This window comes from Pinus tabuliformis, chromosome X (assembly GCF_031772625.1).
Source record: "Pinus tabuliformis cultivar Carrire ecotype Pingquan chromosome X, CPIR1, whole genome shotgun sequence".
In the NCBI taxonomy this organism is placed as follows: domain Eukaryota; kingdom Viridiplantae; phylum Streptophyta; class Pinopsida; order Pinales; family Pinaceae; genus Pinus; species Pinus tabuliformis.
The window spans coordinates 583,447,502-583,519,590 of NC_142308.1; the positions used below are offsets into that span (position 1 = coordinate 583,447,502).

The window sequence follows — 72,089 nt, forward strand, 5'->3', positions numbered from 1 at the left end:
TTTTTTGGCAAAAATATCTGACAATCGTAGCTGCCTCTACAGTGGCATGTGGAGATTTCACTATGCTAAAACTCCACAGAAACTAGACTTATCAACGCAATTGGTTGGGTACTTCAGTACTTTATCTGACCTGGTGTAGCAAGCCAAGGCCCAAGCCCATTCATTATTTTTGTATTATCTGTACATCATCCAAAACACACGTTTTACATAGAACAAGTATAAATTCTCTCACATAGGGACACTCGGGACCAGTAATAATTGTGGCCCATTTTGTTGGTTTCTTAAGTGTCAAGTAGATGTCATGCATAATTTTCCTGCTCTAATGTCTGATAGGGTTTATCTCACATTCAGAAAATTGTCCTGCCAACTTATACGAGCCAAACAAAATGGTGTAAACAACAAAACCAACCAAGCATTATGTTTCTGAAAGTTGTCTAGAAAATGATTATTCTCTCCTTTCCCCTCTTTCATCCCAGTTTCATGTCTAATCACTATCTGGGCTCTAATTTCACTTTTAATCTCAAGAATGCCATTGATGTTTCACCAATTCCAGCATCTGAGCTATTTGATACATGCTTAATTTGAACTGAGTACAACAAGAAATTCCTGATTTGTTCTCCCTGCAATTGAATCAAGGTATCCAGATTGGGCTTTGAAAATTTCATCTGGCCTATCACATTCAAATGTCTGATGAATAATTGGTGAAGAAACATGTTCATGGACTATGGAATTTTAGAATGTGTATGTTTCTTAGGATTTTCTAGGTGGGCATGGAAACGTTGTATATATGCAGGAGCCTATGACAGTGAGCAATGGCCACTTGCCAATGTTGAGGAGTTTGAACCTGTGTCAAGGATTTGTAGAAACATCCTTGCAGTCTATGAAGATGATTTGAAAAATCCCAAATGGGCACCCACAGGTGGCTATGGGATGAATCCTGATTGGGTAGTGAAGAAAGTCACTTATGAGACCACCAAGGGCAGAGTTCCTCCATATTTGATTTACATTGATCATGACACCCATGACATAGTTTTGGCCATTCGAGGCCTAAATTTGGCTAAGGAGAGTGATTATGTTGTATTGTTGGACAATAAGCTTGGCAAAAAGATGTTTGATGGGGGCTATGTGCACGATGGGCTTCTCAAGTCTGCTAGTTGGTTGATCTCTGCCGAATCTGAGACATTGAATGATTTGATTAAGAAAAACCCCAATAAATAGTTTGTTGTTCTTTCTCTTTTATTTATATTTCATAGCATCCCTAAGAAATAAAAAATAAAAAAATTCAGTAGGTTAAATTCCAAGAAACTTCCAAAAAAAGAAGAAGAGAAAGATGGCATTGGGACCCCTCTCCCTCATCTGGACAGATTTTTTCCGCCAAGCCATGTATTTCAATTATATTTGCCAGATGGTTGCAAGAAATTCCCCATTGCCCACCCTACACCCATCTTTACTGAATGCTATCGTACAATGGTGCCATGATTTCAATTCTCATCGTCTCTCAAAATCAGAAATTTCTCACGGTTTGGACAAAGAACTCCTCGGGTTCCTTCGTTGTCAGGTCAAAACGTGAAATCCCCAGATTGTTGATTTTCCATGTCCGCTTGGCTAAGAATTGGTGGGTGTAAGTGTTACTTTGGTGGATGTTTTATCAAGAGACTCGAGCAGTGCCAACATTTAGAGGTCGAATTGTTGTTCATGGTTGAGCCAGCATGAAAATTGGCCTTGATTTTCCCCCTGAAAGGATCTCCATTCATTCCTCGTTTTTATTTTTCTTTTGTTTTCTTTGAATTGGGGTAAAGTGTCACTAGTTTGAGCATATTAGCGTCAGATTTGAAGCCCTGTCAAATTGATGAAATTAGTCTTTCCTATAAAAAATGTGAGGTCGAAATTAAAGTCTGATTGATTTTTTCAGGCTCATAGTCCCCGATTCTTTAATAAATTGAGAGGTGTAGTTGACTCCATTTTGAGTTTGCCTAGTTGTTTCTGTATAAGTTGGGTTTTTAGTTTAGTAGTTGATTCCCCTTTTCGGGTTTGATCAGTTGTTTCTTAATTTAACAAACTGAGTTTTGCAGTCAATTCTCCATTTTGGGTTGCTCAGTTGTTTTATAAATAAATTGAGTTTTCTACTTGACTCTTCATTTTGGGTTTGCTGGGTGTTTTTTTAAGAAACCGACTATTGTAGCTAACTCTTCATTTTGTATTGGCTAAGTTGTGTTTTAATAAGGTGAGTTTTCCATTTGATTTTTCATTTTGGATTTGCTAAGTTGTGCTTTAATAAGCTGAATTTGTAGTTGACTCTACATTTTGGATTTGCGGAGCTGATTTTTAGTAAGTTAAATTCTTTTTATATTCAAGTCTCCAATTGAGGTTGCTAAGTTGTTATTTAATAAGCTAAGTTATGTAACTGGCTATCCATTTTACTAACATATGGTAAATTTAGTGGGAGGTTGTACACTAACCAAACCAATGTTGCCAAAGATCTCATATTTTAGATTGCACTCATTGCTCATATTGTGTTCACATAGGTATTTTCTTCTCGATAAATAGCACAAAACTTAGCTTGTCCACGTTATATATTTTGAACGGTTTCCAACAAAGATTTCTAGCAACTGTTGAAAAATTGTACAATATCTATCCTAATTACCATTTCAAAGTATAATGAACATGAGAAATATGTAGAAAATGCAATTTGAGCACAAATATAGTGAAAGAATTTATTACAATTCATGTGTTGCCTTAAATGTATGATGCACTTGTCTTCAATGACAAAACAACTAGATTAGGAGGGTTGAACTTGCTTGAAGGAGGCCTTATTTGACTTGAAAAGAGGCTCACTTCCTTTCTAATGGCTATATTTTGTCACTTGAGGCCAAACGTCAACTTGGATTGCCTTTTACTTCTTCAATGTTCCCTTGGAGATGACCAACGACTATTTTGGTGAAGTTGACTTGGTCCATTTGCCTTTATTTGCAATGCCTTTCTACTATTTTGCTAGATGTGGTATGAAAATAAATGTAGGAAGGATGGTAAAGGATTATGAGGTGGACTTGGGTGTATGTAAGACAAAGGTATCCTTGTACTCTACAATTTTAGGAGTCTATGACGTAGTTATAGGAATGGATTGGTTGGAATGACATGAGGTTCTCCTAGACTGCAAAGACAACATTCTATAGTTCACAGACGATGACAACCAAAGAAAATCATTAAGGGGAAAGAATCGAGGGGTGTCCCTAAGGTTCATCTCCTCCATACAACTAATGAAATATAGGCGAAAAGGATGTCAAAAGTTCTCTGTGTTAGCTCTAAACGATAAGGGTGATTCTGAAAACCTTGATAAACATCCATTTATTGTTAAATTTAAGGATGTATTTCCTGAAGAACTACTCGAGCTACCGCCAAAAAGGGAAATTGATTTCACCATCCACCTTAAACTAGGCACTGAGCCAATTGCAAAGGCACCCTATCATATGTCGGCTCCAAAGCTAAAGGAACGGATCCAATTAAAAGAACTATTGGACTTGGGGTTCATATGACCTAGCATATCTCAGTGGGGAGCCCCTGTGAATTTCGTTAAGAATAAGGATGGGTCTTGGCGACTATGCATTAACTAGCGCTAGTTGAATAAAGTGACGATAAAAAAATCAATACCCTCTGCCAAGGATAGATGACTTGTTTGATCGAATGAGGGGGGCGACTGTGTTTTCAAAGATAGATATGAGGTTGGGATATCATCAGTTGAGAATCAAGGAAGAATATATCCCGAAGACAACCTTTAAGACAATATTTGGGCATTATGAATTTGTAGTTTTACCCTTTCGACTGACAAATGCCCCAAGTGTTTTCATGAGTTTGATGAACGGAATATTTCGGGATTACTTAGACAAATTTGTACAAGTATTTATTGATGACATTTTGATCTACTCAAAAACCCCAGAAGAGCATGACGAATACTTGAGGATAGTTCTACAATGTCTTAGAGAAAACCAATTATACAGGAAGTTGTCAAAGTGTTCCTTTTACCAAACCAAGATTCATTATCTTAGACACATTATCTCTGGGGATGGTATCACAGTAGACCCACTAAAGATCGAGGCCATCATGGAATGGCCAACACCAACCAATGTTCATGAAAAGTTTCATGGGCATGGTAGGGTATTATCGTGGATTTGTCGAAGGGTTTTTTAAGATAGCAAGCCCCATTACCGAGCTCCAAAGAAAGAATAAGAAATTCATTTGCATTGAAAAATTTGAAGAGGCATTCCAAAGGTTAAAGGTGTTATTAACGACAACACCAATTTTGAAGGTGTTAGATATGGAACAAGAATTTTGGTTTGCACTGATGCCTCCAAGGAAGGGCTGGGTTGTGTGTTGATGCAAGAAGGAAGATTAATAGCTTATGCATCAAGGAAACTTAGAACCCACGAAGAAAACTACACAACCCATGATCTAGAAATGGCAGCAATTGTTTATGCACTAAATATTTGGAGACACTACCTTCTAGGAAAAAAGTTTGATCTTAGGATTGACCATTGTGGGCTACAACACATATTCACTCAAGACCACTTACATGCAAGACAAAGATGATGGTCTAAGCTAATTAGTGAATATGATTTTGATATCAATTACATAAAAGGAACGGTAAATAGGGTGGTTGATGCTTTAAGTAGGAGACCTGTGATATTTTCAGTGATTCCCTTAAAGACAAATTTGAGGGAGAAACTGCTTGATTTACAATTTAAAGGCACTTAGTATCAGGAGGTTAGCAAAAGTTTGAGGGAGGATGAAATGAGGGTCCCAAAATATGAAGAATACTCCATTTATAATAATGGGCTACTACAATTTCGGCGAAGGATATATGTACCACCGAATGAAGATATATGCTAGTTAATCTTGAATGAAGCACATTGCGCAATATACATGGCACACCCTGGTGTTAAGAAGATGAGTGCGGACCTGAGACCACTCTTCTTTTGGAAAGGGATGAAGAAGGACATCATGAACTTGGTAGCAAGGTGCTTAGAGTGTCAATGAGTAATTGTTGAACACAGACATCCAGCGGGGTTATTGCAACCCCATGAGATACCAAAATCTAAATGGGAAGTTACATCAATGGACTTCATTGTGGGACTACCAATGACCTCAAGAAGACATGATTCCATATTTGTAGTGGTGGACACGTTGACCAAGAGTGCCCATTTCATACCAGTTAAGACTACATATAAGGCACTAGAAATAGCCAGAGTTTTTATTGATGAGATTATGAGATTGCATGGAGTGCCTAGGAAGATCATATCTGATAGGGGAGCAGTGTTTACAGGAAGGTTTTGGACCAGTTTCCAAGAAGCCTTGGGAACCCAGTTGAACTTCAGCACTGCTTATCACCCTGAGATAGATGGCAGACAGAGAGGACTAATCAAATCCTCGAAGACATGCTTTAGATGTATGTGATGGACCAACAAAAGAGATGGGATGAGTTTTTACCCCTCATGGAATTTTCTTACAATAATAGTTATCATAGTTCCATCAATATGGTGCCATTTGATTTCTTATATGGAAGACCTTGTAAAACACCTCTCAATTGGGACCGACTAGAGGACTGAGTATTAATAGGACCAGAAGTGGTGCAAGAGATGGAAGAACAAATGACTATGATTAGGAGGAGGCTAAAAGAAGCACAAGATCGACAAAAGAGCTATGTTGATGCTCATCGGGTAGACTGAAGTTATGAAGTGGGAGATAGGGTGTTCCTGAGAGTAAGGCCCAAAAAAAAAAAATCTCTATAAGATTTGGAAAGGGAGAAAAATTGTCTCCACGGTTTGTGGGACCTTTTGAAATCTTAGAAAGGAAAGGGTCAGTGGCATATAGGCTTGCCTTACCTCCATATTTAGCGCATATGCATGATGTGTTTCATGTTTATGTTTTGCGTCATTATATTTCAGATCCTTCGCATGTTATTGACTTTGGTCATTTGCAGGTTTCGGACGAGGGAACAGTGATGGCCAAACCAGTTCACATACTGGACTAGAGAACTTTGCAGCTTAGACGACGGTTAGTGGACCAGGTTAAGTTCCAGTGGGACAATTATAGTCCCAGTTCAGCTACTTGGGAGGACGCCTAGGAGATGTGTCACCATTTTCCTTACCTATTCCAAGGACTTCGAGACGAAGACTAGTTTAAGAGGGGGTGTATGTAGTGCCCCGCTCTATTTGACTGATAATGATATGACAATAACATTTATTTAGCCCTAAGGCCCACACCTTATTCTTTTAGGACCTCAGGTTGAGGATCCAAACACATGACTCTATTATTAGTGGTTGTGATGTTTATGTATGTTCTCCATTGATATTATGATGAAGATAGCACTAATGGTTATGTATGTTATCTATTGGTATTATAATGATTGTAGCATTAATGTTTATGTATATTCTCCATTAATATTATGATGAAGATAGCATTAATGCTTATGTATGTTATCTATTAGTATTATGATGATTGTAGCATTAATGGTTATGCATGTTCTCTATTGATATTATGGTGATTGTGGCATAAATGGTTATGTTTGGTCTCTATTGACTTTATGATGATGATAGCAGTAAAGGATATGTATGCTCTCTATTGATATCATGACGATGATAACTTTGATGGATAGGTATGTTTTCTATTGATGTTACGATGTTGATAGCTTTGATGGATATGTATGTTTCCATTGATGTTATGATGATGATAGTCATGATGGATGTGTCCCCTATGTTACCTACTTGCACTAGTTGTGGTTCACAATAAACAATGATGCGAATGACTAGGTGATGGTGATGATTCTATTATGACAATGACTAACACTGAGAAACCTTGTTACTGATGATTATTGAGTATGGCAGGAAACCACCAGAGGCACTCGCATATGACGAGTTGACGACACCTGGTTTGATGAAAAATTATATTATTTTATCTTTGAAATTCTAAGTCAATTTTTAAACCTACTATATATGTTTATCTATATTCTGAAGATATGTTAGTGGTTGCAGGCATAGATTATTTTCTTGGCCGAATGACTCACATATGGGTGATGGGGTTGTACAATTGGATGGAACTACATGGGAGGGGTAGGACAGTGTCCCTAGTCACACCCACTAGCACTCCCGCTGTGACTTGGGCTGGAAAGGTTGAAACACCTTCGCCTTGAAGATCACGATGTCATGAGGGCAGGTCCCAAAGTTGGGTCGCTCATGAGGATTTTACCGAGGGGCGCGCATCAAGGCAAATTCCTTGATCCCCAACACCATTAGTCTCACTATAGCAGGCAACATAAGAGATGATAGTGGTCTCTGTCGTTGCACCTATACTTTCCCCTCATGGCCACTGAAAGCTTGAAGGGAAAGTGGCGTGGCACCCTTGGAACTTCAAGGGAATTTCTTGAAGGGCATGACCAACTTGGCACCCTTGGAATCACAAATAAACTGTTAGGTGTGACACTCTTGGAACTTCAAGGCAAGTTCTTAAAGGGCACGACCAAACTTGGCACCCTTGGAATCATTAAAAATAAATTAATTAATAAATATAATCAAAATATCAAAACTAGGTAAATTCTCATCAAGGGTAAATGATGTTAGAAATCGAGGTAATTAAATCAAGAATAAAACTTGGGTTAAGAGGAGCATAGGAAGAAATAAAACATTTTACCTTAAAAAATCTACCTTTCCCATGTTCGAAAATATTAGGCAGATAATGTAGTTTAATTAGGTAAAAAGGGGAAAGAGAGACATAAATGTAAGGATATGTATTAATCCTAAAATAGTTAAACCTAATTAAGAGAAGAGGATGGCGAATTAAAATAAGATTAATAAATTAAATTTTAGAGAAATTTAGAGAACCTCCATGTGGCAACAACCAACATAAGAAAATCCATCTAAGAGATAACTTGAATTAAATTAGGGAGTAGATAGGGGATCAAATCTTGACTTATAAATTGACTTTAGTAATGAACACAAATTAAGGAATAAAAAGGGGGAATCGAGAGACAACTAGGAGAAGAAATAGGAATCTTGTTGAGGTGAGGAAAAATATTAGTTTTAAATTAAAAATTAAGTAAATAATTTTGGAGACCCTTGATGAGAGAGTGACACAGGGGTATAGATAACTTGAGTTGAATTAGGGAGTAGATAGGGAATCAAATCTTGACTTATCAATTGACTTAAGTAATGAACACAAATTGAGTAAAAAGGGGGATCAAGAGACAACTAGGAGAAGAAATAGGAATCTTGTTGAGGTGAGGAAAAATATTAGTTTTAAATTAAATTTTAAGTAAATAATTATGGAGACCCTTGATGAGAGAGTGACACATGGGTGGGTGAATAATCAAATTATTGAATTATCAAAAATAATTAATTATACATGAAATGCCAAGTGTCACCTATGAGGACTCTTATAAAAGAATGGGTAGGCCATGGGAGAGGACTTTTTCCTTACCCTATTGTTGGATGGATGAGATTATGTCAGAGTAGTGACTACGAACTATAGTAAGTTTGGTGAGGTAGAGGACTTTAGAGAGGGTACTCTTGGGCCAAAGAGTGCTCTCCTCTACTAGCTATTACATTCCTCTATTGTACAACCCCATTGTAGCTTGGGGGTCCGCGGGGAAGGAGAGTACCCAAGGAGTAGGCTGGGAGGTCAACCAGTGGGTCATTGCATTCAAATTAAGCACGTCGACATTCACACTTGGAGGCAACTGACAAATAAGGAGGGCAATTAGCGGCAAGTCAAGTAGAATCTTGTCTCTTGGTGAATGGTACCTATGTTGTTATAATGCTCTTTTGTATGACTTCATTATGGTTTAGTTAATAACAATTAATTTAGATGATATGTTCAATGAAATGAAATTCAGGAAATTTTTATATAATTCTTAATAATTTTTTAGTTCCCAATGCTATTTTCTTATGGTTGTATTTTTAGTATTTAAAATATATATATATATATATATATATATATATATAGGGTTGGTCCCTACATACAACAAGTATATGAATTACTCATTTAGGTTAGTAATTTTTAATTATATCACTCCGGAAATGGAAAATTACAATTTTGATATTGAAGTGTTACATATCACTATATGGGTCTCTGAATCCATCTGCATTGTTAAAATTTAGAGACAAAGGGGTCTTTGAATCCATCTACAGTGTTAAAATTATGAATATCCTTTTTTCTCTAACTTTTAGCACTATTGATGGATTAAGAGACCCCCTTCTTTGAATCCATCTGTAGTGTTAAATTTAGAGACAAAGGGGTCTTTGAGTCCATCTGCAGTGTTAAAATTTAGAGACCCCTTTAAGAGGGTCTCTAAATCCATCTGCAATGTTAAGTGCATAAAAATGACTAAAATTTTCTAGTCATAACAACATTTGACATAAAAATGACTCAAAATGCACATACATTATCTTGAATCCCTTCTAACAAAAACTATTATCCATTGCATTGTGAATAAAAGGTGATATGAGATTACTTGTGCTATGAAATGTTTGATTTAAATCATTTACTTATAATAGTTCATGAATCTTAATGAAGAGCATTTTCATAAATCCTTTGGAGTTAAGATGTTGTGCATTACCTTCATTTTGAACATATTCTAGAATATTGGCCTCGTTGAAATCTCCCTGAAACATAACATATGATAAAAAACAAATGTTAGTAAAGAAACAAAATTGCATAAAAGATTTTCTTTCTTCTATGCTATTGTTTCCTATGCTACCGCCTTACAACATTTACTTTGAAACATGTGGTGCAATTACTAGTTTTATATGCTTGATGAACAGAGTGTTTAGAGTTTATATGGACTAATTTGTTATTTCCTTCTTGGGTGATATTCTTATACACTCCAAGACAAAGGAGGAGCATGATTGACATTTGAGGATGGTGCTATAGATGTTGAAAGAGCAATAATTGTATGCCAAATTGAGCAAGTGCACTTTCTATCAAAGGAAAATCCATGATTTAGTTCACAATGTCTTAGAGGAGGGCATAGCAATGGACCCAGGGAAGATGAAATCCATCAAAGGTTGGCCATCACCAAAGAATATTTCAAAGGTGAGACTGTTTATGGGTTTACCTAGTTACCACATGATATTTATTGAATGTTTCTATAAGATTGTACATTCAATTATTTCATTGCAACATAAATGAGTATAGATTGAATGGACTACAAATTGTGAAGATAATTTTCAATAGCTAAAATATTTATTAACCAATGCACCTATTCTAAAGAATGCAGATCCAAATGATGATATTTTGGTGTGCATAAATGCATGTAAAGAAGGACTTGGTGGACCCCTTATGCAAGATAGGCATGTCATATGAATTGAAGAAAATCAAATAACATGAAAGAAATTATGTTACCCATGACTTGGAGATTACAACTATTATCCATGCATTGAAAATGTGAAGACATTATCTTATGGGATGAAATTTTGAGTTGAAAATAGACCATATCAGTTTGAAATACTCACATAGACAAATTAGATGGTTGGAATGCCCTAGTGAATCTGACTTTGACATCAACAACATTAAGGGAAAAGAGAATAAAGAGGTTAATGTACTTAGCATTAAGAGGGTTCACGTAATGCATGATATAGCTATTATCAAATACAACATAGACGTAAAAAGAATAATTTTGGAAGATTAGGATCAAACTAACACTATTTACAAATTAAAGAAGGCTTACAACAAGGTAATTCACACCAAAAATTTAAAGACTACATGCTAGAAGAGGATGGAAACCTCTTGCAAAGGAACACAAGTTTATGTTCCTAATTCTCAAGAATTGAGAAATTTAGTGATAAGAGAAATGTGCGATGCACCATATGTTGGACACTAGGGTACCACAAAAATATTGTAGCTATAAGAATCCAATATTTTTTACTTAGCATGAAAAAACATGTGGTTTATTACATAGCCAAATGTATGTAATGTTAGAAGGTAAAGGCTAAACATAGACATCCAACATGATTTCTATATCCATTGTCCATTCCTAAATGCAAATGATAGATAGTTACCACAATTTTCATCACCAAGCTACCAGGGATAACAAGGTGAGATGATTCCATCATGGTAGTGATGGACAAGCTTACGAAAGGCACATATATTATTTCAATTAATTTGATTGATAAGAAATCCAATATTGCGGAAATTTATATAAAAAGGAGATTGTGAAGTTATATTTTGAGTTGGGATAACCTAGAAAACAAAGTGATTGTTGGGCTATATATTATAAAAGAGATGTAAGAACTTATGGTAAAGATAAGTAAAAATATAAATGATACATAAGATAGGTAGAAAGTTGCTCAAACAAAGGAAAAATTCATTTAGATTGGTTGGGAATGTGTTTTTCAAAGTGAAGGCTAAAAACAGCTCACTAAAATTGAGAAGCTACCTAGAATTGGTAGCACAATATTGTGGACCATTTGAAATCCTGTATAGGATAAGGTTGGTTATATACATTCTTACATTACTTGCATCCATGAATATTCATAAAAGTGTTTCATGTATCTTTATTGAAAAAGTATGTGCCTAATCCTAACCTTGTGATTAATTAGACTATGGTCTAGGTAGAGCACAAAGGGGACTTTTGGGTGGAGCCAATATTCATCTTAGACTCAAAATTTAAAGTGCTTCTATACAAAGCCATTATCTTGGTAGAGGTCTAGTGGACCTACTGCAATCCTAAAGATACCACATGGGAGAATGAAGAGGCTATGGGAGGACTACCCATAGCTTTTTTCATGTTTTGAGGAAATACAAATGTACATTTGTGCATAAATGACTAATGACACCATTTTTTATAGCTAGGATTACCTTGATATTTCATGTCCGACCAGTGGTTGAGCCCTCAAAGGTAAGTGGGACAGCCTAAAGGATTGTAATGGAGAGAAGGGAGTACTCTTCCTTGCATTATGTAGGTTGAGGGGAGTGAGAGTTGGGCATTTGGGATTTCTATAGGAGTTACTAAATTGTCAAATTATAGAGTGCTAAGATGTAATTTTTTGTATGAACTACATGTAAACCTATATGGTGATTTGCACCAAATATAGTGAAAAAAGTAGGGGGAGGAAAATGTAACAACCTGATTTTGATCACTAGATTAGAAATGTATATTTTTATATATAATGAATGTGTAAATGCCAAGATATATAATATGTAAAAATGTAGCCAAATATCTCTAGCATTATTGGATTTCAATGGTTTCATTATTTAAGGTGACCAATGTGCGAAACTCACAATAGTCGGGAGGAGAAACCAAAACAAATTACCCATGTTAAGGGTTCAGGTGGTCTAGGTCTAGTGTGATCATTAAGTGATTTTGATGGCTTAGATGCCCTAGGTTATGGTTTCTTAGATCACATTCTAGTCCCACAAGTCATGGACACAATATCAAACAAAAAATTATATGTAAACATATATATTGAAAATAGTAATATAAAATACATCACTGGTTATAAAATGGACAAGAACATATTCATGGAGGACCTATCATTCCATAAAGGAGGGGGGTAAAAATGGGTCCAAGGGTAAATCAAATATGCCTAAAATCCTGTGTTATTAGCATAAATTAATTATCATTACCATATAATCCCCATTTGACTTATTAAAACCAATCATTGAATGCATTTTTGAGGTTGGTAGAAGAGTCATCTCAATTAGTTATTGAAGCATGGGCTAAGTACACTCATGAGAGGAGTGGTTTTATTGAATGCATGTAAGAGGTGGGTGAGAGAGTCATTTCACCTAGATGTGAGAACATGTGATGAGTAAAATTATCTTTTGAATCGTCTGAGTCAAAACACGCATAAGAAAAGGAATTTGAGTAGAGGAGATAGCTAACATTCAAAAAGCAAGAGGACAAAAAACAAAAGATTTTTGGTGCTAGAAAAAAATACAATTTGTGTTGAAAACCAATCTCTAGTGTTGATATTTATGACAAGAAATAGCTTTGCATGTTTTTTAGGGGTTCTCATTTAGAAATCACTCAGGTGTTTGTGTAAAGGTTGTTGTAAGTGGTCCACTAGTAGCTATATTTCCTAAATCCCATAACTAAAATATTCCTTACCAATCTATGTTAGGGCCCTAGAGGGGATGGAGATTGTCTAAGGGACTATGATACATAGAAATAAATATCATCCTTAGATTGTGAAATATTATGGGAAAGAGAGTCGGCTAGTAGGATTATTGTAGGGGTCACATCACTCTTAATCTACTAGGTATTGGTCTCTTAGTGCTGACTATAGACATCCATAGGAGCATGCTCACCTTTTGTGGAATCATAGCCCTATATTAGGGGTGGCCTATTGTAGAGAGAATTAGTCCAAAAATAACTACGGTTGGATGTAATATTTGACATTTGTAGCTAGTTGCGTATAACATTTATAAGGATAAATATTCAATCACTCTGTTATTTAATATGTAAATGTTATGCTTGAAAGTTATGTTCAATTTATGGTTTGTATGTTTAAATGTTGTTGTGCATGATTAATTCATCTACATTCTTGAATTTTAAAATCATCGTCAATCACATGAGCCTATATGTCAGACACCATACATTCATTTCTTTCAAAATGGTATTAAAGTTGGATTTATGGTAACATGCATTAGACTAAGGGTCTAGGTATGTCACTCATCGTCTTATTGGTATGATGTCAAAACCTAGGAAATTTTCAAGTAGAAGAATAAGTGTGATGATATTTAATGATAGTTATCTCAAATATCCACAAAGAAATGAAAGAAAAGTACCCAGAGAATAGAGAAAGTCAATCATAAATGAATGCCAAAGAAAAATTATTGGTTCTTATTCATTTGGAAATGGATTTTTTATAGTTTTACAAAGATATCATCAATTGAAGAGTCAATCCTTAAATTTGACATGCATACAAATTAAAGGCTAGAAGAAACAACAACATATGCAAGTAACTAAAAAACTAGCATTTAAGATCTAGAAAGGGATCCTTCATGTGAGGTGAACTACTAGTGATGATGCTCCTTGGCGATCATGGCCTAATGTGTCACATTAGTTCCTCCTAGCTTAGATGGATATTTTCCCCTCTTTCTTCTCAATTTAGTGACGTAGCTATGTATGTGAAATTACTACTAGATTGGTTATCACTAAACTTGTGAGCGCTACTAAAAATGGTATGATGAGCAAGGTTACAATGATGTGCATGAGCATATGAATCAAACCCTACTAAATATGCAGACGCAAAAAACTATGTTATGAAAAAAAATGAAAAATATGTTGTTGTTGTAAGCTACCAAACACTACTAACATCATAGTGTGCCCATCGGAAAATTCTAATATATAAAGTGAAACAAAGACCATATCCAAGATGTAAAAACTCATTGTGTCAATTATGTCACTCTTAAATCTCAAATATTTAAGCTCTTAGAAGATTTTGACCTCCAAAATGATCAAAATGCATACATTTGTGACATTTCACAATGAAGAAATTTTTTTAGTTTCCACACCATTTAAAAAAAAAAAACAAATGTCAAAAATCTTCAAATAAATTTAAAATAGTTTGCTCAAAATTAAGCACCTTCAAATATATCTGTCCATCCCATAATTTAACACATATTGCTCAAAATTGGGTGCATTGTTAAACATATTTTACCATGATCTAATTCCCAACAAAAAACAAAGGCCAGAACAATAGTTCGACACGACAATATCAATCTCCAATCTTTGTTGTGAATATATGGAAACAGGTATAGGTCATTGGATCAATCTTTAGGATATTTATATCAATTCCCATTCTTCAAATTGATTGAACTCTGATGCCTTAACTACAGATTCGTTCTACGTTTTCACACAAATTTGTTCTACATTTTCATAGGAAATGAGGTGAATCGACAAATGGAGGGGGATCTCTTCAATAACTCGCCCCACAAAACATCGATTTCTTCGGTGCTTATTTTTGTGAATAATTAGTGAAAGAAAGATGAGCAGAAGAGCAGAGAGAGGTGGTCGACATTATAATCCTAAATTATGCTCTACTTATTTCTCTCTTATTTTATTTGAAAGACTCATCCAAAACATAATTAATTTTGACTATTATTAATTTTAACTGTTGTCGTGATTTAGGAGAGGACATGGTTACAGTAAATTACTCATGGAGATTTACTGACATAAATTCTTACGAAGCTCCAGATATTATTGTCATAGATGAATAATTGGATGTGTGGGGATCGATTTTCATGACGCAAATCTAATCTGGAGGTGTGGGGATCGATTTTCATGACGCAAATCTAATCTGGAGGTGTGGGGATCGTTTTCCATGATACAAATCTACTATGTCACTGATTCCTTCTACTCCACTGCTCTGTTCATGCCCTTCCTCTCCCTTGCCTTAACTTTAGAGATGGGATTTGAAGTACACAAGAGGGTGGGATGCAGGAGGGCGAGACGAATCAACTTGATCCTACCTACCCGAGAGGATTGGTATGGATCCACAGAATAGAATGGGATGCTGGTAAAGATGGTGTTAATATCTAGGCTATTGATGCTATCAGGCAGTCTTCCAAAAGATCTAGGTATGGATCTAAATCTATATATGTGAATGGGTCAACTGCTTCGTGTATGACAACATCAACATTGTGATCAACAACTTGAGTGACTGAACCAACTAGTGAACTGACAACTGCATAATTTGTAGGATCGACTAACACTAGAAATATACCTAGGAGCATCTCACTTTGTTGGTTCCCTTGGACGGACCAATTTTCATAACATCCATACATTAGTGCCTCAAGGAGGAATAACTTATGTCTGGTAAGTTCGTAAACTTCAAAGCATTTTATTTTGGGTGTAATTTATGAACTTTTAATTTACTAGGTATTGGTCTCTTAGTGTTGACTATAGACATCCATAGGAGCATACTCACCTTTGTGGAATCATAGACCTAGTTTAGGGGTGGCCTATTGTAGAGAGAATTAGTCCAAAAATAACTATTGTTGGATGGAATATTTGACATTTGTAGCTAGTTGTGTAAAACATTTATAAGGATAAATATTCCAATCACTCTGTTATTTAATATGTAAATGTTATGCTTGAATGTTATGTTCAATTTATGTTGTGTATGTTTAAATGTTGTTGTGCATGATTAATTCATCTACATTCTTGAATTTTAAAAACATGGACAATGACATGAGCCTATATGTCAGACAACATACATTCATTTCTTTCAAAATGGTATTAAAGTTGGATTTATGGTAACATGCCTTAGACTAGGGGTCTAGGTATGTCACTCATCGTCTTATTGCTATGTTGTCAAAACCTAGCAAATTTTCAAGTAGAAGAATAAACGTGATGAGGTTTAATGATATTTATCTCAAACATCCACAAATAAATGCAAAAACTAATACCCAGAGAATAGCCAAGGAAGGTGCAAGCTCGACAGACCTATTATGTGGACTCCAGGATTGGTGCGCAGATTGGAAGCGTCGGAGGATAATATCGCGCGTGTTGTTGATCACTGGCTCGATCGAATTATAGGAGGATTCATTACTAAATTCACGGTAGATACTTCAGTCAGCTATAGCGAGGTAGAGCGACGCTTCCTCAAAGGACCGCGAGGTAAGTACGTTAAGTCTTTGAACACTTGGATTAAAATGCTACTATGTGAGAAACAGGTTATGCGAATAAATTGATGTTTGGGCTACACGAAGTGGGAAAATTTACAAAAACGAAGGTAGTGCAGAACTAGAAACTAGCCCCTTGATTTCGCCTCTGCGAGGGGATGAGGAAGAGCTCGCGAAGGTCTCACCAAGAAGTGCGATCAATTTGATTAGGCAGAGGATTCTGTGCATACCACTGCTAGTGTCACCATCTTCAGCCCCATCTTTTCCCATACCACCTCCGCCACCACCGCAAACCGAGATTGCAGAAATCCAAACTGTGTTGAACAGGGAATTTAGCAGGCTGAAGTCAGAGGCGCAGTCGATCATTGGGTTCAAGGAAATCATAATGCTACCAGGTGAGACCCATTGGGAGTTGGATCAGAGACTAAAGTTCACAATTCGCAAAGCTAACATGACGTTGATGGATGGACAACACTGCGAATGGTTTGTAGCATCGTTAACGCCGCATCTAAGAAACGCGTTGTCACAACAGAGGCTAACAACTCAGACCGAGACCTTGGAGATCGTGATGAGACTACCCGAGACCCCGATAAAGGATCCCAGCCTGGGAGTTCAGCAGATTCACGCGTAGTTGAAAAACTTGTGCCTTGAGATGCAGAGTCTGAAACATGACAGGGTAGCTCACCCAGAAGTGTGCGACAAGGTATGGTGCGTAAAGTACAAGGGTCAGGGACATGACAAGGACCAATGCCCGATGTTCATGAATTACCTCGCGGGAGGAGGACCAATGTTGTTGAGACCAAAGGCACAAGCAGGACCTAGCGCGGGGCCTGCGTTATGGTGTGCGATTTGTCAAATATGGGGGAAAGCATGCTACAGACAGCTACCATCTGTTGCAGAAGTACATGTAGAATTCACAACAGTTGTTCTGTAATTTATGTAGATCAGTGGGACATGATCAACGCACTTGTAGAATTTATGAGTTGATGATGGATAGGACTCCAACCTATAGAGTTCAGGCTGAAACACATCCCCTTTACGAGGACGCAGGGATGGCGTGAACCGAATTTCAGGGGCATGGACGAGGCCGAGGTGGAGGAGGACCTAGAAGAGGTCACGGACAATTGATATGTTACAATTGCGAGGGGCCAGGACATTATGCTCACGATTGTAAAAATCTGACGCGTCCATCATGCTTGTATTGTACATTTTTTGATCATGAGACGGAGGATTGTCCCACACTAATAGCACAGTTGTGCGATAAAGGAGCGCTCCAACCTCCCCCGACTCAACACCTGCAAATGATGAGGTCTGAGCCACATGAGGAAGACCCTAATGTGAATATTGTACTCTGAAGTTGAATTACGACAGGGGATGACAAAGGCAAGCAGCCTGAAGAGGGTACTTGGGTTCGCAAGGCTCCGAAGAAAGAACCAAAGTTCGATTTGGAGCGTGCTAAGGAAACCTTCATGGAAGCTAGGAAGAGCTTCGTTGATGCCTCCACTTCAGGAAGCAAAGAGATACCGGAGCTAGAAATGGACCCATCGATGCTCACAACGTTCCTGGAAACATGCATGAAGTTGCTGCGCGACAGCAAGGCTGTAAATGGGCTACAGGAACTCATTAATAGATGCGTTGGGACCACGCTAGGAGGACTGCATGTAGTTCGGAAGATCGGAAAGCATGCGATGAGGATAGGAAGGGAGATGAGATTGACCGCATAGATTAGAGAATATGAGATGGACCAAGTGATTTTGGACCTAGAATCGGACTCGAATGTTATGCCGAAGTAGACATGGGAGTGCATGGGAAGGCCTACGCTGCAATGGTCTCCTATCCAACTATGAATGGCGAACTGACAAAATATCCTACCGATAGGAAGATTGCAGGGAATCACTGTAGACATTGAAGGAGCAAGCGCGCTAGCAGATTTCGAAGTGATAGAGATTGTTGATGACAGCAATCCCTACCTCGCGCTATAAGGAATTGATTGGGCCACTAACATGAATGGGGTGATAAATTTGGAGAAGTGCAAGATGATCTTTGAGAAAAAGTCTTTGTGCGTAGTTGTATCGTTGGACCCTGCAGAAGGATCACGCTGCATGGAGCCAGTGCATGACTGTGAAAGCGATGACGACTTGGATTGCACCTACAAGATAACTGCATGAGAGCAAGACTGGGTAAATCCAAGGTAGAAGGATGAATCTCATGGGAGTGTGAAAGCTCCTATACATCAAATTCTGACGAGGAGATAGAACGATGGCAGAACCGGTTACACGAGGTAACCATGCTAAACTGTAACATGATGACATGATCGTTGCGCTACATATCAATGAAGGTAAGGGATCTACCTACGTATGATGGGTTAAGCGAGGTAGATGACTTCCTAAATAGATTCGAAAGGAAGGTGCCAAAACAGCAACACTTCGAGGCTTTGAAATGGGTATTGTGTGCTACGCCCGCGAGGTGGTGGGGTACGCACCAAGGAAGCTTTGAGGATTGGCGTGAATGCAGGAGGATGATGCGCATATGGTTTGGGAAGCCTCAGATGCGATTAACAGACAAGATTTCCAAACGAGACGATCCACGCACTTAACTATCCAGATGGATACTAGCATATCTTAAAAAACCTGCGCGGATGCACATAGACTTCGTGTTGGGAGACACAGTCAGTAAGCATGTGCGGGCAAGGCGATGGCTCGAACGACCCCTCAGGTTAGAACAATGGAGTATAAAAAGACCAAGTGCGCAGAAGGTTATCCATGTTGAAGCCTTTAACGAAGTATGCGAAGAATTGAACAAGGTACACAATGCGCAACGGACTGATTGGGACCTATGCGTACCAGCAGTTCTATGGGCTTATAGAACCATGCGCAAGAAACTGACAGAGCAGGCACCTCCAAGGCTGGAATATGGAGCGAATGCTATAATCCCCATAGAGTATAAAATTCCTAGTCCGTGCATAGTAGCACCAATAGATAAGATGGCTCGCAGAGCCTTGGAAGAAGGGGTCGTGCAGCTGAACGAAGCAAAACACTTGGGACCTGACGAAGAAATCTAATAGGGTGACCTTAGGCTCCAAGAACTTATGAAAGAAAGGGTGCGATTAAGGGAGAAAAGTGCTCTGGTAGAAGTGGAAGTCAAGAAGCTTGAGGACGAGATAAAGGCAGATTTTCTCGATAAGAAGACCAGGGTGATAAAACAGGGTGTGCACGATTACCTTGATGAATTTGGGGACTACCACCGAGAGTTGATCAGCCTGATGCCTTGGATTAGACCGCATATTACTAAATGGATCAACCATGGTGGCGCGCTGCAGATGATAAAGTGCACGACACAGCCAGTAACAATAAAAAGTGGGTATTTTCTAGGAAAAGTGATGGATGACCGGATGAAACCCTATACAGGTGGCACGGCCACCTAACTAGCCATGGGAAGTACAGTCTTAGCACTCCAGGCAGTTGAAAGGAGGCACGGGACTATAAACTACTCTGGCCAGGAGCTGTGTGATGTTGGAGCTGCGCGCGAGAGTAAAGTGTCACAAGGTCCACGACCACACAAGGGGGACTGCGCTACCGCACGGGTTGGTTGGAAAATGACTATTGGAGTCACTATTCTCGATGTGATGCTCGACTTGAGGCCAAAGGGAGCGGGCAGTAGGCATTCAAGACATGCTTTATGGGCAATATTTGGGAAAATCTGCCGCCAAGGGAGCATTAATGAACCAGATTTGGGGGCAACAGTCGAATTCAAATTCAAAAGACGTTATAAATTACAAAGGGCTGCCCAGAAAACAACACTTGGTCATTTGTGAATTGAGTTGTCATATGCCCCATGTATTCTGAACTAAGACCTGTTTGCCCTATACAGAGCGTTGATTGAGCCCCTGATTAAGCAACTGAGAAATTTCTAGACGAGCAAGATGGCAACCTCTGAGGAAGCTAGGGAAATTGCATAGATGACCGCCGAAGAGGCCGCATAGGCCTTGACTGTGGAAGATGCCCCTGAAGACATCGGGATTGTGGCAGAAATCCCTAATTCACCACGCACGCCAAGGCTAAATAAAGACAAACAGTCGATGATCTCGGTGTGTGTGTCCCCGCGAAACTCGCTACGCACCAGATTAACGATGGAAGAGAAGGGGAAAGCAGTTAACTTGGAAATCGATGAGGAGGAGGAAGACCTGGAGGACCTCATAATTGAAGAAGATGAGGACGAGGGCATGGAGGAAGAAACCGAGCCTGCGCATCCTCAATCCAAGCTACTTGCATATATCCCTCCATGACATGGGAAGGTGAAAGTGCCCAAGGACCTCGACGAGAGAAAGAGCTCTCTCTAGACTCCGCTCCTCTAAGGCGACATCATCTTTAAGGTTGCACACTTGGGACGGGTGTCGAGATTGAAATTTGAAGATTGGGATCTTGCTGACCATGAGAGGTTCCCTCATCTAGAGACCACGTAGCTTATGAAGCCCAAGTATAACACCGCAGCGGGGGTTATCGAATTAGAGCCACGAAAGTGGTTACGCAGAGTGGACAAGGTAGGGTTATTAAACCTGCTCTGGGTGTTGCATTTCCACCGCGCCCCAGTGACGATCTTCGTCATCAGGAAGTTTCTCTGCCTGGTGCATGGTGGGTGTTTGTGGCTAAAGGAGCCCATTCCCATCACGGACCACTTAATCCATCGTATTACCCAACTTCCATGCAAAGGAGAGGACCCTGCAGATATCACGGAGGGGAAGAGTAGCGATTTGACCATTGTGGAGGCCATGAAGAAGAAATACAAGTTGGAAAAGAAGAAGCGAGGCTATGCGATCTCCAGTATCAACAACAAATTAGTCAAGGTGGTGACTCAGATACTGGCGAGTAAAGTTATGCGCAAGTGCCGCGGACAAGGTTCTCGTGCCGGTGGTGGCCCTTATTGAGCAGTGCATAGAGGGGGTCCAGTTTAACTAGTCTGAGTTCTTATGTAAAAAGTTCCTGGAAAATTTTCACGAGGCCCAGGAACAAGGAAAAACATTCCACTATGCATAGCTTCTACTTTCCATAGTGCTGGTGGTAGGAGAATTACCAGAGGATGGTCAGTTCCCCACAATTGATAGGGATCTACCAGAGGCCGCGAAGTATGTGTCGCTGTGGGCCACGAAAGATGTGAACCAGATCTACAATAGCAAGATATTCTAGGTGTTCATGGAGATGAACATCAGAATGGGGATTAACCACAAGCCATAGTTATCATCCACTGTCTACAACAACCTGCAAGTTTTGCAGAATTTAAATTAGACTTCCACAACATATATATCAGAGCACGCAAAGACCCGACCAAGAAATGGAGCGAGTTACACTTCATAGCCACAAATGATGTAATGGAGACATGGCCGTCGGAGTGGCGCGCCCCAAACATCGTGGCAGTAGAGAAGTCTGTAACACGGAAGAAGAAAGAGGAGGCCAAACTGTGCATGGCACAGTTGGCAGAGAAGAGAAGGTAGGAAGTCATGGTAGAAAAAGTGCAGGAGGCACGGGACACTGTGCAGACAGCAGCAGAATGGAAAAGGTCACATCAGCAGCAGCACAGGAGGCAGCCAAGAAGGCGCATGAGGGCCAGAATTCGCCTTCGCATGGGCAGCAGAAATAGATGGAGACAAAGGAAGAAGAGCGTGGCGTGAACCCACAAACAGCATCAACACTACTGAAGCTTCAACATTCGAGCGAGTGGACAGGGCTGCGCAAAAAGGTGAAATCATCCAAGTTGTCGATCGACCCAATCACCCTTACTGAGGGTGATCTGCATGACATAGGCGAAACAGTGTGAGACATCACCACAGATTCCCTCCAGAATTTCATGGAGGAGAATCAGATTGTGTTGGGGGACCTTAGAGCGTAGATTCAGGAGTTACAAGTGCACACTCCTCAGGTAGGTACCCTTTCGACCAGCCTCGCAGTAGGGATTGTTGTAGCCGAGCAAATGCTATGCGCTTGGAAAACCAACACCATAGTGCTGCCAGAGGGGGCACTGGTTACAACAAATGAGGCCGACAAGCCTACAGTTAGTGCACTAAAAGGGATAGGGATCAACATGGTTGCACTTCCGCGGGAGACGCTCTATGTGCTGCAAGATGGGATCACTGCAGAACTGCAGGCTAGGGAGAGTTGCATGTTGCAAGTACTGAGCGAGCAAAATATCAACATGGAGCAGTTGAGCTTGCAGCGTGAAAAAATGGTGTCACAAAACAGGCAGATGGTACAAGTACTAGACGAAGCCTGTCAGATGGTCCCTAAGCTGGCCACCCAGCAGGCGCACCAGCAGAGGCGTGCATCCACAGACTAGTAGCAGGGGTGCGCGAAGTGCGAGAAGAAATGACCAAGGTTCAGCTAGATCTGAACCTTCAAATAGCAGAGCTACAGTTGAAGGCGTAGCCGTCCACCCCTCCGGAAGTAAGAGAACAGCGCACCAGTGCTATTACATCGGGGATGGAAGAGATCAGTAGTGCAGTAAGGGACTGCACCAGAATGTTGGAGGAGTCATTCGAGGTCCTCACTAATCTGTAGGAGGACTCTAACATCTAGCGCTTAGATACAGAGGCACGTGAGCTCCAGCAGTAGTATGACAGCATCAAAGGGACCGCGCAGATGATGGCCCTCACTCAAAGGCTCGTGCGAATGCAACAGGCCAAAGCGCTGAAAGAGCAAGTGGGCTAAAAGAGCAAGTGGATATAGCACAGCACAGAGAAGTAGTCTTGAAGGAACGCATTCAGCCTTGGATCGACGAGGCCTTCGTCATTGCAGCAACAATTTAAGGCAAGCTCGTGCAAATGCAGGGGGTGCAGGAACAGATGCAGGGAATCGGTTCCAACGCCGCGGTCTCAGAACAACAGGTACAAGAGATTCAACAGGCAGCCGCTCAGTGCGCTGCCGACCTTGCAGTGGTTCGAGCAGAGTTGGAGGAACTACACGCGAAGATCTCTGCACCAACAGAGTGACTTGAAGGCGAGTCACGATGTTTGTGTTGGGGGGTTGTTGGGCGTGGAATCCCCCCCAAGGCATGTTTTGGGGATTAAAGCCCAAGTTTTGACCAAGTCCATTGTAAAGACTCCGCGATTTGTGGGCTCAGAGCGCGAAGTCATAATAGAGTCACAGGGTTGTTTGCCCTTGTTTTTGTAATGTAATTTCGGATTGAAAGATCTACCCATGATTCGTGGACCATGGGATTGTACAAATAGAGCGAGGCTCTAAGTGTAGAAAACAGAAAATAAGATCGAAGGATGATAAGTCTAAGGAAGTGATTGAGTCGAAGTGTAAGTTGTGTCTTTGGGTCGTAGAGCAGGAGAAGGCTCTGCAATTGAGTGCGCAGAGGCCTAGTAGTCCACAGCTGAGTGCGTGGACCCCTGCAGCTAAGTGCGCAGTGTAGGTCGAGTTTGTAACCATTGGAAGCATCAATAAAGAGAAGTTTTATCATATTTCTGTGTATCTTTTCCTGTTTTATGTATTATTGGGTATGAATTGCAAGTTTACTATTTATTTTCTATGCGAACTCATATGAATGTGTTGTATAAATAAATATAACATAAGGCATCCATTTACGCGAAGATAACTAACTGGTGTAAGAAGAAGTAAGATCCCGGGTGTGACTTAGGGGAATAGTGTAGAGCGATGCTCCAGCACCCCTGGTTAGGGCTACGCGAAGGTGAATATATCAAGGCGTGAAGGCCAAGGAAGTGCGCGAAGTAACCCGCGTGAAGGAACTAACAATGGGATTGAATCAACCCCTCAGACATCTCAAGGGTGCGGAAACCTAGTTCCAGCACCCCCCCATACTACTTCGGGTGAGACCTCAATCTGCGCTCCACGAACTGTTGCCAAAAGGGCCAGTAGTACATTAACTTTGAACCTAGGTCAGGCCCCAACAAGCTAACACCTACCCGAGAGGATTGGTATGGATCCACATAATAGAATGGGATGCTGGTAAAGCTAATGTTGTTATCTAGGAAACTGATGCTACCAGACAGTATTCCAAAAGATCCAGGTATGGATCTGAATCTATATATGTGATTGGGACAATTGCTTTATGTATGAAAACATCGATAATGTGATCAACAACTTGAGCGATTGAACCAATTGTTGAACTAACAACTGCATAATCTATAGGATCAACTAGCACTAGTAATATACCTAGGAGCATATTGCTCAATTGGTGCCCTTGGACGGACGAATTTTCATAACATCCAAACATTAGTGCCTCAAGGAGGAATAAATTTTGTCTGGTAAGTTCATAAACTTCTAAGAATTTTATTTTGGATGTAATTAGTAGCAACACAAATTTGGGTGTAATTTATGAACTCTTAATTTACTAGGTATTGGTCTCTTAGTGTTGACTATAGACATCCACAGGAGCATGCTCACCTTTGTGGAATCATAGCCCTAGATTAGGGGTGGCCTATTGTAGAGAGAATTAGTCTAAAAATAACTATGGTTGGATGGAATATTTGACATTTGTAGCTAGTTGTGTAAAACATTTATAAGGATAAATATTCCAATCACTCTCTTATTTAATATGTAAATGTTATGCTTGAATTTTATGTTCAATTTATGTTGTGTATGTTTAAATGTTGTTGTGCATGATTAATTCATCTACGTTCTTGAATTTTAAAATCATGGACAATGACATGAGCCTATATGTCAGACAAATACATTCATTTCTTTCAAAATGGTATTAAAGTTGGATTTATGGTAACATGCCTTAGACTAAGGGTCTAGGTATGTCACTCAACGTCTTATTGCTATGTTGTCAAAACCTAGCAAATTTTAAAGTAGAAGAATAAATGTGATGAGTTTTAATGATATTTATCTCAAACATCCACAAAGAAATGCAAAAACTAATACCCAGAGAATAGAGAAAGTAAATCATAAATGAATCCCAAAGAAAAAATATTGGTTCTTTTTAATTTGGCAATGGATTTTTTATATTTTTACAAAGAGATCATCAATTGAAGAGTCAATCCTTAAATTTCCCATGCATACAAATTAAAGGCTAGAAGAAATAACAAAATATGCAACTAATTAACAAACTAGCATTTAAGATCTAGAAATGGATCCTTCATGGTAGGTGAACTACTAGTGATGATGCTCCTTGGTGACCATGGCCTAATGTGTCACATTTGGTCCTTCCAGCGTAGATGGATATTTTCCCCACTTTCTTCTCAATTTAGTGATGGAGCTATGTGTGTGAAATTGCTACTAGATAGGTTATCACTAAAATAATGAGCGCGACTAAAAATGATATGATGAGCAAGGTTAGAATTATGTGCATGAGCATATGAATCAAACCCTACTCAATGTGCAGATGAAAAAAACTATGTTATGAAAAAAATGAAAAATTTGTTGTTGTTGTAAGCTACCAAACACTACTAACATCATAGTGTTCCCATCGGAAAATTCTAATATATAAAGTGAAACAAAGATCTTATCCAAGATGTAAAAACACATTGTGTCAAGTATCTCACTCTTACATCTCAAATATTTAAGCTCTTAGAAGCTTTTGACCTCGAAAATGATCAAAATGCATACTTTTGTGACATTTCACAATGAATAATTTCTTTTATTTTCCACACCATGTAAAAAAAATTGCCGAGAAGAAAAAATATCGAAAATCTTCAAATAAATTTAAAACAGATTGCTAAAAAATGAGTGCCTTCAAATATATCTATCCATCCCATAATTTAGCACATATTCCTCAAAATTAGGCGCGTTGTTAACATATTTTACCCTTATGTAATTCCCACCAAAAAAACAAAGGCCAAAACAATAGTTCGGCACAGCAATATCGATATCCAAGCTTTGTTGCGAATATATGGAAACAGGTACAGGTCACTAAATTTCTCTTTAGGATATCTAGATCGATTCCCATTCTTCAAATTGATTGAACTTTGATGCCTTAGCTGCATATTTGTTCTACATTTTCACACAAATTTGTTCTATGCTTTCACAGGAAATGTGGCAGTGATTCATGGCAGTTGGGGTTTCAGGGTTGAATTTCCATACATTGAGGGATAGGCAAACGGAGGGCGATCTATTCAATAGCTCGCTCCACAAAACATCTATTTGTTCGACGCTTATTTTCCTAAATAAATAGCAAATGAAAGATGAGCAGAAGAGCAGAGAGAAGTGGCTGATGTTATAACCCTAAATTATGATTGCTTATTTCTCTCTTATTTGATTTGATAGACTATGTTGAAACATAATTATTGTTTACTATTATTAATTTTAACTATTCCCATGACAGAGGAGAGGACACAGTTATAGTCAATTACCCGTGGAGATTTACCAACATAAATTCTTACGAATCTCCAGATATTAGTGTCACAGGTGAATAATTGAAGGTGTGGGGATTGATTTCCATGATGCAAATCTAATCTGGAGGTGCAGGGATCGAATTCCATGTCGCAAATCCACTATCTCACTGATTCCTTCTACTCCACTGATTTGTTCATGCCCTTCCTCTCCCTTGCCTTAACTTTAGAGATGGGATTGAAGTACATGGGAGGGTGCAATGCGGGAGGGCGAGGCAAATCAACTCAATCACACCTACTCGAGAGGATTGGTATGGATCCACAGAATAGAATGGGATGTTGGTAAAGTTAATGTTGCTATCTAGGAAACTGATGCTACCGAACAGTATTCCAAAAGATCTGGGTATGGATCCGAATCTATATATGTGACTGGGACAACTACTTTATGTATGACAATATCGACAATGTGATCAACAACTTGAGCGATTGAACCAACTGTTGAACTAGCAACTGCATAATCTGCAGGATCAACTAGCACTAGCAATATACCTAAGAGCATATTACTCTATTGGTGCCCTTGGACAAACGAATTTTCATATCATCCATACATTAGTGCCTCAAGGAGGAAAAACTTTTGTCTGGTAAGTTCATAAACTTCTAAGCATTTTATTTTGGGTGTAATTTATGAACTCTTAATTTACTAGGTATTGGTCTCTTAGTGTTGACTATAGACATCCATAGGAGCATGCTCACCTTTGTTGAATCATAGCCCTAGATTAGGGGTGGCCTATTGTAGAGAGAATTAGTCCAAAAATAACTATGGTTGGATGGAATATTTGACATTTGTAGCTAGTTGTGTAAAACAATTATAAGGATAAATATTCCACTCACTATGTTATTTAATATGTAAATGTTATGCTTGAATGTTATGTTCAATTTATGGTGTGTATGTTTAAATTTTGTTGTGCATGATTAATTTATCTACATACTTGAATTTTAAAATCATGGATAGTCACATGAGCCTATATGTTAGACAACATACATTCATTTATTTCAAAATGGTATTAAAGTTGGATTGATGGTAACATGCCTTAGACTAAGGGTCTAGGAATGTCACTCATTGTCTTATAGCTATGTTTTCAAAACCTAACAAATTTTCAAGTAGAAGAATAAGTGTGATGAGGTTTAATGATATTTATCTCAAACATCCACAAAGAAATGCAAAAAATAATAACCAGATAATAGAGAAAGTAAATCATAAATGAATCCGAAAGAAAAATTATTGGTTCTTTTTCATTTGGCAATGGATTTTGTATATTTTTACAAAGAGATCATCAATTGAAGAGTCAATCCTTAGATTTCCCATGCATACAAATTAAAGGCTAGAAGAAACAACAAAATATGAAACTAACCAACAATCTAGAATTTAAGATCTAGAAAGGGATCCTTCATGGGAGGTGAACTACTAGTGATGATGTTCCTTAGCGATCATGGCCTAATGTGTCACATTAGGTCCCCCCAGCTTAGATGGATATTTTCCCCACTTTCTTCTCAATTTAGTGATGGAGCTATGTATGTGAAATTGCTACTAGATGGGTTATCACTAAACTTGCGAGCGCTATTAAAAATGATATGATGAGCAAGGTTACAATGATGTGCATGAGCATATGAATCAAACCCTACTCAATGTGAAATGCAAAAAACTATGTTATGAAAAAAAATGAAAAGTATGTTGTTGTTGTAAGCTACCAAACACTACTAACATCATAGTGTGCCCATCGCAAAATTCTAATATATAAAGTAAAACAAAGATCTTATCCAATATGTAAAAACTCATTGTGTCAAGTATCTCACTCTTACATCTCAAATGTTTAATCTCTTTAAAGCTTTTGACCTCCAAAAAGATCAACATGCATACTTTTGTGACATTTCACAATGAAGAAAAGTTTTTATTTTCCACACCATTAAAAAAAACAAATGTCGAGAAGAAAATAAATGTCAAAAATATTCAAATAAATTTAAAACAGATTGCTCAAAATTGAGCACCTTCAAATATATCTACCCAACCCATGATTTAACACATATTTCTCAAAATTGGACGCGTTGTTAAACATATTTTACCATGATCTAATTCCCACCAATAAAATAAAGGTCAGAACAATAGTTCGACACAGAAATATCGATCTCCAATCTTTGTTGCGAATATATGGAAACAGGTACATGTCACCATATCGATCTTTAGGATATCTAGATCGATTCCCATTCTTCAAAGTGATTGAACTCTGATGCCTTCGCTGCAAATTTGTTCTACGTTTCCACAAGAAATGTGGACGTGATTCATTGGCACTTAGGGTTTCAGGGTTGATTTTTGATACGTTAAGGGATCGAAAAATGGAGGGGGATCTCTTCAATAGCTCTTGCAAAACACATCAATTTGTTCGGCACCTATTTTGTGAATAAATAGTGAAACAAAGATGAGCCTAAGAGTAGATAGAAGTGATCAACGCTATAACCATAAATTATGATCTGCTTATTTCTCTCTTATTTGATTTGATAGACTCAACTTAAACATAATTATTTTTTACTATTATTAATATTAATTATTCCCATGACAGAGGAGAGGAAATGGTTAAAACCAATTACTCATGGAGATTTACCAACATAAATTTTTACGGAGCTCTAGATATTAGTGTCAGAGATGAATAATTGGAGATGTGGGGATCGATTTCCATGATGCAAATCTAATTTGGAGGTGCGGGGATCGATTTCCATGATGCAAATATACTATGTCACCGATTCCTTCTACTCCACTACTCTGTTCATGCCCTTCCTCTCCCTTTCATTAACTTTAGAGATGGGATTTAAAGTACATGGGAGGGTGGGATGTGGGAGGGCGAGGCGAATCAACTCGATCCCGCCTACCCAAGAGGATTGGCATGGATCCACGTAATAAAATGGGATGCCAGTAAATTTGATGTTGTTATCTAATCTATTAATGCTACTGGATAGCGTTATTGCCTAGATTGACTTCAGGCTGAAAGAAGGCAATTCTAGGGTAACCGCAAACCAAGCTTAACCTGGTAGCTAGCCCTCCCAGGTTGGGAGAGGGCTCTCTCCTGATGAATCTCAATCGGGATGACTGGATTAGATAAAGATTTTAGGCTAGTTATAGTAGCTCGAAATATTTTGATTGAATTTGTTGGTTTTTTGCTGGATCAGATGGAGCGGGGCAGTTTAGGTCTAGGAAATTAGGTCAAAATGCAAGGTGTTCTATGGGTCAAGGTAGGTATAGGCTTTAGCACTTGAAATTAAGTGAGGTGAAGTGTCTAAAATTGGTGAGGAGCTAAGGAGGGCATGTGGCAATTATGTATCCTTCTCAAACAACAGAAAACATAGAATATTGAATGATTTCCCAAGGTAGAGCACTGCAAATAATGGATTCTGCCTATCTATCTTGATATCATTCAATTAGAAGTAGTGAAATAGATGATGGCATACATAAAACATGTAAACAACTAATAAAAAAAGAAGAAACTATGAAAGAACACCATACCACGGGATCCCATAAAAATAGTTGCAACTCCTATTAATTTCCTTGCCAAACTACTTACAATGGTGTACAATCAAGCTCAGAGCATCCAAGTGAGTCCAACCCTTGCAAATGACCAAGAAACACATAATATAGACATCTAAACTACCCATCCTAACATTCAGGGGTCGAATCCATGAGAACAGGGGTTGTTTCAACCATTTCCCAACAAAGAACTGGAATATAGGCAGTCAAACAACTTGCCTCTAAAAGTAGGGAAACTAATTCATTTACCTCAAAACCACCTCTAACTAATGAATCTACCCTCTAACACTATTTTACCATTACATTTACATTCCATTTCATCAATTACATCAGTAAAATCATCTGTGAGGAGAGAAAATCAAATTCATAGTCAAAACAGACAAATTTTGATTTTCTGAGCAAAATGGTCATAAGCGCAGCGCCACTGGTCCTAAGCGTAGCGCCACTTTCCACCTGATTTTGGAGGCCTTTCCCTTAGCCAAATTGAGCCCATGATAGCTCATTGTGAAGGTCTTCAAGTCTAGTTTTTGTAACACCTAGAATTTTTGAATTTGAAGGTCATTTGACCCCTCAAAGCTTGAATCTCCCAAGACTGCTTATGTGTGTCCAAAAAGAGGCAAAGAGGTCATTTTTTGGTAGTTTTTGGACCTTTTGGTGACCAGATCTGCTCCAAAAATTCTGAAACTTTCCAAGGTGCATGCCCTCATCATGCTGAATCCAAAAATGTCAACTTTTTCTCCAATGGATGCCCTAGGAAAAATCGCAGCGCCACCGCAAAATTTCTGTGTTATAAATTTCAAAATTTCAAAAATGCAAAAACTTTCCAAAATTTGCCCAAATTTGGCATGGAACACCACCATCAATTGCTTTGATGGGCTAGGGAGGCTTCAGCCAACATTCTCAATCTATCTTGCTTCTTTTTGCCTTCCAAAGCTCTCCTTAGCCTTGCCTTTAATTTTCTAATCCTCATGTTACAAATTTTGTTGCGGGTCATGTAATGGTATGCCATGTGTCGGAGCATTTTCTTATCCCTGTTGGCCTTCTCAATAAGTCCTTCAAGATGTATGTTGACCCTCTCAAGCCAAGTTTCCCTATCATTTTCAATCTCCTGCTCAATAGAAGTCAATGGAACATGAGCCTCTTTGATAATTTGCCTATTTTCTTTGACTATTTCCAGCTCCATGAGGACTTGTTTGTCACTCAACTGTTTGTTTTCCTATTCCAAGTATTTGATGATGAACTTGGCTCTCTCTAAGTTATCTGCCAAAGCTTGTATTTGAGCTTCCCTTTCCTTTATGATGATGTCCTTGACAGTTTCTTGATCCTGAGCCTCCAAGTCAATGATATTAACTCCCTAACAAGTAAGGCGTTGTTGAGGCTCCTCATGCTCAACCAAGTCAAAATCTCTTTCCTCCTCATCACCAAGATGTTCCTCCTGCACTTTTCCCTTGCCTTTGTTCAATTGCTCAACCTGTACCTGTTTTGTCGATGTAGAAGGCAAAGCCCCTTCCACACCTTGTGGAGCTAACATTTTCCTGTGGACTGAAGAAGAAGGCAAGGTCTCTTCCACATCCCGTGGAGCAAACACTTTCCTAGCAGCTGCAAAAAATTTTCTTGTGCCTCTCTAATATGTTAAGTATACTAGCATCTCAGCAGTTTTGGTTTCCTTGACCTCTTTCCTTATTTCCCCATGGCTAGAAGGCCCACCTTCTTCTTGATGCACTGATGAAGGGATTTGTGGACCTTTGAACATCTCATGAGCAATGAAAGTCTTCCAAGGAATGTTAAGAAGACTAATATGGTGAAGAACAATGATTTTGATCAAAGAGTAATGATAGATGTTGTTCAACTACTGAGGGTATGGCTTCTTCTGCACAAGGTAAGCTATTTTTTCAATATTTCTAAATAAGAATTATGGGAGATCCATCATCTTTACCTTGGTGAAGTGCATGAGGAGTCTGATATGATAAGCATACAACCAAGAGAATCTGCCTTCACAAGTGAAATATTTGATAATGATCCTCATCAAAGGAACATACCTACTCTCCAAGAATTTAAAGGGGAATAACCTCTTCACTTGTTTCTTGTATTGAGCCTTGATGTAAGGTTCATAGTAATGCTCATCAAGGTCCTGACCCTTGTACCATTTCTCACCCACATTGGGGATTCTAGTGGCCTCTGAAATGACAGCTAGTGATATTTTGAAGGTTACTCCGGCAAGTGTCACCTCATGGTTATGTAAATGATCCACAAAAATTCTGGCCAACTTATGGTGAAACTGAGCTCTTTCCACTTGTTCACAGAAATCAAAACATCCTTGGTGTCTGAAACAAGCAACTGCAAGTGGGAAAGCCTGTAATTCTCTGAAACTGGTGGGCTCTTCTCTTATAATTTTCCTCCCTTGTGAGTCTTTCTTTGCCTATGTCTCTCTATAGAACTTTCACTGGCTGTCTCCTCCTCATACTCCTCATACTCAACATCACTACCTCTATCCATGATTTGGATGACTCTCTTAGTTTGCACAATTTGGGATGGGTGGTATGTGCAATGGTTTGGAGAAATGGATGTAAATGAGGCTATGGGAAAAACATGTGAGGGAGAAGGTTTAGGGAGTAATGAATGGATGGTAGAAGGGGATAATAGTGGTGGGGACAAGGGTTTTAGTTTAGGAGGTGAGTGGTAGGGAGAATGAAGAACTAGAGTTTTATAGTGGAGATTAGGGTTTACATTTAAGAGTTCAAAGCCATAAAATTTTTCACATATGCAAACTAAGAGAGTAAGAGGAGCAGCAATACTTACTTGGCAGATGTAAAACAAGAGGAAATTTGGAAAAATTAGAAGCTGGGAGCGTTTTTGGGCTTGGCTAGCCTAAGCACAACCCCACCACCTAGGAGCGTAGCGCCAGGCTAGGAGCGCAACGCCTGTTGTAATTTGCACTACGAATTCGGGCTCTAAGAACAGTGTCAAGCTAGGAGCGCAGTGCCTTTTCTAGAAGCGCAACGCCGGGAAAAAAATCTCCAGAAGCACAACACCTTTTCCTCTAAGTGTAGCGCCACCCTATTTTGCTCAAGAATGCTTAGAAAACCGATTTTTTTTTCTCCTTGGTTCTTTTTAATTTTCCAAATGACACAATGATATGAAAATAAAAGAGAATGAGTTTATGTATGGACTTTCCTTTTTAATTTTTGCTTTTGAAAAACCCATCTTTGTAATGTCTCTGTTGGACACCTAATCCTAAATGGTTAGTGTGGAAGTTGAATGGACAAAAGCAGTCCAAGAGACCTTGGGATCTGAAACCCAAGAGTCACATAAAGTACTATAAATGTATATCTTCTGTTAATAAAAAATGAACTGCATGATTTATCTTTCACATTGTCTTTGTTGTCCATGTGTGTTTAACATGGTATCGGAGCCGCTTGTTTTTCTGTGGCCTTTTATGTGCATGTCAGTCCTGCACCTCTGCCCATAATCTTGAAATAGTAAAATTAGCGTGCTAGATCTGCAAATTCAAATGTTTTATATCAGCCTGGTCTTCATTACCTGCGTCTGAGCTGCCTTGAATAGCGCTGATGTGGTCTTCATTACCTGCGTCTGAGCTGCCTTGAATAGCGCTGATGTGGTCTTCATTACCTGCGTCTGAGCTGCCTTGAATAGCGCTGATGTGGTCTTCATTATCTCTGTCACTGTGCCAGAGGAACAGTCTAATCAAGTTGGTTGCATGCAGCCGATTGTAACGAGCTGGTGATTTTGGTCTGATGATTCAATTCCATATCGTCCAGTTGGTTCAGCGGATTCCATACGAGTAAAGAATTGAGTAGATCCCTTAAATTTAAGGATTTCTGACCAGTGCAGAGAGAAATTGACGGTGCAGATGATAAAACCTCTTTTAAGTCTTTTGTGACTCTCGTTCATGTTCCAATCTTTGCTCAGTCGATTCCCGATGCAGAGAAGAATGGAGGAGGTAGTCGAGGAAAACCCCTTTTAGATATTTGCTAGTGGAGATAACATCGAAGAGATAACAATTCTCATCAACATTCAACATATTCATTACCAGATAACTCGTTGAACGCTGTATGCGATTATCAAGGGAGGGAGTTAAGAGGTCTCTCCGCATGGATCATACCAGTGCTGATAGGATTCCTCCAGATATGAATCAGATAGGAAATTATTTTATCATCTGATTAACGCATCTTCAAAGGCGAAGTACTTTGGTAAATATCTGCACTGTTGGAGTCTTCACATGAGTTTCGTCGCTGTCTAGGAGAAAGGCTGGACTTCACAGCATCTTCCACCTCAGGTGTCCCTGCTGATTTACGTTTGTTGATCTCTCTCCTTGCCTTGTTCTCATCGTTTTCATCAGATCGATTGGATGACCTGTATATTATTGCTTGTGCCTCAGCAATTACAGCTGGGCTATCATCAGCAGCATATAGAATCCTCTGTATTGCTGAAACAATAGGTAATGGTTCAACATCTGGATTTTGACAAAGTATTTCTATATCCCTCAGCTTTGCAAAGTAAAAGTCTCTTTCCTTCTCCAAGCTGTCTACCAAAAGCTTCAACTCTATGATCTGCTCGTTTAGAACCTGAACCTGTGCCGGGGTCACAGGGGGAATGTTGAGCGTTGAAGACCCATAAAACGGTGGTTCAGTTGAAGTTGTTTGGAAGGGTGCAGACACATATCCAGTGCTAGCAGCATTTGACCCCGTTCTGGAATGTTTAGTCCCTACATTCGCAACTGTAACTGAAGGATCATTTCTCCGAGAGCTAGCAACTGTGGCCGTTTTAGACCCCAGTGCACTGCCCTTGCTTGAAGGGTTTACTGGAGCTGCCTTCTTGTTAACTTCTCTTCCGCCTTTGCAAGACTCTCTCCGTTCAAGTGCATTGTAACTATTCATGACTCCACCATTTACCGAATCACAGTATCTCTTTAACCATTGCATGAATTCTAGATTGTCCAGTGGGCGCCCCTTCACTAGTTTGTTAACATCAATGTACTTGTTAATCTTCAGCTTGTTGAACACGTCCTGCAGCACTTTGTAATTTTGAATCATCTCATACTCTGTCTTTGCATCAAAATTGACCTTGTGCATGGGAACCACACCAGGGTGTACAGCATCCATAAGTTGACATTGAACTGCTCCAGAAGCAGCCTCTTCAACTTTGTAGAGGGAGAGTTGCAGAGTGGTGTTGATCCATGCAAGGAGCTCGTTCCTTCCAATGAAGTAGGCCGAGTCCATCATTCCAATGTTATTGATTGGCCTGGCACTAAGGAAATATTGTTCTATGCAGACTGGTCTTGATTAGGATTTCTTATTGAAAAATTCTTTCATTGGTTATACAGAGTTTTGGCTATTTAGGTGATAAAAGATAGCAGCAGAACCAGGATAATCAGCAAGAAGGCCCTTGCCTCAGAGAAGGCTGTAGGAGCTGGCATCAGAGAAGGGAAAACTATTCTTGTCTCAGAGCCTTACTCGAATACAAAGAAGGCTTGTTGCTCACAGCAAGATTATATAATGCCTGAAAATACGATATTAGAGCTCAATCTCATTTTTGTATTTTGTTGCTGCAAGCTATTATTTATTTGAGGAGCAATGTACATGACATCTACATATTTATTTAAGGACGGTGAAAATATTTGTTATTTATACGGCAACAGAAGTAACAATTTGCAGAGTCCACCTATATTAAACAATAAAGTTTGAATTTACCATAGCGCATTGAATTTTATGTGGGGCATTGGATATCAAAGTCTTTTTAAAGATTTTTGGTGGCATTTATCATATTAAAGACAAAGCGACCAAGAGCTTTTAATATCATTGCCACAGGAGGAATTTGTTTTCTGTTCTGGAAGATCATCATTTTCACACCACAGCAAGCCATTTGTAGTTTATGAGATTATGTACAACTCTTTCTCTAGCGATCTGTAATCCCATAATTGCAGCTGCTCCACATGCTATCATCAATAGTTACAAGAATGTATTAGCAGTCGCTATTGAAGTTGACTATTCTTTTCCACTGGCCGAGAAAGTGAAGGAGTATTTGAAGGATCCAAACAAGTTTGCAGTTGCTGCTGCCCCAATTGTGGCATTGTATTTAAAACTCATTATAGTGCATTGATTCCTTGATTCCACTGCTGCATAAAGATTTTGGTGAGCTGATTGTAATCCTTTATATTGCACACTGATCATTCGCTGACATTTATAAAGGATATTGTTGTGTACTGTGAGTGGGTATTACTTTTCTGCATTAAGTAGTAGTTTTGATCAGTTTTTAACGCATAAATGGCCAGAATCAGTGAAGTATTAGAGTTCATGAAAACTCTTATACAATCTATTGTTGATGACACATTACAAATCAGCAAAGGATCTCTCTCAGAAATTCAGACATGTCTACAAAATTCACAGGAAAAGATCGATTTTTTGCAGCTTGAATCACAGCTACAGCAAGAAGAGCTACATCAAAATAGACACCATGCTGAACCTGTTTTTGTTCAGAACATTGAGACAACCACCCATCAGCAACATGTTAATAATGTTACAGTTCATTCAAATAAAGCAGCAGTTGTATATGCAGATGCAGAAACTCAGTCTGCACTTCCCAAGCCCATCATCAGACCTTGGGAACAGCTTGTCCACAACAAGCACAAAACTGGTCTTGGATATGACAAGGACTTGTCCTTTCATATTCTAGACTATGCCAAGCCCATTCAGTTTCAGAGTGTTGGATTCATTCATGACAGTTCACCTGCTCTTCATGATAGTTCACCTCCAGCTATTCCAGATTCTACTCCTCTTCCACAACAACAACAACAACAACAACAGATTGTAAAATGCCAACACTGTGACTGAGTTGGCCCTTTGAAAGATCATTGTTTTGATCTTCATCCATGTAAGCACTGTCATAAAACCAGCCATTCTTCACACAGATGCTTCAAAAACAAACGTCCTGCAAGAACAAAGATTCATCTTGGATGGATCGCTTCTTGGCAATGGGCATCAACAGCCAAGAAGATATTCCAAACACATGTCAGAACTTGTTCCAGAATATTGAACAGTCTTGCAGTTGAGTTTCCTCCATCATCTCACCTTGTATCTGACAAGGGGGGAAATGATGGTCATCTATAAGCTTCAAAGTTACATCAAGTGAGCCTGAGCCACAACCTGCCACACCAGTTTCAGAGTTGTAGCCAGCGACAAAGATGCCTGAACATGCCTTCAGTTGGCAATCTGGGACACTTCCTCTAGCAGAAGACTTCAGCTTCTTGCCAATTTCGGAAGCATTCCAGGAACACAATTGAGAACACTTCCTCTAGCAGAAGACTCCAGCTTCTTGCCAGTTTTGGAAGAGTTCCAGGAATTGCATTAAGCATTCCAGAGTTGTTGGTTATCTTTAAACCATCACAGGTTGAGACTTCCCTTTTCAGGTTGAAGTTTTACCTTTTATGCGGGGTGAGACCTCCCTTTTATGGTTGAAGGTTTCCCTCTTTAAAACAATAGGATCACTTCCTCTAGCAGAAAACTTCAGTTTCTTGCCAGTTTTGGAAGAGTTCCAGGAACTGCACTAAGCGTTCCAGTGTTGGTGGTCATCCTTAAACCACCGCCCTTTATACCAACATTTCATAGAGCACATTCAGCCTAGTGCTGCCATGCATTTTTTGCACATGTTGTATTACAGCTCTCTTCTTGGACTCATACATAACCCTTCGGATTAAGGGGGGGAATGTTGGACACCTAATCCTAAATGGTTAGTGTGGAAGTTGAATGGACAAAAGCAGTCCAAGAGACCTTGGGATCTGAAACCCAAGAGTCACATAATGTACTATAAATGTATATCTTCTGTTAATAAAAAATGAACTGCATGATTTATCTTTCACATTGTCTTTGTTGTCCATGTGTGTTTAACAGTCTCTCTGTCCTTTAAAATGCTCTGTTTTTCAAGTTTATTCTCTTATGCTCTTGCAAGTGGACTGACGCTCTAGAAAATTTGATTTTTTGCAGTGACAGATGCTTGGCAACATCACAAGCTTAAGAGGAGCTTGGGAACAAATATTACATATGGAAAAGATAAAATTACATCATAAATGAAGATAAAAAACAAAATACTCTGTTTTCACCTCAAAACAAGTTTTGAGGTGAGAACTACATTAGGCTCTCAAACAGATAAATTATGACTTCACCAATCATTATTGGCCTCCTCATGTCCTTGTTGATCATTATTGGCATGTAATAACTGGATTTGACCATGATAAAACCATAAAACCTAATGACACCAAACCCTAAGACCTAATGAAATAAACTGCAGAGTAAATCATGAACCATGACTGAAATATGAAAGAGGATCAGCAAGTACAGATCATGAGGAGAAAAACTGGAAGTAAACCCTACCATCAGTGAATCCATGACCTAATGGAATGCGAACTCATCAGTGTGGGACTCCTACTATGAAATGCAAAAGCGCAGATTTTGTTCCTTGATGGCAGTGTGAAGACACTGACACTAACATTGGTTCCAATGGGGATGGTAGCTCCTTAGAGGTGCCAAGAACACCGTAGACCTAGTAGCTTTATCCATTGGGCAACGGAGTCAAAACTTGCTAAAACTGAAAATTGGCACTATGCAAATTGAAACTGACTCATGACTCGAACTGTGACTAGAAACTAAACTAGAACCAGCAAACCTTACACATATCATTTAAACTTTATAGCCTTCACCTTGGGCCCCAAGATGAAATGACTGTGTACCTAGAAATCTTGCAATGAAAGGGAAAATGGTATGTACAATGATCATGTCATGATTTCACAAATCACCTTAGAAGTAGTAGTGCTTCAGGAGCCTACCATTTACTAGCCCTCCTGAACAATCCTGACCATCCATATCCTTCAACAAAAAGGCATTCTATCCTCTATATGTTGCAATCTTATAAGTTCCTTTCCATAATTTTTCAAACTTACCATGCTTTCCTTTGTCCTCATTCCTAGCATCCCACCGTAACACTACATCCTCTAGCTAAAATTTGTCTACTTCAGTTTTCTGATCACAGATTTTCTTGATCTTTTCCTGCAATCTGAAAGTGTTTTGGAAAACTTCATCCCTTGTTTTCTACAAATGAATCATCTGATTCATTCTTCACTTAAAGTCATCTTCTTCACTGCCAACCTCCTGTAACAGCCTCAACCGGAACTGCAAGAGATGTTGGAAAAACAGTGTCAATGCCATAAACTAATTCAAATGGAGACATACCTATGGATCTCTTCTGGCTCACTTTGTCAGCCCATAAAGCATTAACCAACTTCCTGTGCCAACTTTTCTTATTTGTTTCCAGCATCTTCTTGATGATGTTCACTAAACACTTATTAGATGATTCAGCCAAACAATTTCCCTGCAGATAATATGCTATAGAATGACCCAAAATAATATTATACTTGCTGCAAAATTCGACCATCCTCTTTGATTTGAATGCGGCTGCATTATCTGTGATAATTTTACTAAGAAAATCAAAACGAGATAAAATATTTGACTCTAGAAATTGGATGATTACCATATATGTGGCTTGTCTGGTCAGAATTGCTTCAATCCACTTGGTAAAGTAGTCGGTTGCTGTTAGGATCCATTTGTGTTGTGCCGACGATGTTGGATGGATTTCCCCGATGAAATCGAGTCCCCACTGCTGAAATGGTGCATTGACTTTGAAAGGTTTTAGAGGAAGAGGCAACAATTTTCTTTTCCCTTGAAAGACCTGACATTCATGACAGCTCATGATTGTTTTGTAAACATCTGAAAATAGAGTCGGCTAGTAGTAACCTACTCTCAACACTTTGTCTGCCGTTGTCTTATAGAACAAATGACCACCACAATCACCTTTATGAAAGTCATACATCACCTGCTGAGCTTCATCTTCAACCAAACAGTTAACACACTTCCCGGATCTTTCCAATAAAGGGAATTATTTAGAATGTAGAATTTGCAGCTTTGAGTTTAAGTGATCTACCTTTGTTCTTTGTCATTCCTGGAGGTGGCGAAAGGTGCTGAAGTACATACACTATGTCTAAATACCATGGTGACTGAAGAAACATTTCAGACACTTGAATGAGTGAGCCTTCTTCTTCATCTTCTGACATGGCTGCGATGAGATTGATATCTAAAGCATGCAGATTTGATTCAGCCATTAGTCTCACCAAGCCTTGTCCTTTGATCAACTTTGTAGGTTTAATCTCCAGATCATACTCCAACATTGCTGCAATCCATTTTCCCTGCCTTCCTTCTGGATCAGTTTGTATCAGCACATCCTTTACTGCTGCATTGGGAACGTACGCTATGATGTGTGAGTGCAAAATATACACTCTGAAATCCTTCAACGCTTTGACAAGAGCAAGAGCCTATTTTTCAATTATATTGTACCACAAGGCAGCATCTCTAATGGTCCTACTGAAAAAGGCAATGGGCTTCTCCAGCTGATCTCTCTTTTGCATCAATACTGCAGCCAAGGTATGCTCAGATGCAAATGAAAATATGATGAAATCTTGAGTATAATCAGGACTAATCAAGACCAAGGCTATAGATAGAGCATACTTTACCGGATTAAATGACTTCATGGCATCCTCTGTCCATTTTACCATGCTATCCTTTTTCAACATGTGAGTTATTTCTCTTGAATGTTCAGCTAGATTGGGTATGGATCGGCTTAAGAAATTCATCTTACCATTAAAATATTGTATCTCCTTCTTGCTTCGGGGAAAATCTAAGTGCTAAATTGCCTCCGCCCTTGAAGGATCAATGCGAATTCCTTCTTTTGAGATAATATGACCCAGCAGCTTTCCTTCATCCATGGCAAAGAGACTTTTCTTTGGATTAAGAGATATCCTGAACTTCCTACATCTCTGAAACACAACATTTAAATGGTGTAGATTCTCATCATCGGAACCTAAAATCATTGTCAAATCATCTAAATATGCAACTAGAAATACATCCTTTTCATTGGCAAAAGTGATGTCCATAGCTTGCTGGAATGTGGCTCCAACATTCTCAAACCAAATGGCATTTTAGCATAATGAAAATTTCCCCAAGGTGTGGTAAATGCAGTTTTGTCTCGATCATTTTCATGCACCAGAATCTGATTATAACTTGAATATCCATTAAGTAGTGACATGCGTGATGCTCCGACCACTCTCTACAGGATATGATCCATCTTCGGAAGTGGGTAATTATCCTTTAAAGATACCTTGTTAAGGTTCTGGAAATCGATACACAATCTTATTTCTCCGGTCTTTCTTCGTACCGGAACCAGGTTCAAAATCCAATCAGAAAATCTGATTGGGACAATTATACCAGCTTTGAATAATCTGTTTACCTCCTTTTCAATGGAAGGCAGCAACTTTGGGTTAATTCTTCTCAACTTTTGCCTGAACTATTTCTGATTTGGCTTGATGGGAATATGGTGTTGAATTATACCTTTGTCATACACCTTCACATCTGAATAATCCCAAGCAAACACATCAGAAAATTCAGATAACAATCTAACATATTTAGTCTTTACCTCGGGAGACAATGTTTTAGACAATTTCACAAACTTGGGCTTATCTGTTGTTCCAATATTGACATCCTCAACTCCTTTATCTGTAGGCACCAAGCTCGGCTTTCTAGCCACATCATCTTGATCAAAAAGTTCTTCTAAAGGTATAAGACCCTTAGGAATAATGTTGTCTTTTAGCTGCAATATCTCCATCTGGTTCACCTCAATCTCTTGTTCATCGGTATCATAGTCATTATCTATGGAAGCATCCTTGAAATTTCCTTCATTCTGCAAGAAGGTATTGATTTCATTGTCATCCCAAAACACTTGCCAATACCTTAAATTGTCCAGAACAGTAGGCCGGTGTTTGACATGAATTTCAAACTTATTGTTGGAGTTCATTGGGATCTTCAAATTGCTTGTAGCAGTGGCGAGTGAATCTGCAATAATATTCTGAGTCCGGGGTACAACTGTCAATGTATAATTAGGAAACATTCACAATATGTCTAGGACTACATTTCTGTAGGCTCTCATCCACGGGTGCTTTGCTTGGTACTCTCCCTTTACATGTTTAATTACCAGCTCTGAATCTCCATAGACTGAAATTCTTTTAGCATTTAGCTTCTTCAAAATTTTCAGACCTGCAATCAAAGCTTCATACTCTGCGTCATTGTTATAGCAGTCAAAATCCAATTTATAAGAACATACTCTAACATTACTAGGAACTTTGTCAGGCTGGAAAATATGGCTCTGAATCCAAATCCCTATGTAAGCACCATCCTTACCCACGGCTCCGTCAAAATCCATGCTCCAAAGACTTGCCGCTTCTTCTAGATGCTGAGATTTAACCACTCAGAATTAACCTTAAGGCTGAGAAAAGGCAACTCTGAGGTAACCACAAACCAAGCTTTAGGTCTGGCATCTAGCCCTACCAGACCAGAGAGGGCTCTCTCTTTGCCAACACAACGTGACTGCAATAAATGAAATCTTAGGCTAGCTATGGAGTTCGGGGATTTTGTTTGAAAGTTTTTGGGTCGAAACAGCAAGAGAAAGGATGATTGGGCTATGGAGTCGATGCCAGTTTCTGCCGGAAAAACTGGGGCAAAGAAATTGCCATGTTCAGCCAGATAAAGATTGTGAATGTGATAAGAATAGGGGAGAAAGCTCGCTACCCTACAGGCATCAAACAAGGGATGGATTTGCAGCAGCAACTTTAGACGAAATAGAATCACGAGATTGCTCAACAAAGCAACTAGCAAAGGATGAATTCTGCTAAGACAACCATTACATCTAACAGCAAAATCATCATGAAAGGAGCATCATACAGGATGGATTCCTAACACATCTCTTAAATAATGTTGTAACAAGGTAGGAAAAACATAATGTGTAAATGAATTTATGAGAAAAACATACTGGACATTTAAGCACCATGCTGAATCCCAAGTCCAAAGGGCAGAAAACTGCTTTATTAAAATGATATTCAGGAAAACTTTATACAGTGCCAAGTAGCCTCTCTACTGCCAAAATCGAACCCTTACATCTTCAAACTAATCCTATTTATAATATTACATATTAACTATTGATTCTTAAACATAGGAATCAAAATAATTAAAATATTAAAAACAAACAAAAACCTAAATAAGTTTTATGCGGACAAATTACCTAAATTAAATTATAACAAAATAACTAATTAAATCTCAAAAATAAAAAGGAACAACTAATTTGCTGCCACAAGTAGAATTTCCAAAGTTTATTGTGGAACATCGTTGGAAATCAGGGATAATCTGGGATCCTGATCAACTCATCCTCCACCTGCGCCCTGTAGATGGCTTGGATGCCCAAAAATATTTGCCATCTGTTTGTTGAATGATTCGAATACTGCCACCTCTCCTTTGAAAAATTCAGCGCTGCTGATTTCATGGCTGGTTGTTGAGTTAAACACTCTGATTTTTGTAAACTCAATTTCAAACTCCCCTTCTTCGAGAAGCATTGACCACAGGTGCATTGAGTGAAATCATTCAAAAACTTTCCACTGTCTTCATCTATGATAGCACGCTTCTCAAATAGAAATTTCTGAGGTATAAAGTTAACAGCCGAAGTTACAATAGCTGACAGAGATCTTTCCTTGTGTACAAGCTTATAAAGGGTGTCAATAATAAAGAGCACTCTATGACCTTGGGCAAGTTTCCACCTGTTGAAAACCTTTGCTGTAAATATCTCATGGGCGGCCATCAAAAATCCACATTTGTACTATTTGCAACCTTCTCCACATACTCAACAACCCTTTTCTTCTCTTCCTTATCACCAGGATATAGTGCTTTGAAGACACAATGACACGGGCCATCTCCACCCATAGGCAACGCAGTTTGAAGCATTGAGATCACAGCTTTGATTACCTTTTTCCGATAAAAAGCCACACCATGTACATTAAATGGAATCTTTCGAGCACATAGAATTGATTGGAACAATTTTCCTGAGACCTGTCGATGGTACAGGATGGTTATGTTAGCAAATAAGCGTTCACCTTTAGAGTTCACCAAGGTAGCCATCAGGATATTGTCAACAACAAATGCACATTGGGCATCCTCATTTCGACATTCTCTTATAATAATTTTATCACCAGACACATTATCCACAAAAACGTGCTTTGAGGTACAGCGTTTTACATTCTTCTGAATAAGAGAAGACGCAACCTCAACAATACATCGTGTTGAGCGATAATTTTGATGCAACCTAACCTATTTATGAGAAGGGAAGTCTTGTCGAAACAAATCAAAACCAGAAATGTCAGCTCCGTTGAAGCTAAGAATTTACTGGTCATCATTTCCAACAACAGTAATACGATTATGGGAAAAAAACAATTTCAACAAACAGTACTGCATGCTGCCTGTATCCTAAAATTCATCTACCAAAATAGAAGTCCATGTCTTTTGGCATTTCTCTACGCACAGTGCTAAACCCAGGAGCGCAGTGCCACAGCCAGATTAGCTTGACTTTCAATTTTGTTTTTGACTCGACTTCAAATTTTGACTTGTGTGTGTTGTTTGATGCAGGGGCGTTGAGCTAGGCCTTTGTCTGTTAGCTGTCTTGCAGTTCAAGGAGGCAAAACTGCTTCCAGATCCTTGCACTGTTCAGGAGTTAAAGAATCTGGGAACTCTACAGAGAAATGAATGTACAGATTACCCTTCATGAATGGCCGCTATTAAACAGGGATTCCTTCATCATTACTAGCCTTGAACTGAGCTGGTTTAACAACTTCACGGGGACTAGATTTAATAAGCAGTTGCCGACCATCCAGATGGGTCAATATAAACTGAAACCCACACAATGCCTCTATCAATGATAAAGTAGGCTTCAACGAAAAGATCATCTCCCTTTCTCTTGAATTTGGGATGCTCCCTTTGTTGAACTAAAAATACAATGTCACCAGTAACTGTGTCGGGCACTTCATTTGCTTCCCCTTGGAAAGTGATCCTCTTACCATTTTGCATTCCCTTCTCAACTGTGACCTCGAGCATTTTCTTATCAAGTAAGACTTTTTCACCCTTGCATTGTGGGCACAGAAACTTTCAAGATGGTGACAACTTCTTTAATATCCAATTGTAAAGGTCCTCCAATGATACGTTCAAGGGGTGAACAACCTCTTCAATTCTCCTTTGCCTTCGGGTTCCCCTGCTGCTACCACCTCCAAAAGGATTTCCACCGAAGAATGACTGGAATATGTCAAATGGATCATGACCACCACCACCACCCTTTCCTTATTGCTGCCAGCACATACTGAAGGACATCTTGATGGAGATCCATCCTGAATTGGTCATTCAAAGCCTCGAAAAGGGGAATAGAAGAATTATTAGGCTCTAAAAATCCATTTTCATGCACAATAATAAGAATATTATGGGAACGGTCCTCAATATATTCAAGCACTTCCTGCATGCTTTGTGGTACAACTGGCATACCAAAAAAATGATCCATTACCGCTAAGGGGAATTCCATCTCGTTCCACTACAATTCCAATGGAAATATCTTGAGCGTAGTCTCTTGATATAAGTTCACCTTTTCTTGGAACATCAAAACAATACATGGTAACATAGTGATTGACACCAACGAAGTCCAATGACCCTTGTAACTTTTGAGCCTGTTCTTTTGTAAATGAAGGTAACCAAGAACCCACTATATTTCTCCTGCTCCCTAGATAGTCTCCAGAAACAAATGAGTCTAAAAGCCAGCTCACCATAAAATCATTTTCTCTTTGAGTAGCAACCACATCTGTGGATTTATTAGTAAGAGGTATCATCCAATTTACTAAAATTATTAATCCAATCCATCCCTTTTGCTTTTCCTGATAAGTTTTCCTGTATAGCTCCACAGTAGCTATATGTGATAGCAAAACATGATGACCAACAATATAAGGCTCAACAGTTGAGTTTCCAGTAGTACAATTTCCAAATGGTTGGGAGCATCGTTGAGGTGGGAAAAAGTCTTGATCATATCCTGTAGTGGCAACTATACTAGGCTCATTGAAAGTGGACCAATATTTACTCGATCACCATACTCTCTGAAACACACATCTGCATAACCTTTAAAATCCCCCACAATCTGTGGATTTAAGAAAGCTCCATAGGAATCTTCCAGAGCTTGAGGCAGATCAAAGTGGTACAATGTAACATGTGGTTAAATGCCATGGGATAAAATCTCATTTATGAGGTTATTATGGTACTCAATGCCCTTTGGATTGATGGGTCCTTCACCATCAGGAATAAGCCTGGGCCATGAGATTGAAAATATATAGGCATCTACTCCCATCGCAGACATTAGATCAATATCCTCCTTGTAACGATGGTATTGATCAACAGCTACATCTCCATTACTTCCATTCGGAGTAGTCCCTTCCCTGTGAGTGAAAGTGTCAAAGATGCTTGGCTTCCGACCATCTTCTGCTGCAACTCCTTCATACGGTTGTTTTGTTTTTTTCCTAGGTGTAAGTGTTGCACGTAGGGCCACACTCCAGATCATGTTGCTCAAATAAAAGTTATTTTGCTGAAGCATTTTAGGTAGGCAAATAGACACAGGCTGATGAATTGAAAAGCTTGGAAGAGATGTAAGTAAGGATGACAACAACCACTGAATGAACATCTATAAACCTTCAAGTAATTCCTCTCTAGAACCATGGGACCAAAAACTGTATACCTTTCATCGGCAATTTCACTATCAGCAATGCACAATGCCCTCTACATAGGATATCTCTTTCAATCAAAGCAGAGAAACGAGCTCGCCATATGTTGAGATGAGGATTAGCAGCACGAAAATAGACCTCAAATTCTATGTTCTCTCCTTCTCTATCATAGTCCAGCCACTGACATCTCCTAGCTTCCTCTGGATCATTCAATACCTAAACTGCTACACGGGAGGCCGCCTTTGAGTCGACCATTCATTCGGTCATATCTTTTGATCTGGGAGCCAGTTTTTGGAGCATGATATACCGTTGGAAAGCTCTTTCTGAGATTCTTCTGATGAACACACTAATGACATGTTTTTCCCTAAAGATCATGTGCAAAACATGTAACAAAACCAAACATAGTAAGAGCTCATGTTGATCCCTGGTGACAGGCTGCAAAGACTAGAACTAACATCAGCCTTATTGGGGATGGCAGCTCCTTGGAGGTGTCAAGAACACTGTAGACTAAGTGCCTCATCCATTGGGCAATACGGTTAAACAATTGCAAACCTGAACAACTTATACCAATCATTAAAACATACACATACTGCAACCTGTACATAGACAAATACCGTAAACTGAAATGCTGCCTTGTGCAACTTATTTATTTACAAATCTACCCTACTCTGATGCAAAATCAATAGATCAAGTGATGTTGTAATGCCAGATCAACCAATCAATTAATTGTGACAAGGATGCTTCTTGGAAGTGCTTGAACCAAGGCACGAATGTAAATGCTGACAGCCATACATGCACATAATGAGTTTGGTTGTGTGAAAGACAATCTGACTTATCCTTCAAACTGAAAAAATACTCCATATATGCAACAATAGGATCATAGAAACCAGACTGTGTTTGCTGCCCTAACTCCTCAACACAAACCTCCAACTGCAAAATGTCAATGCAAACAACCACGAGCAGCCCTATTGTTTCTTTTTTTGAAGGAGGGATAGTTTCCGAGAACTCTTTGGGATCTCGGAATTCACATGATTGGATCTGATCATTTAAATACTGAATCTCCTTCTCAAATTTTTCAACAACTAACTCAAAGAAACCAGTTTTAGATTTAGGAGGAAACTTCGGAGATCTCAAACATTGAAGCACAATAATGAAAAATACTTCATCTATTTCAATATCCACTAACTGATCTCGAACTTCTTTGAAAGCTTCACAACACACAAGGTTTGCCACATACCCTGTCATTAATGCTTTGAAACTGGATTCTTTGGCAGTGAAGTCGCACTAAAATTTGAAGCTCGGGATCTTGAACAATGGAGTCACCAGGAGAATGATTTTAGCCTTCATATGTGTCTGACTGCTATCCACCATCAGCAACCAGCTCTGCAACTTCAACGATCTTTCCCAAAGAAGTTCTGTCACCTCGTCCCCGGCAGCAGCACCAATATGTTAGCACTCAGAATTAACCTTAAGGCTGAGAAAAGGAAACTCTGAGGTAACCACAGACCAAGCTTTAGGTCTGGCATCTACCCCTGCTAGACCAGAGAGGGCTCTCTCTTTGCCAGCACAACATGGCTGCAATAAATGAAATCTTAGGCTAGCTATGGAGTGCGGGGATTTTGTTTGAAAGTTTTTGGGTCAAAACAACAAGAGAAAGGATGATTGGGCTATGGAGTCGATGCTAGTTTCTACCAGCAAACTTGGGGCAAAGTAAGTGCCATGTTCAGCCAGATAAATATTGTGAATGTGAGAAGAATAGGGAAGAAAGCCCGCTGCCCTGCAGGCATCAAACAAGGGATGGATCTGCAGCAACAACTTTAGACGAAAGAGAATCACGAGATTGCTCAACAAAGCATCTAGCAAGGGATGAATTCTACTAAGACAACCATTACAGCTAACAGCAAAATCATCATGAAAGGAGCATCGTAGGGGATGGATTCCTAACACATCTCTTAAATAATGTTATAACAAGGCAGGAAAAACATAATGTGTAAATGAATTTATGAGAAAAACAAACTAGACATTTAAGCACGTGATGAATCCCAGGTCCAATGGGCAGAAAACTGCTTTATTAAAATGATATATAGGAAAACTTTATACAGTGCCAAGTAGCCTCTCTGCTGCCAAAATCGAACCCTTACATCTTCAAACTAATCCTATTTATAATATTACATATTAATTATTGATTCCTAAACATAGGAATCAAAATAATTAAAATAGAAAAAACAAACAAAAACCTAAATATGTTTTTATGCGGTCAAATTACCTAAATTAAATTATAACAAAATAACCTAATTAAATCTCAAAAATAAAAAGGAACAATTAATTTGCTGCCACAAGTAGAATTGCCAAAGTCTATTGTGGAACATCGCTGGAAATCAGGGATAATCTGGGATGCTGATCAACTCATCCTCCACCTGTGCCCTGTAGATGGCTTGGATGCCCAAAAATCTTTGCCATCTGTTTGTTGAATGATTCGAATACTGCCAACTCTCCTTTGAAAAATTCATCGTTGTTGATTTCATGGCTGGTTGTTGAGTTAAACACTCCAATTTCTGTAAAATCAATTTCAAACTCCCCTTGTTCGAGAAGCATTGATCGCAAGTGCATTGAGTGAAAGCATTCAAAAACTTTCCACTGTCGTCATCTATGATAGCACGCTTCTCAAATAGAAATTTCTGAGGTATAAAGTTAACGGCCGAAGTTACAATAGCTAACAGAGATCTTTCCTTGTGTACAAGCTTATAAAGGGTGTCAATAATAAATAGAACTCTATGACCTTGGGCAAGTTGTCGCCTGTTGAAAACCTTTGCTGTAAATATCTCATGAGTAGCCATCAAAAATCCACATTTGTACTATTTGCAACCTTCTCCACATACTCAACAACCCTTTTCTTCTCTTCCTTATCACCAGGATACAGTGCTTTGAAGACACAACAACACGAGCTATCTCCACCCATAGGCAATGCAGTTTGAAGCATTGATATCACAGCTTTGATTACCTTTTTTCAATAAAAGGCCACACCATGTACATTAAATGGAATCTTTCGAGCACGTAGAATTGACTGGAACAATTTTCCTGAGACCTGTCAACGGTATAGGATGGCTATGTTAGAAAATAAGCATTCACCTTTAGAGTTCACCGAGGTAGCCATCAGGATATTATCAACAACAAATGCACATTTGGCATCCTCATTTCGACATTCTCTTATAATAATTTTATCACCAGACACATTATCCACAAAAACGTGCTTTGAGGGACAGTGTTTTACATTGTTCTGAATAAGAGAAGATGCGGCCTCAACAATACATCGTGTTGAGTGATAATTTTGATGCAACCTAACCTCTTTATGAGAAGGGAAGTCTTTCCGAAACAAATCAAAACCAGAAATGTCAGCTCCGTTGAAGCTAAAAATTGACTGGTCATCATTTCCAACAACAATAATACGATTATGGGAAAAAAACAATTTCAACAGACAGTACTGCATGTTGCTTGTATCCTGAAATTCATCTACCAAAATAGCAGTCCATGTCTTTTGGCATTTATCTACGCGCGGCGCTAAACCCAGGAGCGTAGCGCCACAACCAGATTAGCTTGACTTTCAATTTTGTTTTTGACTCGACTTCAAATTTTGACTTGTGTGTGTTGTTTGATGCATGGGCACTAAGCTGGGCCTTTGTCTGTTAGCTGTCTTGCAGTTTGAGGAGGCAAAACTGCTTCCAGATCCTTGCACTGTTCAGGAGTTAAAGAATCTAGGAACTCTACAGAGAAATGAATGTATAGATTACCCTTCATGAATGGTCGTTGGTAAACAGGCATTCCTTCATCATTAACAGCCTTGAGCTGAGCTGGTTTAACAACTTCACCGGGACTAGATTTAATAAGCAGTTTCCAACCATCCAGATGAGTCAATATAAACTGAAACCCACACAATGCCTCTGTCAATGATAAAGTAGGCTTCAACGAAAAGATCGTCTCCATTTCTCTTGAATTTTGGATGCTCCCTTTGTTGAACTACAAATACAATGTCACCAGTAACTGTGTCAAGCACTTCATCTGCTTCCCCTTGGAAAGTGATCCTATGACCATTTTGCATTCCCTTCTCAACTGTGACCTCGAGCATTTTCTTATCAGGTAAGACTTTTTCACCCTTGCATTGTGGGCACAGAACATTTCGAGATGGTGACAACTTCTTTAATATCCAATTGTAAAGGTCCTCCAATGATACTTTCAAGGGGTGAACAACCTCTTCACTTCTCCTTTGCCTTCGGGTTCCCCTGCTACTACCACCTCCAAAAGGATTTCCACCGAAGAACGACTGGAATATGTCAAATGGATCATGACCGCTATCACCACCCTTTCCTTATTGTTGCCAGCACATACTGAAGGACATCTTGATGGAGATCCATCCTGAATTGGTCATTCAAAGCCTCAGAAAGAGGAATAGAAGAATTATTAGGCTCTGAAAATCCATTTTCATGCACAATAATAGGAATATTATGGGAACGGTCCTCAATATATTCAAGCACTGCCTGCATGCTTTATGGTACAACTTGCATACCAAAAAAATGATCCATTGCCGCTGAGGGGAATTCCATCTCGTTCCACTACAATTCAAATGGAAATATCTTGAGCATAGTCTCTTGATATAAGTTCACATTTTCTTGGAACATCAAAAGAATACATGGTAACATAGTGATTGACACCAATGAAGTCCAATGACCCTTGTAACCTTTGAGCCTGTTCTTTTGTAAATGAAGATAACCGAGAACCCACTATATTCCTCGTGCTCCCTAGATAGTCTCTAGAAACAAATGAGTCTAAAAGCCAGCTCACCATAAAATCTTTTTCTCTTTGAGTAGCAGCCACATCTGTGGATTTATTAGTAAGAGGTATCATCCAATTTACTAAAATTATTAATCCAATCCATCCCTTCTACTTTGCCTGATAGGTTTTCCTGTACAGCTCCACAGCAGCTATATGTGATAGAAAAACATGGTGACCAACAATATAAGGCTCAATAGTTGAGTTTCCAGCAGTACAATTTCCAAATGGTTGGGTGCATCATTGAGGTGGGAAAAAGCCTTGATCATATCCTGCAGTGGAAAATATATTGGGCTCATTGAAAGTGGACCAATATTTTACTTGATCACCAAAATTTTTGAAACACACATCTACATAACCTTTAAAATCCTCCACAATCTGTGGATTTAAGAAAGCTCCATAGGAATCTTCCAGAGCTTGAGGCAGATCAAAGTGGTACAATGTAACATCTGGTTAAATGCCATGGGACAAAAGCTCATTTATGAGGTTATTATAGTACTCAGCGCCCTTTGGATTGATGGGTCCTTCACCATCAGGAATAAGCCTAGGCCATGAGATTGAAAATCTATAGGCATCTACTCCCATTGTAGCCATTAGATCAATATCCTACTTGTAACGATGGTATTGATCAACAGCTACATCTCCATTACTTCCATCCGGAGTAGTCCCTTCCTTGTGAGTGAAAATGTCAAAGATGCTTGGCTTCTGACCATCTTCTGTTGCAGCTCCTTCATGTGGTTGTTCTGTTTGTTTCCCAGGTATAAGTGATGCACGTAGGGCCACACTCCAGATCATGTTGCTCAAATAAAAGCTGTTTTGCTGGAGAATTTTAGGTAGGCAAATAGACATAGGTTGATGAATTGAAAAGCTTGGAAGAGATGTAAGTAAGGATGACAGCAAAAACTGAATGAACATTTATAAATCTTCAAGTAATTCTTCTCTAGAACCATGAGACCAGCAACTGTATACCTTTCCCCAGTAATTTCACTATCAGCAATGCACAGTGCCCTCTGCATAAGATATCTCTTTCAATCAAAGCAGAGAAACGAGCTCACCATATGTTGAGATGAGGATTAGTAGCATGCCAATAGACCTCAAATGCTATGTTCTCTCCTTTTCTATCACTGTACAGCCACTGACATCTCCTAGCTTCCTCTGGATCTTTCAATACCTGAACTGCTGCATGGGAGGCCAGCCTTTGAGTTGACCATTCATTCGGTCATATCTTTTGATCCGGGAGCCGGTTTTTGGAGCATGATATACCATTAGAAAGCTATTTCTGATCTGCTTCCAATGAACGCACTAACGACATGTTTTTCCCTGAAGATCATATGCAAAACATCTAAAAAAAACCAAACATAGTAAGAGCTCATGTTGATCCCTGGTGACAGGTTGCGAAGACTAGAACTAACAGATAGTCTTCCAAAAGATATGGGTATGGATCTGAATCTATATATGTGACTGGGTCAATTGATTTGTGTAAAACAACATCAACATCGTGATCAATAGCTTGAGCGACTAAACCAACTGTTGAACTAACAACTGCATAATCTACAAGATCGACTAGCACTAGCAATATACCTATGAGCATATCGATATGTTGGTGCCCTTGGATGGACCAATTTTCATAACATATATACGTTAGTGCCTCATGGAGGAGTAAATTTTGTCTAGTAAGTTCATAAACTTTGAAGCATTTTATTTTTGGTATAATTAGTACTAGTGAAAATTTGGGTGTAATTAGTTTTTAGAAATAAAAATGGATTTTTATCACCAGAGCTACACGTTACCTTTAGATTAATATTAATGACACTTTATAAATCCCTTCTACCTTCTGATGCCCTGGTGTTTCTTTCCCTTTTGGAGACCCAAACTATTATTTTTTTTAAGAAAAAAAAATCCTTATATTTGATCTTTCTGAGAATGAAATCAAAATATACATTGTTCATTCCTATACGGACTCGGGCCTCTCTTGTTCTCTGCATTGTCTACCCCAATCAAAAGACTAAATACATGATTTTAACTCTTCGTGTAGTGTCTTATAGAAATATATTCCATAAAAAAACATCAATCATACATCTTACTTATCCTTTGAATTTAAAACTCATAGTTCTTACAATGGATCTAAAAAACCTCTACAAAAAACCACCATCTAGTACTGAAAGGCCAATTAAATACAAATTTCTTTTTGTAGCTAAAACGAGGGTGGAATAAAAACATAAAACTTTACGATCTAGAATCTGAGCGTGACCTAGCTCTGCAACAGCGTGAGCGCTCCTGTGAGGAGTTTGGGCAGCGTTGAAGGTCGCGGCCGCCTGCCGCAGATCGGCTTGGCTGGGCCTTACTCGAGGTCACCTACCTCCATGGAGGTGCTGGGCTCTCCTCAGGGGCCTCCCATCTCTCCTCCTCTGCCTTCTACCTCTGAAGCTTTCAACTCTCTGCTCACATCCTTGCCAAAGAAGAAGAAAGGCGAAGCTGCAAAGTTTGTGAAGAAACTGGAGGACATCCCCAAGATTTCTCTCCTGCCAGATGGGCCGATCCAAGTTGCTCTGTCTCTAGTAGATCATGCCCTCGTTGGCCAGTTCATAGGGCTTTGGCCATCCCCTAAATCCACAGAGATCTGGGTTGCCAAGAACTGGGCACCCTTGATAAAAAACAGAGTAACCTCATACTTTCTCGGGAGAGGCTACTTTCTATTCGAGTTCACAGAAAGAGAGGACAAGGACCTGATTTTCCAAAATGAACCTTACTTCATGGGCCCTCAGGGATTGTATCTAAATAAATGGATGCCAGACTTCGATCTAGAAGTGGATGTTCCCACAGCGGTCCCGGTGTGGGTGAGACTCCCTAATCTCCCAGTGCATTGTTGGAATTGGGATTCGTTGAAGCACATAGGCAGCACCCTAGGTAAATTCATAGATCAAGCTAATAATAAAGACCAGTACAATTGCGCCAGAATCTGTGTGGAGGTAGATCTAGACGTGGGGTTCCCGAAAGCCATCAAAATCATCGTAGGTCCCTGGACTCATGTGCAAAAACTCGACTACGAGAAACTGCCCTTCAAATGCCGGAAATGCCACATCTACGGTCATTTTGCCAGAGGCTATCCATCCAATGGGGCAGAAGAGAAAGGGAAAGAAGAAGGTTGGAACCAGGTCAAGTGCACCAAGACCTCTCACAAGAATACTGAAACTGCAAATGATAAAGGCCCTCAGATGGCCCCTGTTCAGTAATCAACCATGGAAGGCCAAGAGAACAAATTCGAGCTCCTAAGATCTGAAACTGTGGCCTCCCAAGAGGTTGAGATCCCAAAGGAAATTTCTCCCGCCAAAGCTTCCCCCTCCATCTCGACCAAAGGTGGAAGTGCTGCAGAGAGATCCAAAGGAAAGCTCTCAGAAGAGGAGGAGGAAGTCCAAGAATCTAAGGAGTCAAAAGAATAAGGAGAAATAGGAGACTCTCAATCCTCTCCCAGAAGATCCACAAGAGGACGCAAGTCTGCCAAGGAAAAAAGAGAGCAAAAAACCTACAAAGACAAGCTTCAGGGCAGCTAGCCAACCCTTAAGAAGCTATTGGAAAAAACTCTGAAGATGACAAGGAATCAAACTCAGGGTTCCAAGGGAGCCCACCATAACAAAAGGAAATGATGAAGATCGTCTCCTGGAATTGTAGGGGTATGAGCACTAGAGCCAAGGAAGAAGCAATGAAAAGCTTAACAAGATTGGAAGCCCCAGATATCCTCCTCATCCAGGAGACCAAAATGGAGGATACAGCTTTCCTCCAAGCAAGTAAAAAAATTTGGAATAAAAGCAAAGCACAAGCTATCTCTGCTTGTGGAGCCTTGGGAGGGCTTGGCTCTCTCTGGAATGCCAACAAGTTCTCAATAATCTCTGAGACTTTGAACACCCACTCAATCTTCTTAAAGATGCAGCATCTTGAAACCAAAGAGATCATATGTCTTTTCAATGTGTATGTCCCTAACAATGTCGGGGAGAAGAAGATTTTCTAGGACTCCATAAAAAATCTGGTAGATCTAGAGAACCTGGAAAACATCATCATCGCTGGAGATCTCAATCTCACCCTTCTTTCGTCAGAAAAAAGAGGAGGCTGCATAGTAAGGGATCGGCAAGGGAATGGGCGAAGGATCTCATGCAGGATTAGGACCTGCTAGACATCAAGCCTTCTTCCGGTAAGTACACTTGGTCAAATAAAAGAGTTGGTCCTGGTCATATAGCTGCAAGACTAGATAGATTTCTTGTTCAAAGTTCCTTTCTTCTTCTCGGTCTAGAGGCTAGAATGCACATCCTCCACAGCAGTGTTTCGGATCACAAGCCCATTAGACTTGAGCTGCTGGCTCTCAAGGATCTGGGCCCTATTCCTTTCAGATTCAGTCCTCTATGGATCAAAGAGGCAGATTTCATGCAAAAGGTTAGGGATTGCTGGAAGGAGCCAGTCAAGGGTTCCCCCTTTTTTGTTTGGGAAGAAAAACTCAGAAGAGTAAAAGTGATGCTGAAAAGCTGGGCCAAGACTTTGCCCAACCCTGCAACTGAAAGAAAAAAAATTCAAAGTTCCTTAGAACTGCATCATCTTCAACTGGAAGAAACTGAAATCACAAAAGAAGACCTGGACAAGGAGACGCAGCTTCAGCAGAAATTTCACAAGGCTTGCTTGGCCGAGGAAGAATACTGGAGGCTTAAATCCAGGAGCCTTTGGCTCAAAGCAGGGGATAGAAACTCCTCCTTCTTTCATAAGCAAGCCCAAGCCAGGAAATGCTCTAACTCCATCTCTGAAATTAAAGAAGAGAACTACATCCTAAAGGATATAGCCAGCATCAAAAAGGCAGCTTCCGACCATTTTAAGAATCTGTACAGTGAGGGAATGGAGGTTGGACATAGTTCTAAACTCCTGGATGTAGTTCCCCACCTGATCACTGCTAGGATGAACCATCTGTTAGAAGCTAAAGTCAACAAAAATGAAGTAAAGGATGCCCTCTTTGATATGGACCCCGACAAAGCCCCAAGACCGGACGGATTCACAGCCAGATTCCTTCAGTCCTGTTGGCAGATTGTGGAGAAGGAATTCCTCAAAATGATCCTAAAATCCCAAGATTTCCAGAAAATTGGAGGCTACACAAATTCAGCATTCCTCGCCCTTATCCCCAAGGAAAAAGGAGCAAACTCCTTCAACAGATTCCACCCGATCTCCTTGTGCAATATTGGATACAAAGTGATAACCAAAGTAATAGCGAACAGATTGAGGAACATCCTCCCCAAAATCATCCCGGAGAACCAAGGAGGATTCATTCATGGCAGACAGATCATGGATAATTTCATTTTGGTTCAAGAGGCGATCCACTCTAGCATGCATCGAAAAGAAAAAGGTATGGTGGTCAAGCTCAACCTAGCAAATGCTTTTGATCGAGTTAGACATATTTTTTTGTTGGATGTTCTGCACAAGATGGGATTTGGATTAAGCTTTATAAACTGGATTCAGGCTTGTATATCGGAGCCCTAGATTGCTCCCCTGGTAAATGGTAGGGCTGCAGATTTCTTCAAAGCCTCTAGAGGGCTGAGGCAGGGGTGCCCCCTCTCACCCCTCCTCTTTGTGCTGCAGGCTTCTGTCCTCAGCTTTTATCTAGACAAGAAGCAACAAGACCAAGAGATAGTTGGGCTAAGCATAGCAAGAGGGGTAAAAAACATCAATCATGCCCTCTTTGTCGATGACACCTTGTTGCTGGGGGCTGCAACTCCACTCTCAGCTGCCAAATTTAAAGAAGTGCTGCATGAATTCTGTGAAGTCTCAGGAAGCAAATTAAACAATGGGAAATGTCATATTTATTGTTGGAATATTTCTCCATCTTCCCTAAATTCCATTACTAGATGCCTAGGCTTTGTAGCCTCTTCAAATTGGACCTCTTTCAAATATCTTGGCCTTCCTATCTTCCTCAAGAGGGCCTTGAGCAAAGATTGGAACCCTTAGCTAGAGAAATTCAAAACTAAAATGCAGGCCTGGGGCTCCTCCTGGCTCAATATTGCAGGCAAAGCAGTGCTCATCAAAGCAGTTCTCAACAATCTTCCATTATTCCAATTTTCTGTTCTCTTGGCACCTATGGGTATTCTCAAGAAGATGGAGGAACTTATTTGGAAATTTTTCTAGAAGGGAGGCAAGCAAAATGAAAATAAAATCCCACTTGTCAACTGGGAAATTGTTTCCAAGCCTCTACAAGAGGGAGGACTGAATTTTAAAAACCTCTGCGCTCAAAATTTAGCCATGGGAGCGAAACTGATTTGGAGAATTATAGCTCCCAATCCAGGTTGGGTGCATTTAGCATTATGGAAAAAATACTTCAGAGGAAGGCGTCTTTGCTGCTTGGATAAGCCCAAATCCCAATTCAGATCTCCCTTCAGCATTCTAAGTATCAAAGCAGCTCCTTTGGTGAATGTGCAGGCTTATTGGATCCCTGGGAACGGTCAATCCATTAATCTATGGGAAGACCGAATTATGAGCAGGCCCCCGCTGGCTGAAACTCACTCCTTGCATTCACTGCGGACGTGGATGATGGACGCACACATTAAATCACTGTGGGATATGTCATGTTGGATCAGACATCGTTGGGCAGGCTGGAAGCAGCTCCCGGTCCCTCCTACTCTCCAAAGCGACTGCGTAGAGCTCTACAATCTTCTGCACGGGTTGGCTCCCATTCACGTTCGGAGAAAAGATGCCCGTGGATGGGGTCTGTAGTGCGAAGGCTACTCGGTGGCACAGGGGTATGTTAAATGCTTGGAAAGGCCATACATACAGCCAGATCCTGCTCCCTGGAATGGGATATGGAAGTTCCCCTCCATCCCGAAAATTGATCATTTCTGTTGGTTGCTCTACCATAAAAAATTAAATAAATAAATAAATAAAATAAAATAAAAAAATAATATATATATATATATATATATATAATAAATAAATAAAATAAAATAAACAAATAAAAATTTAACGGATGATAGGTTGCAGAAGAGGGGATTTTTTGGCCCTTCTAGATGCATGCTATGTAAAGATAAGCCAAAATCCACCCTTCACCTCATGTTGGAGTGTAGATATGCCGTCCAAATCTGGCAAGAGCTCTTAGGAGCATGGAAATCTAGCTTCACTCTCCCCTGCATTATCTCGGATCTGTTTGCTGGTTGGTTGTCCAGATACCCAAGTCCAACCCCAAAAAACAAATTAATCATAGCAGCTTGGACTGCTCTTCCAAAAATTATCAGTTAGCAAATTTGGTTAGAGAGGAATAGAAGGATATTCAGAAATAAAGAGCGAGATTTCAGTCTCGTTGCAATCACAGTCAAATGTCAGCTAAATGAATACCTGAGAGATAGAATGGATGATTCAAGTCTATGCCAACAAGACATCGAGTTGGGTGCTACACTTAGTCTCCAACTCCAAAAATCGATTATCATCCCCATTCCTCCCAAAGAATGGCAAATCAGAAAAAAATGAAGAAGACTTTCAGTCCTGGATTTCCAAGCAAACAATCCCCTCTCTCTTCTTTGATGGGGCAGCCAAGGGAAATCCAGGAATCGCTGGTGTGGGAGGGCTCATAATAAATATAGAAGGAACTCCTATCCACAGATTTTCTTGGGGACTGGGTCACTCCTCTAGCATGCAAGCTGAAGCGTTGGCTCTTTTCCAAGGGATCAAGCTGCTCAAAGAATTGGGATTCAGGGAGGTTAATGTCTTTGGTGATTCGCAGGTCATCATCAAAACAATGGTGACAAACTCTATTCCAACAGATTTGCATCTTGCAAGGACGATCACAAGAGTCAAAGCAATGGCAAAGTCCTTGAAATTGGAATTTTTCCATGTGCTGAGAATAAACAACAAAGAGGCGGATATTGAAGCAAACAAGGCAGCCCAGTTACCTGTTGGGGCTATTCTCAGAGACAAAGAAACATCGTGGGATCCAATTCCTTAATCCCCTATCTTCCATGTTTTACTGCATTTTATTGAAGCAATTTGTATGCATTCACAAGCTCAGGCAAATAACAGAAATAGAGTTCATTGTAAAATGTAAGAAGAGACGAATCATAAGCGTATGTGCCTTGATCCTCTTGTTGGATAGGTGCTCAGAAATCACCTCCAATATATGTAATCTGTGTTGTGGCTTTATGCCAAGTATCTAATGCAATCCTATAACCGTTCCTGTAAAAAAAAACGAGGGTGCCTCCTCTGAATTCAAGTTAAGTTAAGCAACCCTCCTACAAGAGAGAAGCTTCTTTAGATAACTTATCTGCATGTATCTTGAATTCACGGTATACATGTGAAAATGAAGTAATTTCAAAAGAAGCTTATATGTCTTGGACAATCTTCATAATTGGGAGCAAACTTAAATTACCAATGTTCCATCTCCATAGACCTGGATTTTTTTCAGTCCTTTTTCGTTTACAATTTTCAACAAAATCCAAGGGGTACAGAATTCAGGTCTATTGTTTGTGCCTTGGCCAGGAGCATACTTCAGCTTAAGGTAGTTCATAGAGTCAAAACAACCCCTGCTCCACATATACCAGGGTTTCCTTGACTTGCTCCATTGAAGAAGCCTCAAGGCCTTTCATGGTCAATACATGGCATTAATAAGATTCTAGGAGAAATCTATTTGAGAAGTACTTCATTATCAACTCAAGCCATTCTAACCTTGCGTGCTACCTCTGCAGATGTGATAACCAAATCCTGAAAGATCATCTGATTTCGGGTCCCCCAAATCCCATAAGAAAACAAGTAAGAGAGAGCCTTATATGTTGCTATTGTCTTATCATATAACCAGTCAAAAAGCCAATCAACCAAATTCATCTTTTCCCATTTATATTTTCCCACTGTGGCTTGAGTAACCTCATTCTAGACTACTCTAGAAAAAGGATAAGTCACAGATAACTGATCCATAGTTTTCTCACTACTCTTGTAAAATATACATCTACATGTCCCTCTTTATTTCCTCTTCTGTTCATTATCGAAGGTGAACAATTTATTAGCTAGGGCTAACCACAAAATAATGATGCAGATTAGATCTGGTGAAGAAATCTTGGAGGAGAAGAGTTTAAAAGAAAGAGCCAAAAGAATAAAAATACTATTCAACCCATCCACACTGGAATAGGTGTAGAAATTATACAACGGAAGCATTTTCCATAAAATATAGGAAGTACTTAATCTATTGGAAGGAAGAGGAAAACAAAATGAAAGGAGAAATGCATTAGAAATAATTTCGGTGCTAAAAAATCTCAAAGAGGACATTGACATCTATGACCCAAGGTCCACTAGAGAAAGTGGGAGAGGTGGGGGAAAGGGGAGGTATTCTCTCCACCATGAGTCGTTGGGTGAGAATGATTTGATCCAATCTTCTTCTCATTGAAATATGCAAGGATGCTACTTGTGCTTGGGGATCATTGAGTTTATTGTGGATTCTTTGGGTTGATCGCATTGGTTCTTGTTAAAGTTGTAGCACTCTTGAACATTAAAGTTAGGAGCCATTAATGTTTAAGTCACATTATATGGTGAATATGTGACCAATGCAATACAATATCAATATTGATGTTAGAGGTTAAGTGGTTAAACTACCTAACAAGTAGGGGTGCTATAAATAAGTTAGATATGATGAACGATGTGTGTGTTGGAGATGTAAGGATGAAACTTTATCATCAAATATTTTATATTCTTTGTCCATCATTGTCTTACGTCTATGTGTGTGCCTTGACCATATGGCCCTGATTTTGGTTGAAGATTATTCCCTTGAGATTTTTTGTTTTGTTTGGATCACTATTTTTTCTAATGATCGTGAGATTTTCTCTGACCTCCAGAAAATCCCTCTCAGTTCAAGTACTACTTGTGTCTCTAAACTTCCATGATGGATTAGTGTACTGCTATGTTTGTTGTCATTAATGATTTTCCTCAGCAAATAGATGCATTTCTGTAATAAATATCCAACTTACAAATTTTTTTGCATGTTTAGATAGATACATGATGGATTTGGATAAACTGGTATAGAATCCTGGCACAATAATGAAAGAGATTTACACTAATGATTGACCTCATCAGTGGAGAGGAACTTGTTGTAATAAAATATTGAAAAATTAAAAGTTGTCCTTCTTATATTCTTGATGGGATATACTATATAGGATATACAAATATAGTTCATCATCCAACTGTTTTTTTAGCATTGTTTCCATTTGTGTTAGATATGAAGTGCCTTTCCCTATTTATTGCTTGATGCAAAACCAAACTTCTATGCAACTTTTTTCCTTCAGAAATCGCCTCAAATCATTACTTCATCTCTTTGTTGGTTGCTTCTACTTATCATAGTTGAGGTAATCCAACTCAAGAATTGTTAAATCTCTATAGTGACAACATTTTAAACGAAGTGTTGAATTCCTTGTGTCTAGTGTCGAGGAATGAATATGAATTATGTAGGTCCATGTAAGAGATATGAAATGCAAATATTAGCACATAGGTTGGTTTGTTTGAAAATTCACCATATCGATAATGTTTTAGGAATTCTATGGAGAATTTTTTCCTTTCACTATCAAGGTTCCATGTGCAATTTTGAAGCTACAGTTGTTTAGTGAAATATTTTGAAATTTTGAAATATCTCGTAAATTTTCAATTCAGATGGAAAAACAACATTTAAGTTATAGCCTAGAAGCACCACTTGAACTGAAAAATGGTAACAACATCAGGTTCAAATGGGCATGCCATACACATTATGCAATGGGGTTTTTACCAACTATTGAATGGCCACATTTGTGATATGTTAATGGCCTGCCATTATCTCCACGTAGAAATAGAGAACATTTTTAATTAACTAAACACAAATTTTATTAACTTCAAATATGCTTATTTGACTAAAATATTCTCTTACTAACAACAAATGCTAGGGACTAATGATGACTTGTTTTAGAATGAGCGACCTCAATTATCTACTAGTAGTTTGGGACTTTAGAAAGGTATGTGGTTTAAGATTTATTTGAGTTGATTTAAGAGGATCGATGAAGGAAAAAAGAGAATTTTGGATTTAAAACTACTGCCAATTTTTTGTGATGCTTGTTTTCTTGAAGTAGATCCTCAAGAGTGTGATTTGTTGTTTTTTTAAAGAGAGTGTAATTAAAATCTCACATTTGAGAACTTAACAGAAAACATTGAAGCATTTTCAAATAAAATATTACAGTTTTTTTATCAGTGGACTTTTGTGTCTATAAGATATTGTCTTCAGTTGTGAGAGTTCGCATTCCACACCATTCCAAGAAGATGACCGATATCTTTGATGTTTTCATTTGGGTTATTGTTTCTTAGAAGTTTAAGCTTGAAGGTTTGCAAGGTTCCATTTCTAAGTTAGTGGATTTGAAATTTGATGAAAGCTTGGACAATGATTTGTGGAAGATGGCATTGTTCACATCTTTTGAGAGGAAATAAAAAGAAGAATAAGAAAATAATCTAAGAGGTGTTGAAAATAGGTTCAGAAAAATTTGACAATCATGAACTGAAACAATTTTTGTGGTACTTGTAGTTCAATATTACTGTAATCCACCAAGAAAGTATTCTGCAACATTTGGAAATGATGTGTTGACTTCATCTGTTGTGAATATTGTTGCTAAAGTTGCATCTACTTTACGTATTGAGGATGGAGTTGCTATACCAGCAATAGGTCCGACTCTCCCATCTGATGGGGAAGATATAAGGAGTCTCCCTAATCGCAATTCTCTGATGATGACTCTCAAGTAGGTCTAGTGTTATTTCTTATGTTGTTGGTGAAATAATCAATGACCCACATTGTGACATGCCAAAAAAATATAGTGTGTTGTATTTGATAAAACAATTACCCTCACAAAAGGAAAACCCTTTGTTACTAGTGCTAAAGTTCTATCATATATGCAACTGGGAGAATTTCTCAAAATAGTTGCTCCTTGGTGTAATATTTAACAATATAATCTTAACCTTACCCATGCAATTGTGACCTTATTGCAATATTCTAACTTCGTACTGGAGGTATTACTAAATTCCCACAAATTATAGCCATGAATCCATGGTCATTGTCAATAGCATTGAAGTTCCAAAAACATGCGATAGTTTTTAAGAATTCAATGCCAGATTTAATCCTGGCCATTTACATAACTAATACAATAATATTCAAACTTCTTGGAGCATCGAGTTTGGGTTCACTCTATAATTTCAGTGGTTTTCAAATAGAGGTTGGATATAAAATGATTCCCAAGCTAGCAAAAACAATGCCACTCTTCCACATGCAATATAGGTTCATATCTAAAATGATTTATTGTTTTCACTATGGTTCAAACAATATTGCATTTCTATGGTGACGTCCACTTCAAACACATTCAACAAAATCAATTCAAATTGAGAAACAAATTTAAGCAGTGAGCATCCATTGGCAAGGGTAGTGGAAAACTATGTATATCACTTTCATTTCTTTTGTGAGCCACCTACAACTACGTATATGAAGGGGCTTGGGACAAATAATATTGCTTGATTAACTTCCAAAAAATTTGAAGCTTTTGCCAGAAAAGATGTAAGATGTTTAATAAATGGGATAGATATTTTGGTTGGTAACATGAAGCTGATGTTTGGATGTGGAGTTTCTACACCTTCATTTGTAGAGGATTATTTAAAGGATATTGAATAACATGCCATGACAGGAATTTTGATGGCCTTGATAAGAGACTAGTGGAAATGTTGGCCATTTCTAATCCATTTAAAAGGGAAGCCTTAGTTGTCATAGAAGGCCTAAAGAAAATGGGCATACACCCAATCATGGTTACAAGAGATAACTAGACAACAACTCAAGTTGTTCTGCAAGATTTGGGTACTTAAGATGTCAAGGCTAAGGTCATTCCTGCTAGAAAAGATGAAACAATTAGTTCTCTTTAGAAGGTTCGAGAATATGATATGCAATGGGAAGCCATATATAAATCCTGGGAACTCAATTGGGTGAACAAGAAGAACTTCTCATTCTCAATTTCTTGGATGAAAACTTTCCAAAAATTAAAAGTAATCCACCATTGAAATGAAACACAATAGCCCACATCAATATCATCTGCCAAATATGTAAAGCTGAAAATTTTGTAGTAGTCTGAAGTGCTCTTAAGAAAATGAAATCAGAAGGCTTCTGCCTGAATCTCACATTCACAATACTTTAAAATATATGGGTGATGGGGGATGTTCAAAAACACATCGTTGGTTCTTCACTAGATAAAATCCTTTAACTGGAAATCAATATCATCCACATAGAGATCTTAAAGTGGTTCGAGTTCTAGATTGACGAAATGTAGGTCCCCTACCCCTTCCATACACGTTTCCTTTGTAGAATTAGGTGCCCTAGAACATTGATTTCTGCTCATCATAGGAGAGCCAAAACTAATCACTGGTTGCGCTTTTTCTATCATCAATACTTCTAAGTTAATCAGAAAATCCTTGCAACCCAATTGGCTACCCGCACATGATGATCATAGACTTGCAATAGAATCTTGATATCATTCTTCCCTTTCCCAAGAGAAACTTTAGAATTCCAGTTCAAATAGGGCATCAACCCAAGATTCTTCTTATACATTTCATCAGCCAACTCCTTCTTTCATTGGGGAGTCAAACACATAAGGAAGCACATTCCTAGGTTCATCCATCAAAAGCTTGATATGGAGGTTGGAATTAATTTTACTGAGCCTTGATAGCTATGCATCAAATGTGTCGGTCAGAATATCTCATCAATTCAACAGAGGATACTTTTTCAAGAAGATATCCATGGACATACAATCCATAATGCCAAATCTCAACAAGGCTCATAGAAATGAATCAACACCATTATTTAGAAGATAAAATGGTCTTTAATTCTTTAGTGTTGCTTATTCTACTTGCTCCCTCTGAGACTAATGTCTCTCTGTTATGATCTTAAAACCTCTCATGTTTCCCATGTAATCCATATACTTTTGAAGAGAACTTCTTTTGTTGCAACTCAATACATTTATCTTAATATTGACTTTATTTTCTCTGTATATATCTCCATCAACATATTTTTGTTGAAGGTTGTTCTACAATTTTGGAAAAGAGTTAATCTGAAGATTACATTCTGAGATTATTTGGCATTGTTTCATGTACCTCCTATAAGCATACAGATATAGTTGAATAACCACTATTCCTCCTATCTACACCCTCAAGGGATAAGTGACCACTATTCTATAAAGATATGTTAGGGATTTGCACTCGCACATTCTTGCATTTTCATGGAGAAATTTCCATCATAAAATCCTCAGTTTTGTGGCATAACAATCATGCAATATATATTCCAAATGGATTTCTTCCAAATAATGTTCATAACAGCTAACCACAGTTATAGATACGTTTAAATTTTTTAGTGAATTTAAAATTAATATGATACTTTAGAAATGGGTTTTCTTTCTATTTTCCATGGATCTTATCATTCTTGTCCATTGTCTATATATATTCTAAAGCAACAATTATTAATCCATATACTTCTAAGGATGATATAGATTAGATAGATCTTTGACTTCTTAGGAATCATTGTAAACTCCACAATATTCACTTTGGGAACTTATATTTTAGACAATATGTTTATTGCTTGACAACCAAGAATCTTCCTATAAGACAATATTATCACATAATAAGGCAACGAAAAAGTAAAAAATTTACTTCTGAAGCATAATTATATCCTATTGAAATTTATGAAGTTTATTTATCCTTAGGTTCATTAAATTTGTCACAATTGATGCAATGATAGCACAATACAAAGAATTAGTGAAAGCTTCCATACCCAAAATTTTCATTGGGATGAAGTTAGAGAGCATATATTCTAGCCTCCCATGAATCCCAACACAATATAGGAGCATTGTTTTTGAATCCATGAAGGGATTTTCTCCACATTCCTTGGTAAACTTGTTGATCTACGACCTTCCCTCAAACATAAAAGACCAACACTGGGTCCCTTCAACTACCATACAATATTCATAAAAGATTGGGTGAAGTTTGACAACTAAGGATTATTAAGGTCACGATGTGGCTAGAACAATTCAACTCCACTTTTTCATTCTAAACAAATATGTATGTGTTGAGCCATGATTGCATGTGCATGAGAAGCATATATTTTTTGTTTTGTTCGCTAGAATGCCTCAACTAAGTTTGATATAACACCAATACAAGACTGTTGTGTGAAGTGAATTCCATAGGTATTTTACACAAATTACAAAGTATATGAACTTTAGATAAGAAATCATTAGTGTTTAGACAGTAAAGAAAGGTATTTTTTCACAGATTACAAAGTATATGAACTTTAGATTGGAAATCATCAGTGTTTAGATAGAAGTTAGAGAAATATTATAGATATATATATATATATATATATATATATATATATATATATATATATTGATCAGAGTTATTTTATTCCAAAATATCTACATAGGTGAATGGGAGGGTAGATTGATGAGGAATCCCCCCAAGATTTCGTATAGGCCATTATTAACTCCTTTCACACTCTTGTATTCTCCTGTTATGAAGGAGGATCTACGCAGATGTGGCTTTTCCTTTTGGGGTCGGGCCAAGATCTCTGATAAATCACAAATTGAACCCTTTTTTTTTGTCGTGGCACAAGAATTGATATAGTTTTTCTAAATAGTAAGGTTTCTACACTGCATGAAATTCATTGGATTTTATTCTTTAGGGGAATCCAAAAGATACATCAAGCACTTCCATCCCCAATCCATGTAGTTGTGAAGTATTCAATCACTGCCACAAAGAGCAATGAACTGATCATGATATCCACTACCAAGAGAGATGACAAGTTGCTTGCAAAGTGCTCCACTGTATTTGGAATGATTTTTCAATGAAATTTTCTTTCTTAGAAATAAATCACCATCTCCATATTTCCAGGACTTAAAATGTTAGGAATAAATTATGTTTAAATAGTAGGGTAAACAACAACTTGTATTCATTCAATTTGAAAACTTTTCATGCTCTATCCAACAAAATTTAAATCATGCCCTTACAAATTGGAATATCAAAACCCCAAGCAACATTTTTGGCATATTTGCAAATATCTTGATGTATTGTGTAGTTTTCCCTGTTTTAATTGATACAATTGAGATGCTACTAAAATTTGAGGATAGACAATCCTTATTAAAATCAATTATCAAGAAATTATTATTTCTCTTGAAATATATAGATTCAACATTCTTTTTCGAAAATATGACCAGTCAGTCCTATTCCTTGGCATTCGTAAACTTGTGTGAGGATCGGCTTTAGCAAGTCACTTAAAGTAGAAATTGTTCAACTTAGAGTCTGCAGTAATACATGAAAGAACTGAATAACAATCCTCAACAAGCGATTAATTAATAATTTTCTAATTCATTGTATTCTAGTAACACATACATTTCAGGAACCAACCAGGAGACCTTCTCAAATATTTCTTATTGTCTCTTCCTAACACCTTTCTCACTCTCCTTCTTCCATCATATGATGGATAATATACTCTTTGAAGTGTGCCTTCACCCCTTGTGATTGGGCCAAAATCTCTACTATATATTCAACCTTCCTCTTAAATAGCTACAATTTTCTCAATAAACCCAATTATTCCATGAACATGAATCGAGTAGAAATCCCCCCTTGTATCTTCCCTTAGGAAAACCCAACTTGAAAAAATATTGTTCCTAAAATAAAACATGTTCAATTTCCTATCATTTGGGTGGTTGTAGCCACAAATGAAGGATGCCAAAATTACTAGAATATGTGGCTTAACATAGTTTTCCAACTGGTCGAGGAAGCATTTACCCTCTTCACCCATACTGGCATAGACAATATAGCTATCTAACCAAACTTTGGTTCAAGATTAGATGGGAACAAATGGCAATAAATATGAACAAGAAAAGACAAAATGGAATTTTTTACTAATAAGCAACCTAGGAAATACAAACCCCATTAAGTATATTGTGTAGGGCAGACCATTTTTACTCTTTGTTTAATATGCAAACACTATGACATATGCTATGAGTGAAAATTCATTGAGATTTAGCGTTGAAGCAATAACCTAAGCATTGGTATCAAAAGACTAGGAGTAGATCTACATGCCTTGAGGTTACATCCAAGGGATGAATCCAACTTTGTTAATGGATAAGGATATCATTATGGAATAGTAATGCTAGAAAATATATGCAGTTTTCCAAGACTCTGAATGCTCAAACCATACGGGGAAACCCTCTATCTCTTCATCCACAATGACATGGACAATATTCTAGGGTTCTGAGCCCTTTCTGAATCTCAGACTTTCCTTGGACTTAATCATGTCCTTTTCATTCATGTTTCTTTTCTACGAATGAAACGTTTTTCTTATGAATGTTTTTGGAATCTAACAATTTACAATTTAACTTTCTCGGGTGAATTTTCTCCATCTTAAACTCATTTATTTTGATCTCTGGCATGTGATAATTGAGCCTCACTCGTTTATATTTTCTCAAGTTTATTCATTTGTAGTTAAACAAATTATGTTTCTTAACTTTATTGGATTATGTCTCGTTTCTTTCCCTCTTTCCTTGTCCCCTACCTATTAGTTTCCCATTTCATAGTTTTTCCACCATTCATCTCAAGCCATGTTGTCTTCTTCCTTCATTTTTTCCCCCTTCTTTGCCATTTGATTGCCATACCATCCCCATCCTTTATTTCCACAATTTGATCCATCCCACCCTTTCTTTGCTTCCTTACAACTACACAATTACATGAACAATGAGAGGAGCATGACATTGATGAAGGTCCAAAGTGGTATTCAAGTAGCCATGCCCCATTGTAAGATATTCAATTACATTTATGGTAAGTAGTGTGGTGTAGCGTCCCTACTCTCTGTGCAAATGGATGATATTCCTTTTAATAGAGTTGAATGAAACAAATTGTTGTGAGTTCCCTAAACTTTCGCATTGCCTATACCTTTAACATAATATTTGTTGCTTAAGTACTAAGAAAATCATCCTATAAGCCAGTGTTCTCACATGAAGAATATACATTTTGTATGGATGTCTTCAAACTATCTGTGTAGAAATTTATAGTTCAGATTTAGACATGTTGTCCATCTTAAACTCACTTTTCTCATCTGATTTCATCTTTAGCATGTGACTGAAAGTCAAGAAAGTATTCTTAATATCATTTCAATCTTATTATCTTTGCATATAAATAGATAAATAAATTCCTCATTTTATCATCCCATTTACCTTCTAGGCATAGTTGAATTAGTTTATTCTACTAAAGCAATTCATGTGAACTAGTTTCCAAGCATGAATTTATCTTGTTGTTTCTCCTTAAAAAATTGAGATTGAATAAAAATTTGCCTTGAGAATAAAGCAAGTGAATATTTTTTTCACATGTCACCTCTTCTCAAACTCAATGTCTCTTCTTTATATGAGTTTCTTCTCTTGAGGCTAATTCTTCTACTGCCAATTACAATCAGTCTACGACCTAAGACAACCAAGTCGAACAAGATTATAGACACAACTTGTGAAGAACATAAAACAATATCTGACCCAATGGAGTTAAAGATATTTCACATTGTAGCTAATTTTAAGAGTAGTGGTAAGTTGTATGCAAAGATACCCTCACTAACACTAATCGTTGAAGAGATTTTAAATTTAAATAATAGGTGTAAGATTTCTTGAATAAAGCTAATAACTTTCAGAGAAGTCATTTAAGTAACAATCCTTAGATAAGGCTCTATAGTCTTGCAGGCCAATAAAAGACAAATAATTTACTCAATGAAAATTGCAAGAGAGAAATATGAAGCTTAAACTCAGCTTGGACTTTGTAAACATCCAAACTGGAACAATTGTATAAAGTCAGGTTGCAATTGAGAGCCTTCATAAATCATGCCCTGTCCTTGTACAGTTAATCCAATGGAGAAGCGTTTCTTTGGTCTCCCCGTGATGCAAAAGTTAGATGCTATCATCAAAGAGTTTCTAATTCTCTTAAATATTTGGTAGGTTTTAGCAAGTTTGTAACAGATAAGGTTTGTATACTCACAATTATTCAAAATATCTAGAATATGGTAATATCCATAATAGGACAAGTAATATTTACATATACGTAATATTTATATATAAGAATGTTTAATGTACAAGTCATATTGTTGGCTCCAAATGAGTGTTGAAATTCGATTGCAAGTTGAATTTCTGATCTTGGTAATTACTTGTGAGAGAATTAGTATTCTCTTAGCATTATTTATTCTTCATCAAACAATTATACTTTAACAATTTTAATTGTAAGAGATTACTAATTCATATGGTTTGTAGCAAATATGGATGAGTGTTAGGATCAAAAGATATTGGGGTTGTCTTGGTTTTTGAAATGGATGTTTTTTAGGATGTAAATAAATATGAAAGAAGAAATTCAAGTGGGTACATTTGGTCAGATACATTGGAAGGGTTTGTAACTGACATAGTTTTAGAAACAATTCCAAAATGCCATTTGTTTTCCATATTTGATATTTTTGGTGGGTATGTGGAGATAACATGTGAAAAGGATACTATGGGGTACACCTAGTTAAGAATGGACCAACAGTGGAAATGATAGTAACCTGGATTTATATATTTCTTTTAACACCAAATTTGCATTACGATAAAAATATGAATATCCCATTAAGTATGACCTAACGATGATTCAAAGAATCTCACCTTTAGCCTAGATACATGGCAGACTAATTTTTGAGGTGTAAAGTTTTATCAGAGGAATTGTATGTTTGTTTTTCTTAGACAAGGGTTTTCTCTTGGTTTTATGTGACTTTCAATTTATCATTTGTAGCATGTTGAGAAATGGGAAAGAATAATGTGTGACATTTATTTTGCAGAAATTGATGTTGAATGAAAGGATATAGAGTTTAACCAAGCTATAATCTGCTTTGGTAAAGGCAGAGGAACATCTTAAAAATCTACCTAAGAATACACCATATACAAAGTTTGAACACAAGTAATATATGGTTTTTTCTTTTGCATATATGCTCTTTTTCCTACCTCATTAAGGTCATGTTTTCTGTTGTCATACTTGATTGATACCTTCTCATGACAAGAAGACTTTAAATATGA

At 38.4% G+C, this 72,089-nt stretch overlaps 2 protein-coding genes and 3 pseudogenes across 2 annotated transcripts; 2 read left to right on the top strand and 3 right to left on the bottom strand.

Annotated features, from left to right (window-relative positions):
• Window positions 1–717: 717 nt before the first annotated feature.
• Window positions 718–1,218, top strand: LOC149141354 (uncharacterized). The gene has a single exon (XM_089451220.1). It carries the CDS (start codon window positions 718–720, stop codon window positions 1,216–1,218), a length of 501 nt encoding a protein of 166 aa, XP_089307346.1.
• A 33,439-nt stretch (window positions 1,219–34,657) lies between these two features.
• LOC149141355 (microtubule-associated protein RP/EB family member 1A pseudogene) lies at window positions 34,658–35,725 on the bottom strand (annotated as a pseudogene).
• A 9,356-nt stretch (window positions 35,726–45,081) lies between these two features.
• LOC149141356 (putative inactive beta-glucosidase 33 pseudogene) lies at window positions 45,082–47,000 on the bottom strand (annotated as a pseudogene).
• Window positions 47,001–50,823: 3,823 nt separating this feature from the next.
• On the bottom strand, window positions 50,824–52,779 carry LOC149141357 (dnaJ protein homolog pseudogene; annotated as a pseudogene).
• Window positions 52,780–54,347: 1,568 nt separating this feature from the next.
• On the top strand, window positions 54,348–55,217 carry LOC149141358 (uncharacterized). Its single transcript, XM_089451221.1, has one exon. It carries the CDS (start codon window positions 54,348–54,350, stop codon window positions 55,215–55,217), a length of 870 nt encoding a protein of 289 aa, XP_089307347.1.
• Window positions 55,218–72,089: the final 16,872 nt, after the last annotated feature.

Coding starts and splice junctions, on each gene's coding strand:
- LOC149141354 (XM_089451220.1), top strand. CDS start 718: ATGGACTATGGAATTTTAGAATGTGTATGTTTCTTAGGATTTTCTAGG.
- LOC149141358 (XM_089451221.1), top strand. CDS start 54,348: ATGGAGGTGCTGGGCTCTCCTCAGGGGCCTCCCATCTCTCCTCCTCTG.